A 71654-nucleotide genomic window follows, 5' to 3' on the forward strand; every position below is an offset into this window, starting at 1 on the left:
CAGCAGCCACAACCATGAAAAGGCACACTCTTGCTCCATGTTGTGCGTCATGAAGAGACCAGCACGTCTCTTTAGTTTGTGGAAGCACAATCAATATGGATGCTGATGCTGCCATTCAATCCCCAAATGGAGATGTACCGTTTGTGGATGATCTAACTATATCCAACCATTCCTTGAAGCATTTAATTGTTAACAGGAACAAGCAAGTGAGGAATACATTTCCCAGTATGGGAAGCAAAAGCATGTGGAGGAAATATACTTGCTAGGCATGCCTTGGCTGGAAGAAACATTGCGGGAAGATTTGTAGGGATGATGGTATTTAAGTAATAATAATAACAATAATATTTTTTATTTATACCCTACCCTCCCCAGCCAAGGCCGGGCTCAGGGCGGCTAACAAGCAATAATAAAAACAGGTTGAATGAATACGACTTAAAAACAAGATTAAAATACAACAATTAAAATACTGAAACATTAAAATATTAAAATGCAGCCTCATCACAGGAGGAGAAAGGAAAAAGGGAAAAGAAAGAGGGGGAGGGAATCAAATTGACTCCAAGCCAAAGGCCAGGCGGAACAACTCTGTCTTACAGGCCCTGCGGAAAGAAATCAGATCCTGCAGGGCCCTGGTCTCATGAGGCAGAGCGTTCCACCAGGCTGAATCCAGTGTGGAAAAGGCCCTGGCTCTGGTTGAAGCCAATCTAACTTCCTTAGGGCTGGGACCTCTAGAGTGTTGCTATTTATGGACCTTGAGGCTCTCCGTGGGGCAGACCGGGAGAGGCGGTCCCGTAGGTACGAGGGTCCTAGGCCACGAAGGGCTTTAAAGATCAAAACCAGCACCTTAAATCTGACCCTGTACTCCACCGGGAGCCAGTGCAGCTGGAAAAGCACTGGGTGAATATGCTCCCACGGCAGAGACCCCGTGAGGAGCCTCGCTGCAGCATTCTGTACCCGCTGGAGTTTCTGGGACAGCTTCAAGGGCAGCCCCACGTAGAGCGAATTACAGTAGTCAAGCCTGGAGGTGACCGTCGCCTGGATCACTGTGGCCAGGTTGGGGCGGGAAAGGTAAGGGACCAACTGCTTGATGCGGCAAAGGTGGAAAAATGTGGCCTTGGCTGTTGCTGTAACCTGCGCCTCCATGGAAAGGGAGGCTTCAAGGATTACACCCAAACTCTTAACGGAAGGCAATGGCACTAATTGGGCCCCCGCAAGAGAAGGGAGTTGGTCCCTCATTTTGTAGAGTGCAGTGGCAAAATTGCATAAGCGCTCTCTCTCTCTCTGTGTGTGTGCATGTTTGCAGAAGGTGTGTGCGCGCGTGCATTTAACTGGAAATATTTGTATGCTTGATATACAAATCGAAGACCCACTCATCTGTACAGGAGCTGTGCTCCCTTCCGTATGCAAATCCACAGGCTCAAGCCGGCTTCCTCCCACAGTGGTTTGCTATCTCCCAGTATTTGAAAAGCACAGTGTGTCGCAGGAGTGCTAATTCAGTCTACCCACAGCTTCCTTTCTGTCTGCTTGATGTGATGGCTAGTCTGTTGGATCTAATTGGATACTTGTCTTGGTAATGCACGTCAACCCATCTGGACCTGAAGTCATCCATCAAGCGCGACCGCAGGAAAGGCTACGGAACTGGAATTGGCAGGTGCTTACAAGGCAGCCATACTGAACTGAACCACACTGTGCTGTGTGCGCATTCACATTCTGAGCGGAGCAACACGCCAAAAGAGATCAATGGGGACATTGATCAGTTAATCAGTTCATAATATTTTTCAACAACATCCCAAGAAATGTCGTCAAACAAAACCGATCTATATTCTGTACTGTGTTTTTCATGCAAGGTCCTTTCATTTGCTGTGTTTTAGCTATTTGTAAAGGATCGCAGCCAACAAAGACATGTGCAGAGGAGGCCCATTGAACCCAATGGACTTCACCAACTAAAGTGCACTTATTTCAATAGGTCTACTCTGAGTATGACTTAGTTGGCTATGGGAAAGGGGGTTATTGTTTTGCTGTTTCGTTTCAGTTATTTACTGGTTTTTATCCTGTATTTTATTTTGTGAGCTGCCCTGAGATCTTATGATGAAGGACAGTATCGAAATCTAATAATAATAGTAATAACCCAAGGTTTCTTTCAGCATGAAGCCAACAGCCTGCTTCATATAGTAAACATATTCCACAACGGCAGTGTTACATAATGGAGGCTACTGATATCAGGGGAAATGGGGAGGAATTTAACATAGCACTATAGAGATTGTTAGGTCAATGCAAACTTTTCAGCTTGCCAGAGCAAAAAAATTGCCCCTGCACTGTTCTGGAAGTTCACCTGACACCCACCAAGTGCCAGTGTGTGTGCTTGTGTGTGTGTGTGTGTGTGAAGGACACACAAGGAAAGGAGAGGGAGCAAAAACCCCTGTTGGACTAGTGGAAGACCAGGCACTTCCACTTCTGCTAGCTGAATGGCCCATGCATTCTGAGGTGCAATGTACAATTTTGCTGCTTTCATTCTACATCTGGTCTAAGAACCTTTGCGGACACCATGTAGGATCTTGAACCTGGACCAAGCTGCAAAAAAATCAAATTTAATTTTTTAAAATACAATTTTAAAAAGTGGCAAGTTGTTTAAAAAAGAACAACGGCTTCATACAGTTTACCAGTTTGAAGCAGTACTTCTTCAACTTTAACAAACAACCCAAGAAGAATCCCAGCCTTTGCCATGGAACATGTGGACAGGGAAAGATGTGACTTCAGGCCACAAACTGCATAGGGCTCAGGTCTCATTAGAAACATAGAATTGTAGAGTTGAAAGGGACCCTGAGGATTATCTAGTCCAGCCCTCTGCAATGCAGGAATATGCAGTTGTTCCATACAGGGATCAAACCTGCAACCTTGGCGTTATCAACACCACACTCTAACCAACTGAGCTATCCAGGCATAAGCATGCTATTAGCCCAGAACCACATACCAGAGACAATATTTCTGGCTCCAGGAATCTCTCTGGATTTTCTTGGAGGGGGTGGGACCAGGGAGAGAGGGACTTGTCCAAAATCAGTTTCCCGCCTCAGGGATGGGATGAGCCAGAGCTGCTGCTTGGATTAATTGGCATTCCCTATAGGCACCTAATATGGGACGCGGGTGGCGCTGTGGGTTAAACCACAGAGCCTACGACTTGCTGATCAGAAGGTCGGCGGTTCGAATCCCCATGACAGGGTGAGCTCCCGTTGCTCGGTCCCTGCTCCTGCCAACCTAGCAGTTCGAAAGCACGTCAAAGTGCAAGTAGATAAATAGGTACCGCTCTGGCGGGAAGTTAAACGGCGTTTCCGTGCGCTGCTCTGGTTTACCAGAAGCGGCTTAGTCATGCTGGCCACATGACCTGGAAGCTGTACGCCGGCTCCCTCAGCCAATAAAGTGAGATGAACGCCGCAACCCCAGAGTCAGTCACGACTGGACCTAATGGTCAGGGATCCCTTTACCTTTACCTTTACCTTTATAGGCACCTAATAGGTGACCACCACTACTTTAGCAAAGGTCCAGAGAAGCTTGGAGGTTTATATCCCTCCAGGGACCTCTGCCTCCTTTCTGGCCATCTGCTGGGTGTCAGTGCACACCTGGTTCCTGGCTGGCTTCTCCCTCCTCTCAAGGAGACCCCAGGTAATGAAGTCATCTGGCTGCTAGCTCTCCTCCACCAGCTCTGAGCATCTTGCCAGGTCTTCTATTCCCTCTGTTCCTGGGTGGATGTGAGCTGAGGAGAGATCCAGGTGTGGTGCATGGGCATCTAGGCAAAGTGTCCTTGGGACTGGGTCACTTGGTGTCAAAGAGTGAGCCAGCAGTAAATCACTCTGTTCCCATTTGGAGTTAACTCTTTATTAGCAAAAACACAATCTGCACAGACTTGATGGTGTGTCAGGCCTGACGAGCACAGCAGCTCGTCCCTGGTAGGTCTCACCCCATGAATCAGTTGCTGAAAGTCCCCACCTCCCCACAACTGTCTCAAGTCCTTTCCAAGGCTTTTTCCAAGCAATTGAGAGACGATGTCTGTGTGCAGCCTTGGAGGACTCTGCAAAGCTCCACTCCTCTTTCTTGAATGAGATGTCCTCCACTCCATTCCCCCAGAGTCATGGCTGGGATGGACTGTGTGACAGAAGCATTGCCAAAGGGACGGAATGGCAGCAAGTATATGAGGGAGCGTTTTAGGCCAGAACACCATGTTAAGGTTTTGCATCAAGGTTAGAAAACAGGTTAGGGATGAGTTTCAGGAACCCACCCTGGGGTGAGGAGAAGGAGACTAAGCATCTGTGGAACACAGCAAAAGACTTCATAGCTATAATTAGCCACCTCGCCTTCTTAAAAGTGTTTTAAAAGGAGGAGATGACGAAGTGTTAAAAACTTATTTTAAAATAGTGCTGAGCAGGCAAACACGTGAGGTGCTTGGAAAAAACCAAAGTGGACTCTGTGTTGTGTGTGTGTGTGTGTGTGTGTGTTTGCAAATAGGAAGAGGCAACTGGGATTCTGTCCAGAAAAACTGAGGGGAAGCAGAGCTCACTCCGAAGCAGAAAAAGCCACCCCCACAACTATTTGCAACTACATCTATACATACTTCTCAACACTCCTAAGGCGAAGGTGGGTTTTTTAGACATCAGTACCCTCACTCACAATTGGCCCGGGCTGAGTTGTGGCAATAGCTGCAAATTCAGTGAGTACCTTTTTGCTCTACGATCGAGTTCTTAAGAAAGAAACATGGAGGGGGGAGGGAGGCGCTATTATGACACCTAGCCACCCACTCCCAGCTGCCACACAGCAGTCCCATATTTATTGTGGGAACAACGACACAAGTTCAGTTAGATTCCCCCGAGTGTGGTGCTCTGCCTATGTCTGAAAATAACTTTTAAATGTAGAGCCACCCTCTGTGTCCAGAGCTGGGGTAGCCTCAATTCTGAAACCCCTTAAGGACTCTGAAGTTCCCTGTACACCTATTTAGACAGAGGTCTTCATCTCAGTCAACATGGGTTTATTAATCCAACTCCCAGCCCACCCTCTCGGTTTAATCCTCTGGAGAGCCAAGGGCTAAAGTGTGGCACTGAAATGCTTTGCTCTGGTGCCAAAATCTTTTCTCCATCATTGATTGCCAGGGCTGATGAAGTGCGGGGGCTGGGGGGGGGGGTTTAAGCAGATGATGGGCGGGGGACGGGGGGACAGGCTGCAGAACAACCCTGGAAACCTGGGACGTTGGCAGCAGCCTAGACAGCCTTCTCTTAAGGCTGGAGAAGAGCCTTAAATAGAAAGCGTGGAGGCAGCCATGGGGAGTGGAGCTTGCGAGAGAGCAAGCGTTCCGCTCCCTGCCTTGCTTTTCCTTTACTTCCAGTTATTTCTGTCCTCCCTCCTCCTCCCTCCCTCCTGCAGCCTGAAATTAAAATGTTACAAAAATCCAAGATTTCGAGATGGGAAATTGTATGTTGCGAGCAAAAGCAGCAATTACAGAACTGAGCACGGGAATTCTGAGGCAGACCTAACCGTGGAAAAAGGACGAGGCAGCCCTCCGGGTGTCAGGTTTTGTTATGTTATCATTAAAGGTGTCACGAGTGGGAGACAGCCAGATCCGACTTGGAGATCGCAACCCACCAGAAAGTTCTCCTCTGAAGCTCAAGCATGAGGACTTCCCAGCGGGTTGTGCCTCCCCCGCTACACTTACACACACTGTGAACTGGCAAGAAGGGAGATGCATTTAGATTTCCCACTCAGGTACCAAAATATCTTGAGCGAGCCCCGTGGAAATAAGAGTCTCTGCTAGGAGGGTTTCCCCAACACCACCATGTGGGCTGGAGGAGAGAAAGGACCAGGAGCAACCAGTGACCAGAATGGAGTTGATCTTCCTTTTGCACAGAATCAACGTGTTAAGCAATGCCTTACATTTCCCAAGCCAACAACCTAGACAGATTTCTCCCCGTAATGAACTGTTACGCGCTCTCCAATTCCCTAGCAGCGAGACATTCCTGTGCTACCAGCTTCCCTTCAAGGGAGGAGAGAGGGCACTGGCGGTTTATGGTTTATTTTCTTTAAAAAATAAATAAATGCTTTGTTCTTAAACGGGTAGGCAACCTAAGGCCCGGGGGGCCGGATCGCCTTTTCAATCCAGCCAGCGGACGGTCCGGGAATCAGCCTGTTTTTACATGAGTAGAATGTGTGCTTTTATTTAAAATGCATCTCTGGGTTATTCGTGGGGCCTGTCTGGTGTTTTTACATGAGTAGAATGTATGCTTTTACAGTGGTACCTCGGGTTAAGAACTTAATTCGTTCTGGAGGTCTGTTCTGAACCTGAAACTGTTCTTAACCTGAGGTACCACTTTAGCTAATGGGGCCTCCCGCTGCCACCACGCCGCCGCCACCGCCGTGCAATTTCTGTTCTCATCCTGAAGCAAAGTTCTTAATCCAAGGTACTATTTCTGGGTTAGCGGAGTCTGTAACCTGAAGTATCTGCAACCTGAAGCGTCTGTAACCCGAGGTACGACTGTATTTAAAATGCATCTCTGGGTTATTTGTGGGGCATAGGAATTTGTTCATTATTATTTTTTTTCAAAATATAGTCTGGCCCACCACATGGTCGGAGGGACAGTGGTCCGGCCCACGGCTGAAAAAGGTTGCTGACTCCTGTTCTTAAATATGCAAGCAGTAGCATTAATAGAGGCAAGCAGCATGTTCACTGATGTGAGAAAGCAATGTGCTACCTCACACCAGATCTTTGCACCCTAAAATGCTCCTGGCCTCCAGCTGATTCTTCTGACTCTCCCTAAACTGTGTAGAACCATAGAGGTGGAAGGCACCCTGAGGGTCATTCAGTCCAACCCTTTGTGACACAGGAATCTTTTGCCCAACGTGGGGTTCGAGGTTAAGAGCCTTGTGCTTTACCGATTGAGCCACCCCAGCATCTTGTTCTGTTCCCTCTCACACACAAGGAACCTGACCTTTCCCTTTAGCTACGGAGGGTGGGATTGGTGACCGCCACCAAACTACAATAGCTGGCAACCTGTCCGCAGAAGACGCATGCTCATGCGCAGGCACAGCTTGCTGAACAACACGAATAGCCAGCCCTCTTGGCTGCACTGGTAGGGAACTCCCTAGGGCAGCTGAGCCAGCCCTGTAAGCAAAGCCCACTTGCAAAGGAAACATCAGGAGCTCCTGTTAAGTTCCTAACAGTTCCTTGGAGCCACTGTTCCTTTCTCGCCCTACACCAGACATGATGTCCGGTCCAATGCAACGACACCAGAGGGTCAGTAGCTGGCTGCCCACTGACCCCTTATCACCCCACCACATTGAACAAGTTTGATCATCTGATTTCCCCTTCCAAACATTGCAGAGAGATCTTTGTAGTGAGAAAGCATCTTCTGGCCACCAGCTCCCATAAAGAGACATCTACCGGCCGCCTTGGGCCATTAAGAAAGGTTAACATTCTTTTCTCAAATCCCAAGCTCTGCCCAGGCATTGCTTTAAGGCAAAAACATAATAATAATAAAATAAAATAAAAATGGGTAATGATGGGCTTGCTCACAGCAATCAGGCAGCAAGCAGCCCACAAGAGCACGCAGCCAGCCATTAGCTTTCAGTATTTTGCAAAGTTTTATTTTAAAAATGTTGAAACTTACATCCCACAAGAATTTAAGAATTTCACCACGAGGAGAAGAAAACCCTACAAAAATATATCGTACGGTGCACAAGGGGCAGGAGAAGGGCAAGACACACAAAAGACCCTGCTTCACACACGACAGATGTGCTAGGCACAGATAGCACTTCCAGGAGAGAAACTTGCAGGGACACTGTCACACGTCTCACAAATGCACATGCGTTTATTTGGCCACAAGTCGACTTGGTGGGTGGCGGGTTCCCCAGGCATGTAGACATGCCAGACAGGCATTTGTTACATGTGACAGTGGTGTAATTGGGGGGTGGGAGGAGAGGAGAGGAGAGGAGAGGAGAGGAGAGGAGAGGAGAGGAGAGGAGAGAATCTCTTGCAGGGACTTCCTCTTCCTCTTTTAACCAAGCCTATTCAGAAGACTCCCCAGAGCATCTTTGGCCATGACCCAATCTGCCAAGAAACAGACAATTTTACTCAAAAAAATAATCTATTTATATTACAGCGTTATAGTGCTATTTCCATACTACAGAGGAAATTGCGACATTGATTTTATTTATTTATTAATGCTTATTATTATGGCAAAACTCCATGCCCCGTTCAGCCCCACCGCTGAACCTCTTGCCTCTGGCTGCTACTCTATATTTGACTGCTCACGATCACTACAGGAGCAAGCATCCGTTTCCTACATGGAAGTGACATTTGTGCAGGAAATTTGTCATGGGTTAGTCAAGTCGCCCAGAGTGAGCAGGAGCTGTGATTGGAGGAAGCTAAGAGGGGAGGTGATAGCCAAGCAGGGATAGCAGAGATGCCCACCTAGTGCATGCAAGGGCCAGGCACCTCCGCTGTCTCCCAAACACCCCGCTGGCCTTGCCCTCCCTGCCCTTGCCTGCATCTCAAATCTCTTTCCAGCACCTTTTCTCTCCCCAACCCCTCCACCTTTCCTTTCCTATAATTGGCTCACTTAAGGCTGCGATAGCTGAAAGAATTGACTCTTTGTTCTGACTGGGGTTGTTGTGATTGAGTCCAAATGAAACAGATTTTTACCATGCATTTTTTTAATTGCTGAGAGTCCCCTTGAAAATCCCCTCCAGACCACTTTTCGGCAGGTGGATTCTGCAACCTGCCATTGATGTAAGAATAGTGTGTTACTGGTGGATTTACCTGTATAGTGAACCACCCACATGTGATCCCGCTTTATTAGTTATTCTGCGATGCTTCACCAGTAATATTGTTCCCAGTATTGCTGTCCGGAGGGGCGCTCCTGCACTATAGTGCCACAGCAGTGGGACAAAAAAAGTAAGCATTCGTGGTATAAAAAGTTACAGGATTTCAGCTGGAAGTTGAGAGACATACACCAATGGGGTATGTTTGCCCCACAACCTTTGTAGGCATAAACAGTATTGAAGGCTGGGTTGTGTATAACTGTCGCAATACAATCCTGAGCACAAATCATCACAGGTGTGCAGTGAAAAGGACCTCTGAAGAGGCCCTTCTTTTGAAGGGAGGCATATAAATTGACCAAATAAATGCATGCACAAATAACTGAAAATCAAGGGGTTTTAAGTTAGTTGCGATTCGTTTGCTCCTTTGGTTCCAAGGGGGACTGGGTAACTCTTAAGGTTTTGTTGCTTTGGGTCCCGTATGTATACAAAACGGGGGGGGGGGGAATGTTGAAATAAAAAGACAGCCTGCAATCAAACAGGGAGGAAAGTATGATGACACAGAAGAAGAAAAATGGGGAAAGAAAGAGCATAGTTAGCAGGAAATGGTATTAAGCGGGGCTGTGATATTGGATAGACTTGAGAGGAACACGCAACCCAGAAACCACCAAGGGAGATGGTCTTTCAGGACTTCAACTCAGCTGGAGAGAACAGGGGAAGCTTCCCAGATGAGGAGAGGGAGCACCTGAATGCGCTTCCACCAAATCCTTGCGTTGTCCTGGGCCATAATGTGGCAGAAGGCAGAAGACCCATCCTACAGCACAGCCACACCGTCACATGAGACCTTGTATGACTTCAGCTTGCTGAGAACCTCAACTTTTGTTTTTAAAATATGTTAAGAAGAAGAAGAAGAGGAGTTTGGATTTGATATCCCGCTTTATCACTACCCGAAGGAGTCTCAAAGTGGCTAACATTCTCCTTTCCCTTCCTCCCCCACAAGAAACACTCTGTGAGGTGAGTGGGGCTGAGAGACTTCAGAGAAGTGTGACTGGCCCAAGGTCACCCAGAAGCTGTATGTGGAGGAGCGGAGACGCGAACCCAGTTCACCAGATTACGAGTCTACCACCCTTAACCACTGCACCACACGGGCTCTCAGTTAAGCTGCTGAAACCTCAGAAGCAAAAAGGGGTGGTGGAATGATGTTTGCAGGAACTGGGGAAATTGGAGGGGGGGGGGCTTCTATGTCTTGCATATATGACTAGCGCCCTGCATATTCGTGACTACCGAAACTGGAATGAATGGTGTAAAAACAGTAAAAAGGAAAATGGGAGCATTATGCACATCTGCTCAATTTGTGCAATCACTAAGGCTGCTGTAAAGACTGGAATGCCTGACTGCAGAAATGTTAACTTTTTCCTACAGGGCTACCCGCATATTTTTCAAGCACATCTGCATAGTCATAGAGGGCGAGCTTCTTATTTGAAATGAAGGCTGGGGTTCTCAGGGAGCTGAATTCTGCACCTGGCACCACAACATGCTTTTTCCACACTTGCATAGAAGCGTGGATGCCACGCTGGCAGCCCTGGCAAAACAGTAGCCGTGATCCAGAGTTCTCCTATGCCTTACAGGGGCATGCACGCTGCACCTGTTTAGCCCAGAAGCATTTCCTTGAAAAATAAAATAAAATCAAACCAAGCAGCTTTTATTCTGCAGGTTCCCTATGTCATGCAGACTGCACAGCAAGCATTCATCCCATGCTGATTGTGCGTCTCCCCTGCCCGCGATGTGGGCTCCTTGGGGATAGTGCAGAACAAATAACTTTGGCCATGCGCTGCAGGGATGGGCTCTGCATTCACCGTACAACCACCCCCTTCAGAAACCTCTAATGTGCTTACGCTTGGCATCTTGCCCACCTATTTAAGGTGGGTGTTAAATGCGAGCAGCGCTGTCACTGAAAGGATGGTCGTGTTGAAGGGCTTTGGCTCTTTACAGAAATTAAAATATCAGCATGTAAGAATCCAAGGGCTCTATGAGGCTGTAGATAGTTCCCTCCCTTCTAGAGTTGACGGCATCCTTGACGATAGTGTGCAGAACTGGCCCACTCTTTCCTCTCTCAGGGCTGGCATCAAGGGTTGGCATCATTGGGCATCTCAAGTGGCTTTCATTGCCTGTTCACCTGCATTCTCTGAGTGACTGAGCAGGGACAAGGGCAAGGAGAAGGAGAAGCTGCTTCTGCTGACCTTGCCCTTTCTCTGTGAGCCACGGGGCACATTGAGCCGGGAGGAACACGGCAAGCGAATGTGCAGCAGCAGCAATGAAAAGGAGCTTTTCAGGGAGGGATCTCCCTGGCAAAGGGTCCTTCCAAATCTGGAGCTTACGCTGATTTCTGTGCTTAGGTTTCGCAGGCTCTTGCACTGCAAAAGCAGTTGGACCAAAGACACTGGCGGGTTGGAGGAAATGAACTGGACCATGGGCAGTAAGGGCCACATCAATTTAATCTCCCCTAGAAACGATTGTGTCTAAATGGGTCTGTTAAGTGCAGATGATATAAATGCGGAGAAAGCCAGAGCTTTCACATGGTCACGCAGGTGGATGACCTAATATGAGGACGGCTGTGTTGTTGCACAGACTCCATTATTTTGAAATATGCTTGCTGTAGGAGACAAGCTATGGAATTATAGAACTGTAGAGTTGGAAGGGACCCCAAGGGTCATCTAGCCCAACCCCTTCTGCAGTGCAGGAACCTTAACTCTATCATACATGACAGATGGCTGTACAATCTCTGCTTAAAATCCTCCAAGGAAGAAGAGTCGACCACCTCCCGTGGGAGTCTGTTCCACTGCTGAGCAGATCTTACTGTCATAAAGTTCTTCCTGGTGTTTAGTTGGAATCTCCTTTCTTGTAACTTGAATATGTTAAGGAGGGGCTACATTTGACTTTGCACAGTTCAGACAATAGAATGCATTGGGCTGGACCTTACGCTGCTATTTCTGCTGCGCGAGACTGGCCTCCTCAAGCCAGGGCATGACCCAAATTTTAATGATTGAGAACCCTTTAACTTCAGTGCAATTATTAGGTGCTATGCAGCCTGCCAACTTAAAACAGCATCTTGATGGAAATAGCAGGTGATATTTATCTCCATGCCACAGAAAGCTTACTCTGCTGATTTCTGCAGAAGCAATTGTTAATAAAGATATAAGGGCAGAGTAAGGTTCCCCACCACAAAACCTGATTAGTTGGCATCCCTGGCCAATATGGGGCTTTGCCAATGAACCTTGTTAGATAGGTATTAAATCTTTATTCACTGTGCTACGAGGACATCTGCTCAAAGAGTGAGGACTGCAGCTGTTCTACTAGGCAGTGGCCTCCAGTTGGCTATCAGGAGGAGCTGAGCACCTAGTACCACTTCTTATATAAACTCCAGGGTCTACTATTCCTTAGCTGAGCAAAAAGCCATCTGCCAGCCATTAACTTATATGCATACTTTTAATTTTTTTGAAAAAATAAAAAAGCTTAGTAAAATACTTTTATGGGGGGGGGGGACACACACATTTGAACTGAGACTGAACCAGGCTTAGCAAAAAATAACTTGGACAGGAAGCAATTCATGGAACAGGGCCAAAAAATATGCTAGGGAAGACAGGTGAAGAGAATGGAGTCTGAAAAAGAGGGAGAGTTGCAACGCTGTCACAGTCGCTAGAGGGAGGGAGAATGGTGTATCTGGAGATGCAGGAAGTGAGACAAAAATACAGAATGTGTTGCTTCGACACTTACAGTCCACCAGCACGCCTGAGGCATTCTTTTTCTGCAATTAGCTGGAACTAGAATTAAAACAGAAGTTCCATGCTCGCACATGATAATAGCACTATGCTATCCAGCAATGCCTTCCCCCATGACCAAGAATCTCATAATGATTATGAAGTGGTAAGTCTAGTTCTATAAAGGCTTTCAGCAATGTTAATTAAAATATTCCTTCTTGAAGATTCTTCCCATTTATTGTTTTTGGGTGAGCAATGGAAAGGGATTACAGTGAATAGCTTAATAACTGTCCTTTCAGTAGGCCCTCTTAACTGCATGTTCCAACTGTAATTTTCTGCTCCTGTGGGAGGATGGAGGCTATAACTACTTATTTCCTCTCATTTTGGCACCTTTACAGCAAAATAATGCTGGTTTGCTTTTAAATAAGAAAGGGGGGGGAAGTAATTGAAACCTCTCCCCCTCCCCAAGTGGAACAGAAGTTGACATGAGGGCAATTATGAGCTTGAAAGGCAATTTTTTCATGATTATCCTGTACCATGATCATCAGAAAGCAATAAAATGGACTGCAACTGCAAGCCAGGAAGCATTTAATTAAAGGCACAGGAGCCTTCAAAAAGCTCCAATCGTGCTTTGTGTGTCCCTAGTAGACAGGCGCATGTTGCAATCTTTATTGCTACTCCTCTTCTACAACTGCAACAAATCAGGTCTGGGGAAAAGGATGAGACGCCAACACAGAAAAAACTGGAACGACAATGGCGTTGTCTGGACACACCATAAAAAGTGAGTAAGCAAAGGATGGCAATTCCACAGAAGAGGGTGGGTGCGAAAGCAGCCGAAGAAGATTAGATGACAGATGAGGGAATCGTGTCCATTTGATACCAATGCTGAGTGTCTGATTTTCCTGCACCCCACTTCCCCTCCATATATGCCCATCCCCACGATACAGAAAGGTATTCATTGCCCAGGAGAATGTGATGTGAGATTTGGCTCTTTGGAAGATGCTTCAAAACTGCGTGATGAGGAAAGGGAGGAAAGATGGGGAGACACCGAATAGGAGATCCTACTTCTGCATCCCATTATCAAGCATGCTTACTTAAACATAAATAAATACATGTTTGTGTATGAATGTTTATGCCGGGGGTACAAGGGATATCTTTGAAACGTTACCATGAAGGTGCTGATAGCTCTTGCCTTCTAGGCCTTCCTCCTCACCCCTCTGCTCACATCAGACCACCCCAGTCATCATCTCTGCCATGAGGACCCACCACGGAGCCCAGCTCCTCTCCTCCTGAGCGAAAACCTTGGTCTGGGCTGGGTCTGCAATGACGACGGAATGCCAGGGCACAAAGGGATCTACAATACTTCTGCTGCTGCGTGAGGAGTAGCAGTAGCATACTCGCAGGCGGATGGAACTAAAAGGGAGGGATGCCAGTTCTAGGGGACTCTCTGGCAAACTCAGTGTTTGGTCTCGCAACGAAGGAGCCGGGCCTGCTGCTTCCAGGGCTGTCACAGGTTCACCAGCGGGATCCTGAGCAGGAAACAAGGGCGGAAGGAGAGAGAAAGGGGAAGAGAAAGAGAGAGAAAGAGTAAGAGTGATGAACAATGCTCCCTGTGTTCAGAGGTAAGCTGTTTCATCTGGTCTCTTGTTCTTTTGTCATAGGGTGCACTTCTAAGTCTCCCCACACCCTTTGTACTACAGCAGAGGTTCTCAAACTTCTTCTTTTCCTGGGCCACACTTTGAGAATAAAAATTTGCTGGCACCACACTGAATTTTTTTACGTGGGAAAACAAAAAGAAACGACTCCTAGCAGTGCTTTGTTTTTAACACAGAGCACAACTACTTTATAATATGATCATGTGTCAGGACTGAGGAGGAATGGTGGGAGTCACACGGCCCCCTTTCCCTGAACCTTCCCAAAGGCAGGAGGATAGTATTGATTTAGAACAGTGGTTTGCAGAGGGGCATAGTCCGGAGGGGGAAAGCTGGGAAATACTGGGTGAGGAACAGCTAGAAGAGCAAACACCAGGAGAGACAGCTGGCAGATTCAGTGTCCTTGGACAGCATTCCTGACCACCCCCCTTCGCCTCGGACTAGACGGGCACTGAGGGTGATAGAACAGAAAGCGCAGGGAAACAAGATCAGATTACCCAACGTAGGAGTGATGTAGATTAATGGGGACGGAGGGGGTGAACCTTAACTGGGAGCAACGCTATTTTTAGACAGATATGCATTCCTTTTGTCTCTCTCTCTGTGATTATTAAATAACTTATCTGGTAAGAACGCTCCTTTCATTTGATCTTCTTAATTACTGCCACTGGGGGGCGGATCTGATTCCCTAAAGCCTGACATCATGGGGCATACAGAAAATATAAAGCAATGCAGCTACATAAGAACACAAATCATTCCCAAAATATACTTATGAACAAGCTTCTTGCATATGTACCTTAAGTATGCCTACAAACCCGATGAGAGGTATGAGCTTGCTGTTGCCGGGTAATCTCGTTTATTAAAATACTTTGATACTATACTACACTGAAATGTTTAAATGTTTCTTTGATTGTCTTTGAACCACCCCACCACACTTGCCATCCTCTCCTGCCCACACCCTTTGGAATCCCTTGTCGTAGAGAGTAGCTCCTGATCTCTTCACCATATCAAGGTAGTTTCAGGAGAACTTGTGGCTGTAGTTCATCAAGGTTCCACCCTTTAACTGATTAGATATGAATAGATTTGAACATCATAAAAAAACTTCAGTAGCCCCTATTTGGGCGTCCTCTCCACCACCATCACCCCCCCCAAAAAACCCCTGTGCTTGTACTAATGCAGAGGGGGCGAATGGGACCATAGCAGCTGACCTCACCCTTGCACAACAGGTTGTATGGGAAATCCTCTCTACCAGACCTAGGCTCTGGCCATGATGTGGAACTATTATGGAGGAAGAGTTCATGCATAAAGAGCTAGATCTGCACTACAATTGCTTCCCCTTTCCAAAGGGCGGGCAGGGGCATGGCAGTGGGGGCATTGCCACTACCTCCCGTCTCCCTTGCCATGGGATTACATTAAATGTGGAGTAAACAGGGCAAACCCAAACAGGGCAAAAAGAGATGCCTTTTTGAGATACCAGTGTCAGCACTTAAAATGAAATAAACTCGGTGGTTTGTTGTCAGAAGACAAGTCCAATTAAATACATTGGTACCTCGGGTTAAGAACTTAATTCGTTCCGGAGCTCCGTTCTTAACCTGAAACTGTTCTTAACCTGAAGCACCACTTTAGCTAATGGGGCCTCCTGCTGCCGCCACGCCGCCAGTGTTATATACTGAAGTTCTCACCCTGGGCCAGCAGGGGGATACCGTAGATAGTTATGCAAATAAGGGATCGAAAGTGGCGTTCAGTGATTGGATAGTTTTAGAAAATTGGTACAGTTACATTGTATTGGAGCTCTATATAAGCAGGCTGGCTGAACCCTTCAGTTGAGTTCTGTCCTGGCCTGTGAATAAACAAGAGCTGTTTGAAGAATCGCTGTGTCGTCTGATATGTTCACCCACAACTTGACAGCCGGAGCACGATTTCTGTCCTTATCCTGAAGCAAAGTTCTTAACCTGAAGCACTATTTCTGGGTTAGCAGAGTCTGTAACCTGAAACGTATGTAACCTGAAGCGTATGTAACCCAAGGTACCACTGTAGTTTTTTGTTTTTCTTTAGAGCAGCATACCAGATGCAACATACCTACTATAAGAAATGTGTAGCTCATGGTCCCAGCAACTGAAATTTGATCAGCCTTAACTTATTAATCAACCACAGCTTTGGGTTGCATCCCTGCGAACAGTTAGGCTGCTACAATCTCACTGAAGCCAACTGCACGCAGAATTGCAGACCTGGTTGATAAATCCATTGATTAAAACAGGCCAACGCTTACAGCTCTGCACTTTTTGTGCTGCAGCTGTTGCACACTGGGTACGTACAGCTGAGAGTGAGTCATCTTCAGAACATGTGCTTCAGCTGAAAGAGGAACTGCTTTCCCAGCATTATACTTCCACGACATCAGTACTGTCCTATCTTCTCAGATCCAGGACCCACCTTCAAACCAAGCATGCATATCGGGACCCACTTCTTAAATCTTGTATGCAATCTGCCGGAATGGTGGTCACTGTATTGCTTTTGTGACATGCCCCTCCCCTTAGGTCAGGCTATTGTGACCCTGTAGTGCAGTGGTTCTCAAAGGAGGTAGCAGGAGAGGATGGCAAATGTGGCAGGAAGATTCAAGGACAAAGAAACATTTAAACATTTCAGTGCAGTACAGTACAGTCATACCTCTTGTTACGTTTGCTTCATCTTACTTTTTTCAGGTTGCGTCCTGCAGTGACCCAGAAGTACCGGAAAGGGTTACTTCCGGTTTTCGCAGCTCGTGCATGCGACATCACACACATGCACAGAAGTGGTGAATTGTGACCCGCACGTGCGCAGATGCAGGTTGCGTTCCTTTCAGGTTGCGAACGGGCCTCCGGAACGGATCCCATTTGCAACCAGAGGTACCACTGTAAAGTATAGTATAGTATAGTATAGTATAGTATAGTATAGTATAGTATAGTATAGTATAGTATCATCATATCATATCAAAATGCTTTTTTAAATTTGCAGAGTACTAATAGATAACTTTTCACAATGAGAGCAAGAGCATTGAGTGATACTGAGGACTATCCCAACTGTGATTCACAATTGCTGTTCTGACAGAGTGCTGGAGGAAACTCGTTTATAATTATATTTTGAGAATGATTCATGTTCTTATGTAGCTGCATTTTTTAATACTTCCTGGGTGTCCCAGGATCATATTATAAAGTAGTTGTGTTCCATGCTATAAATCAAGCACTGCCGGGAGTTGTTTCTTCTTTCCAGAGTATTGCCCTGCTTTTGCTCTTTGCTGTTCATAGTGAAGGCCTTTGGCTACCTACAATAAATCGATTGATTGATACTTGCAATTTGTGTGAGTTACCTGTTGAGCTGGAAGGCACTGGTCTTCCCTAGTCCCTCTAGCTTCTCCATGCCTTCCAGAACCTGTCCAGTTTCCATCATGTCTGGTGTAGGGGCCGGCGAGTCGCTGAAGGGCCCCAGGATGCTGACCGCAGAGGGAGATAGGTCCGTTAAGGGCTGATGGCTACCCTCCTGCTGCTGTCCGCTTTGCTGGCTGGAGTGGTGACGTCGCTTCTGGTTCCTGTCCCAGCTACAGAAAGCCAGGGGGTAATGGGGAGAGAGAAGGCTGTTACCATCGGGAAAGATGCGACCTAACCAGAGGATTGTGCATCCATGCCTTAATTTGTTTTCCTGGTACCCAAATACCTTTCCTCCAACTGTAAGGAATATACAGTCCACCCAAAGTACAATGGGAACGTGAAATGTCCACTTGTACAGCTGACATAAAATACGGACTCCAAGTTGGAGTGGACCTTTAGTTCTCTGCTCAAGCTTTCCACCACTTAGGATAATGATAGTACTGAATGTGGGGTGAAAGCCATGTGTGCCTATTGGGCCTTTCCCCATATATTTCTCCCAATCCCAGTAGGGTTCCTCTCTGGGTCGCATCCTTTCCAGAGGCAATATCAACAAGGATTTGAACAAGGGCAGCTGTGACAGCTCATTGTCCAGCAAAGCTCCCTTCGGAACACCTTTATCTTTTCGCAAATTATTTGTTTAATTAAAACTCGGCTGTCAGGGAGAGCTTTGTCTTACTAATGAATTGTTTTGAGTGCCTCTGGACTGTTACTATTTTGCAGGAGTGCTTCAGGTGCATAACAGAACTTTAGGTCTTGTGCAATGGATTACTGGGCTCTGCCATCCTAGCACAACCAATCTACTTTCAAAAAGGATCTGCTTTGGGACTTGTCCCGTGATTTCTAGGCACAGGTCTGCGAGGTTTTTCGTTTGCCCCACCGCTTTCTCCAGGAAAACCCACTGTTTACTGCTGAATCGGAACAAATGTCAACCCACAGAAAGCCAGATTGACGTCTGATCTGATTCGACAGTAAACAGCTGGGGCTCAGCAGCCATTCCTGATACTTTGAATCACTATGAGTTTGTACTGAATTGTATTAATTGTTTGATGAATTTATTTGTGGTTTTTTTGCTTTGTGTTTGGATATGATTGCACTGATTGAAACGCTTACTCATTCTTTATGCTAATGTTATTGTTGTGAGCTGTTTTGAGATCGGCATTGTTGTTAAAAAAACAGGAGGCAGTTATCAAATCATATCAAAAGGATGCTGGTTTTTGCTCAAAAATGATGGCCCACCAGCCCAAGCCTACTGCTTTTTAGATGCAGTTTGCTTCCTCCTCCCCAAGTCTGCACTGAAGGTGATCTTCAGCTTGGAACTAAAATTCCAGTATGAAAAGAGGATCCTTTCTTTTGTTTGTGAGTTCTAGACGAATAAAGATGGCAATTCAGAAGAATAGCTTTTAAAAGGTATTAAGTACAGTTGTGGGTACCAGCACTTCAAAGAGCTGTGTTCTGCTTTTATAAGAAACTGAAAGGGGGGGGCAAAATGAAATTTTCAAGATCAATACCTGTCAGAGAAATAATCCCTTCAATGGAACTTGAAATATGACAGGGGAGTAAACCAAGCCATCTACAACTTGATTTGGTGGTTTGGGAGGACAGAGGTGGTAATAAAAGTGATGATACATTGGGCTCTTTATTTGAAGAATATGCCCAATTTCCTCTCAACTTCAACATTCACATGACAGATAGGCAATCTATCAAGCTGGTTCAGTCAGCACTCTAGTCTTTCCACCATACATTTTTCAAGTGAACTGCCTGCCCTATATGTTTGTAAAAACACCACATGTGTGTTTATCTGTGTCTCTATTCACCCTTCACCTTAGCATTTTTAAAATAGTTGCAAAACTTCCTCAGGGATAGGAGAGAGGAGTTATTGTGGCGACTTCACAGTCACTAGCCAATCAGCAGTGCCTATAGCTGGCTTTTGAAGCAAACTGACAGGATTAATTTCCCCAAAAGCAAGTTTGTAGTGCATGTGGAGAGCATGCTTTCTAAATGGTCCCACAGCCCTACTAATGTTACACCAGTCTGCATTCTTAAGTAGCATATTACAAAAGTATAATGGCGCAGCCTCAGCTATGCACAAAGTAGTAAGAAAAATGCCTAACTTAAAAAAAATGCCAACTGAAAAAGAAGTCAATTAAAATGTTCAAATATAACATACCAATTCCTTAACTTAACGTATAACTCTATAATGATGTGTGTGCATTTTAATGCAGTTATAAAATGTTCGAACTACATGGTATTTAAAGCAAAATCTGATATAATTCGATCCCAGTACACAAATCCCAACGTTCAAATTGGTGCTGTACAAAACCTGAAGGAGTTAATGTGAAACTGAAAATGTCAGTTGCTTAAAAGTTGCCAAGTGTATTTTCGGACCTTATATCTTCTTCTGCAGCTCACAGAATTGGATATTAGAAGAATCATCAAGAGTTGCTTCTGTTCACTAGGGTAGTGATGGCTAGTTGTGGCCTTTATGTGGAGTTTTATGCGGGCTTTATGTTGTACCAAGGTACAACACAGGCAAGGGAAAGAACAATGTTTTTAAAATGTCATAAACAAACTGAGATAAGTAATTAAATTACATACTTTAGCATTGCAGATGTCTTTCACTTTTGTAAATAAATATATAACCAGCATATTTTTTTGCAGATCTATATTAGGGATGCATGTACTGACTATCATTGTTGTTGTTGTTTAGTCGTTTAGTCGTGTCCGACTCTTCGTGACCCCATGGACCAGAGCACGCCACGCACTCCTGTCTTCCACTGCCTCCCGCAGTTTGGTCAAACTCATGCTGGTAGCTTCGAGAACACTGTCCAACCATCTCGTCCTCTGTCGTCCCTTCTCCTTGTGCCCTCCATCTTTCCCAACATCAGGGTCTGTTCCAGGAAGTCTTCTCTTCTCATGAGGTGGCCAAAGTCTTGGAGCCTCAGCTTCAGGATCTGTCCTTCCAGTGAGCACTCAGGGCTGATTTCCTTCAGAATGGAGAGGTTGGATCTTCTTGCAGTCCATGGGACTCTCAAGAGTCTCCTCCAGCACCAGAATTCAAAAGCATCAATTCTTCGGCGATTAGCCTTCTTTATGGTCCAGCTCTCACTTCCATACATCACTACTGGTAAAACCATAGCTTTAACTATGACCTTTGTTGGCAAGGTGATGTCTCTGCTTTATAAGATGCTGACTAACGTAGGAAAACATTAATACTAGATGGCGTTTACTTTATTTACAGAGCTTGACCAATTGTAAAGGGGTCAGTTTGTGCAACAAAATATATTCCCAGCTCCCAAACTAATGTTTGGAGAGTAGAGAACACCAAAATTGGCTTTCAATTCAATATTAAGCCATTTGGATGTGCTGTCCTCAATTACAACATATCCCTGGTGCCTCTCTTCACCTCCTGTGAGTTGCGATCCTATGGCATTAACCTTTGCAGCTACCTAAAATCTACTCACCAGAATTTGAGTATTATCCCCATAGCAACAAGGACAATAATGACAGAGATCGTAATGGTGACATACAGCTGAGGGTCCACACCTGGAACAGACAGAGACAGGAAGTGTCAGTAAGTAGGGTATGTAACTCCTGACCATTTTGCGGGGACAGGGCATGCCCCCCCCCGAGATTTCCACTTTTTTCCTGGCTGCCCTCCTGTGTGCTTTTTTAAAGTAGCACTCTTGCAGGTGGAGCTCGCAGTCGTAGCATTGAGAAAAGCTTCACCTGTAGGATTTCTGCTTGCCACTCAAGCGATTAAAGGTACACAGGAGCCCGGTCAGGGAAAAAAGTTGGCAACATGTTGCTGGAGATATAATAAGGAAAATGGTTCTTTGAAACAAATGTTTTTGCGGTGTCCGACGCTTAAGAACTTTTGGAGAAAAGTATTGAAATGTATTCTACTTAAAGGGAAAGGGACCCCTGACCATTAGGTCCAGTCGTGACCAACTCTGGGGTTGCGGCGCTCATACAGCTTCCGGGTCATGTGGCCAGCATGACTAAGCCGCTTCTGGCGAACCAGAGCAGCACACGGAAATGCCGTTTACCTTCCCGCCGGAGTGGTACTTATTTATCTACTTGCACTTTGACGTGCTTTCGACCTGCTAGGTTGGCAGAAGCAGGGACCGAGCAACGGGAGCTCACCCTGTCATGGGGATTCGAACCGCCAACCTTCTGATCGGCAAGCCCTAGGCTCTGTGGTTTAACCCACAGCGCCACCCGTGTCCCTGTATTCTACTTGGGGGGGGGGTTAAAACTGTCAGATGATAATATTACGCTAAACCACATACCAATGATATGGGGGTTTGACGGCTGGTCAATGCAGATGGACTCTTCACACCATTACTTCTGCCAAAAGACTGATATTGATTCACAGGAAAGATAATACTATGCCCCCCCCTTTGATCAATGGATAGAAGATATGACAACTTTTGCAACACATGAACGGATCGCTTTTAGATGCAAATTGCGCATGGATAAATATAATGATACTTGGAATGCATTGATAAAAATTAGACCAACTTTTTACTAATTGTATACTTGTTGGAATAATACCATTACTTATATAGCTCTATATTGCATTGTATTACAGGAGAGTTTCCCAAACTTGGGTTTACAGCTGCATTTGGACTACAACTCCCATCATCCTTAGCTAGCAGGACCAGTGGTCAGAGAGGATGGAAATTGTAGTCCAAAAACAGCTGGAAACCCACGTTTGGGAACAGTTTTGAAACCCTTTTCTTTATTTTCTCATTACTTTCTCTTTATTGGTCCACTGGAAAAAAGAAATCAATAAACTCTAAATAATAATGGGAAAAGGGAAAAAAAAGTTGGCGACACCAGAAGGAATCGAGAGAAGAAGATGAGTGTTACCTTCTCCCCGTGGCCCGAAAAGGAAGGGCCGTAGGGTGGCTGGGGTTTGACGCAGGTTGAGCCCTTCGTTGTGTAGCAGGGAGTGGGAGTTGGGTTGCGCTGTCGCCATTCCGCTTGACGAAACAAAGGTGTAACCCAGAGGAGGGAAGCCAGGGTTGGCAGAGTTGGCGTCGCCTCCATCCTCCACGGATATTGTGGGGCCCCAGACGATGGCCCAGGGGTACTGGGAGGAAGACAGGCCATCCTCGAAGCCGGACGGAGTGGCAGGCCGGGTTCCCTGAGCCTGGCGCCTCAGGCGCACTGAGCTGCGCAGCCCAGCCCCTCTGGGAACCACAGAGCGATGGCGCTGTGAGGTAGAGCGGGACCCTTTCTCCGGGGCTGGGTTCTTGTCCCAGATGCAAACGGACCGAGGGGAGGAAGGGCTGCGGTGGCTGCAGAGGGGCCTCGCTGCCAGAAGGCCCCGGGTGCGCAGAGACCAGGCGCTGTGGGATGGAAGTGCTGAGGCGAGAAGTAAGAAAGGCCAGAGCTGCAGCAGGTGGAAGCAGGAGACCAGAGGGAGCATCACGCTGTGGAAGGGGAGAAAGAGAGATGCAGGTCGCTAAACTGTAGAGTCCCCGTCTGTGGGGCTCGCTGGCTGTGTTGTCAGGCCCTGGGGTTTTGGTTCCCATGAAGTGTGGAAGGTGGAGATCGCAGTCAGCTTTGAACTTCTGCAAAAGCCCAGCTGAAGCCAATGATCTGTGCAAGTGTCCAACAGCACTCCTGCCAGCTCCTGTTCATTTAATGGGACTTGCATGGCATAACTAACAGACTGTAACCTATGGTTACCAGATTTTTTTCAATGAATCCGGGGACACTTTTTTTTTTTTGAAGCTGAGTAACAACAGGGAGTCAGTAGTGGGGATGGTGAGGCAAAAGACCCTGGGCCCAAGCACACATGCAAAGGTGCAAAGCCCTTCTTTCGCACCCTGTGAAACATAAATGCACAGAGTTTTTTTAAAAACTGGGCAATGGCGCGCCGCCTGCCCATGACTCCCGAGCCTTCCCTGATCTCCTTCCCCCTTTGTTTGGACAGATATGGGGAGGCTTGGGAGTCACGGGTGGGCAGCTGTTGCCCAGGAGGGGCCAGCCTGGTAGTGCAGTTGGCTCTGGCTGGCTTCAGGAGATGCTCCTGAAGTGGAGCAGGAAAAATGCCAGGCGCCATGGCAGCAAGCCGCACTAACAGGCTGGCTCTGGGCTGCTGAGACTGCTGCAGCCACATTTCCCAGGGACAGATTTGCAAATCTGGGGACATTCCAGGGACAGAATTTGTCCGGGGACAGATTTGCAAATCCGGGGACTGTCCCCGGGAACCGGGGACATCTGGTAACCCTACTGTAACCCCATGTTAATTTGCTAAGCCTGAAGATGGGGCTTTCTCCTGCAGCCTGTTTTAAGCGCCACCTCCGACGATCTCCTTGTCCAGGAGTGTCTGCAACTCTTTCTGTGTACACACCATAGATTTAAAGGGCATGGCTTCCCCCGAAGAATCTTGAGAACCATCACATCTCTCAGAGCTGCAATTCCCAGCAGCTGTTACAAACCACAGTTCCCAGGATTCTTTGGGACAAGCCACACACTTTAAAGGTGTGGTGTGTAAGCAGCCCACCCTGCAATTGTGGGGGTTTTTATGCACACTTCTTGCATATCCCTCACTCCCATTTTGCAGGGATGCCCAATTTTCTTCATGCCTCTCATTGGGTGCTGGGCCCTGGAGACCCAACAGCCACATTCAGACAATTGTCCATGGCTTCACAAAGGATGATTTATGAAGCCATGTGCAGGTGCCATAGCTGCACACTTCCTTCTCACCTGTCACAGCTCCAACCCTGATGCATCAACTAGCTCACTCCCTTCCTATTGTCAGTACAGTCCCTTGGCTTGTGCCTCCCAGCTCTTTCATTCCTTTTCTGGGCACCCTGTGTGAGGTCAAAAACTGGCACCTCCAAATCATAGTTGTCAACTTACAGATTTGTAAATAAGGGACCAGCAGCCTCAAAAATAATGGATCAGCAGCCAAAATAAGGGATTTTCCAGGCACAGGTATGTTCAACTTCTGAGCCCCTCCGAGCCAAAGGCAGAAAGCCCAGCCAGCAGCCAAATGAAGCCTCAAGCAGTGGTTCCCACAGCGCAGCAACCCGGCAAAGGGGATGCAGCAAGGAAAACCACCGTCACCTCTCCGCTGGGAAGCGCTGAGCAAAGGCGAGTCCCCAGGCAACGCGGCCGATTTGATCGGCACAAGGCATGCAAGCTCCACCCCCCAGTCGTTCTTAGACTCCTTATTGGGTGAGCAACACAGCCAAGCAACACAGTTGGAGCCTTCCTCCTCCCTGGCCGGCAGGGAGGGAGGGAGAGGAGCTGCTTCCTTTGAGACCCAGGAAATTTAAGGGGCATCATCAATAAGGGACAGCAGTGGGACATGGCGCTGGGATAAGGGAGTTTCCCGCCAAATAAGGGACGCTTGACAGCTATGCTCCAAATGGATCTTCTCTATTTTGCACCCCCTCAGCTCAGTGCCTTGTGGGGGGGAACTGTCCACACCACTGTAAATCCAGTGCTTTGCCTATTACCATTACTAGGTATGCATCAAGTACGGTTTGTTGCTGGTGGTACACTAGCAATGCTTCCTTCTTCAAAGTACTGCCCTAGACACACACTTAAGTGCCTGGCCGTGGCCCTTTTCCATCACGCTTTCTAAAAGAAGAGTTGCAAACTTACCAGGTGCTGGTCTCCATATCTAGAGGCGACTGTTTCTCCACTCAGCGGTAAATCTGCCTCATATTCTTCACTAAAACCAGGAATGGAAAAAAAAGGAACGTCAGTTGAATGTTCGCTAAAGCGTTCCTAAATCCCTTCAGCGCAGCTGATGCACGGCTGCCTAGTGACCACCAACTTTCATTACATTCCATCAAGTCCCTTCAACCCTTATAAACATGCCATGTATTATGAACATAAGCAGAAGACAGGCTGACATGGAGAGAAAACATGTCCCTGGCTTATCATTGCACGCGCACATTTCCTGCCCTCCCCCTGCACTCGCGGCAGAACAACATTAAGCATACACGCAAATAAATGTGAGCCTCACAGCCATGAACACACGTGCTGCTGTTCCTCCGAGGGCTGGGGGCGGGGGGGGGGGGATTTGGGCCTCTGATTTCTTATCACTTAAACAAGTTAAGAGAATCTTAATTCCTGCATTTATTTATAGCACAGAGCATGTAATCCATTTAATATAAAGAGCTACTTTAATTGTGCGTGGAGGCAAGGAAAAGAATAGGAATAAAATTAGAATGATAAACACAGGAGATAGCGAAAGGGAATGAATCAGGGAGAAAACGCCAGCCTGCTTAAGGACTGAGAGAGGAAAAATGTGTCCATAAAATATTTAGTGTTTACTTTCCGGAGGGCTAAAATGGCTTTCCCTTTTGCCCTTTTAATCACTGCCCGCACTCTCTCCCTCTCCCTTTCTCACACACAATTTTTTGATACAAATTATGGCTGTATAGCTTTTAAAAATGGCAAACTGGGATACGGATATTGTACGTTTGCACTTATATCTGGCCAGTTATACAACCTAGCTTGCTGCTATTTCCCCAAACTCCGGTCTCCCATTGCGGGTGCAGAGTTCAAAAGATGATCCAGCCTGCAAGCCCTGGAGATGGCCCGGGTACAACTCATCTGCAGATACAGAGAAGCTGGGTGCAGTAAGCCTCGCAAGTCATTTCAAGGACTGGAGATAATATCTTTACGGGAAACATCCCCTCCCAGGGGAGCCCAATGAAACCCAAGGCTCTGTGCTTGACAATGGTGTGGCTGACACAAGTCCTTCAGCAAACTTAGAAAGGAAAATCAATATGCTAATGTTTTGCTGACTTGTTCGCTAGAGCTGTCAGACAGACCTCAAGTTCTAGGGTAAGCAAGGAAGACAGCTAAGAGAGTCCCCCACCCCCATTGTGTGTTTGTGTGCCTACAAAGTCTGGGTGAAAGGAAGAAGGGGAACTGAACGGACAGATAAAAAGTGACTAGAACAGATGGCCATATATTCACACGATTACAAGATGCAGAGACTACATTTCTGTCTTGAAAAGTAAAATTCACTTCTCACTTTGTATCCTGGCGAATCTGATGTGCATTTTTACTACTTGCTAAATAGCTCTTTTATTGCAGCCTTATTACTTTAATCTCTTGAACATGTTCTCATAGAATATGATTCAGTTGTGATTAGACACTTATATTATGTTTAAATTCAGACTCATTTGAAACCCTGCGGAAAGCCGCTGGGGGCAGGGAGGGAGCGGGGATAGGATGGAAGCGGATTTTCCTGTTTTAAAAAGGGTTGTTGGGGTAATAAGAGTGCTGCTTTGTCTGAGCAGATTCTTTGGGGCCTGGAGAGAGGAGAGGAGAGAGAGCGTAGGTAATAATGGCAATGTGGGGGAGTCGGTTAATCATAAAAGGAGAAAGAAGAGTCATAGATTCATTAACAATTTGATTCCTAGTACAGGTGATGATCTGGTAGGAGGAGGAGGAATAAAAAGGGGGACATGGGTACAACCATTTCAGTACTACATTTTTGGAGGGGGGAGTGATTTAATTTAAAGCATTGTGATGTATGGAAGTGAGAGCTGGACCATTAAGAAGACTGATCGCCAAAGAATGGATGCTTTTGAATTCTGGTGCTGGAGGAGACTCTTGAGAGTCCCATGGACTGCAAGAAGATCCAACCTCTCCATTCTGAAGGAAATCAGCCCTGAGTGCTCACTGGAAGGACAGATCCTGAAGCTGAGGCTCCAAGACTTTGGCCACCTCATGAGAAGAGAAGACTCCCTGGAAAAGACCCTGATGTTGGGAAAGATGGAGGGCACAAGGAGAAGGAGACGACAGAGGACGAGATGGTGGGATGGTGTTCTCAAAGCTACCAGCATGAGTTTGACCAAACTGCGGGAGGCAGTGGAAGACAGGAGGGCCTGGCGTGCTCTGGTCCAGGGGTCACGAAGAGTTGGACACGACTAAACGACTAAACAACAACAATATTTTTCCATTAACTCTTTTTGCCATCACAGACTGAGCTGCTTGGAAGGGCTGAGGTCTACCTGCTCCTCAAATCCTTGACCTTCCTGGTTTCTGAAACTGCACAGAATTGAGCTTTCGATCTGGACTTCAGAAGTGACTAGCGCCTCTTTGAGAGAGGCTGTGGCCTATCCTGCCCTAAGAGAAGGTGGTGGTTTCAACCTCTGTTGAGGTGGGGAAGCCAGTTTGGACCTTACTATTTTGGATCCTTTTCAGCTGCAAGTTCTCTAGAAGATGTTGCAGTGAGCAACACAGCCTTGCCTTGCAAGTCACACTAAGCCAAACCACAGCTTTGTGTGAACGTGAGGATGTGGATTCCTGAGGAGACCTCTACCACTTTGCTCCTCTCAGTCATTTTGCTGCTGAGCCACCCACTCTCTGGGCTATCCATGAGGTGCAACCAAGGTTTGTTCCTGGTTTACAACCCATAGTTTGTTTGGGAGAGCTAAACGGCGAGTTTGGGATAGTGTGAATCCGCCGCTGTGCCCTCGGCACGCCATGCCTTGACTTAGCATCGTGTATGAATCAGAACAGCCCTCCTCTTCAAAAGAGATGTATAAAAGCTGCCATTTATGAGTGATGTGTTGTCGCTGCCTGCATCTCCTCCCCCTGCCCATGTAGCTTTATAATGCATTATGAATTTTCCTCCTCTCATTCCCTACCCCATGGAGCAGCAGCCAGTGAAGTGGATCAGCCGTAGCTGGGAAACTTTCAGTGGAACAGCAACACATCACATGCCTTGCATTATTAAATGTTACAGGGTGAGCAGAGGAGCAGACATAGCAGCTGAAACACCCAGTTCCATCCTAATATATTCCTGCTTTCTATATTCAACTTGTCATAAGCATTAGACGTAATGCATGTGATTACAGAAATAATGTATGTGATAAGCATTGCAGAAAGAATGACTGTAATGTTATTACTGTGGGGAATTTGTAGTCAAAGTAAACTGGCAGGCATAGGGATAGTTAATGCATGAAGGGGTTAAAGACCACAAAGTTGTAATGCTAGACTCAGTTAGGTCACACTCCCTCATCTCCAATGAGGGAGGAAATAAATATTCTTTCATCACTCTTCTTCACACCATGGAACTGACCAGGAAGAAAGTGTCTGAGCTTGCCTGCTTGAAACCATCTTTTGGTACTTTGTACCCAAGGGAATTCTACCTGTGTTCTCCTTGCTGCTGCATGGAATAACACATGAATCATACTTTAGGATTTTGTAAGTAAAGCTTTGAAGAGTGTGGTTTGTTCATTGCAAGAGGAGCAGAAATGGGGAAAGCACTGTAAGCAAAGTAAACAGAATATATAAAAGGGTCTAACAGCCTGTTATACCCACACTATACTGCTGCTTGACCTTGTGACTGTTTTAAACTCTGCTGGGGTCTTTCTCCCACCGGAGAGTGTGTTATGCCCTGCATCTTGAATCCAGGAGTCCAGCTGATTCTTTTATTAATTACCCACACGTGGGTCATAGATCTATTTCCCTCTGCAATTATTTGTTTGGTTAATATGGCACCATTAGAGAGTACAAGAGGGCGGGTCCCTATCTCAAGGGGCTTACAACCCAAACGTGTGCTTTGAACCCCTGAAATGTGGTACATAAATTACGGTTATTCAAAGCATAAAACGCCCCCTCAGAAGCCATTTGGGGCCCTTTCTCTAAGAATGCAGATTCTGAATCCTCTCTGGGCAGTTATTTTCCATCGCTTGAATTCAGGCAGCCTTTCCCCCATGCTTAGCCGAAAGCTACCTGCCTCTTGCTTAAACTCATTACATCACTGAACAGGGTGAACATTTGCTCCCCATCTTCTTTCTAAAATTCTCTTAAATATTTAAATACCCCTTCTTAATCTTCTTTTCTCCAGGCAAGCCACACCAGGAGCTTTTGGCCCACCCTCATAAGACTTGCCTTCAGATCTTTTTTATCCTCTCCATAGCTCACTTCTGAATTCTTTCTTCTTTCCCCTGCAGCATCTATCTTCATCATGTCCAAAAAACCAACTTCAGGCTCTCATTATATTTAGGACAGGATACATTCTGGAAAGCCTTTTTTCCCTTTTTAAAAGGATTTTATTTTCCACGTTGCACTAATTCTAGTACCGTGCGCCAGTGTGAGTTGCTGTACCTGCATGTGCACTGGAGGGGGCAAGGGATGGGAAGGAACACTGTGTGTGTGTGTGTGTGTGTGTGTGAGAGAGAGAGAGAGAGAGAGAGAGAGAGAGGAGCCCCAGCTGCAGGGGATAGTCCATTATTGCTGTTAAAAAATCATGAGAGATTTGTGCTTCTTCATTGAGAGGGGGGAACACACAACCTTCAGAAAGGGGGGGGGGAGCTAAGGGAATGACTCATCTCTCACATGTGCAGAACTGTACATATGCAAGGGGGTCCTTGCCCTCCTAGCCTCTGCCACCCCCCTAGTGACACATACAGCTGGGGGTATAAGCAGAGAGCCGTGTGTGCCCATGTAATGAAGTGCCCTAAATGAATGAGCCCTATATAAAAAGGCGACTTGTGGGTGTGGGGGGTGGCATTTCACAAAATGGAAGATCAGGGCGTTGCTGTTGACATCTTATTTCTGAAAGGATACACAAGCACTTGCCAGTTTAAGCGGCATAGCAAGGGAAGTGCTTGCCTCTACAGGAGTAAAAGCGACATTTAAAATAAAAAAAATTAAGAGCCCAGGCACAGGGGAGGGCTAGGGCAATGTTATTCGCAATCAATGACAACACAGGCACCACCTATAGCATTCACAGAGTCATATGTCACAAAATATTTATGCTGTGTTGAACACTATTGCGATCTTCGAAGCAAATTTGAAGCATGTTTCCACCGGCTTCAGAGAATTCTGGGGACTGTAGTTTGTTAAGGGTTATTGGGGATTGTAGCTACGGTGTCCAGACTTATTTAGAGAGGAAAGTGTACAGTGGTACCTTGGGTTACATACGCTTCAGGTTACATACGCTTCAGGTTACAGACTCCACTAACCCAGAAATATTACCTCGGGTTAAGAACTTTGCTTCAGGATGAGAACAGAAATTGTGCACTGGCGGCGCAGCAGCAGCGGGAGGCTCCATTAGCTAAAGTGGTGCTTCAGGTTAAGAACAGTTTCAGGTTAAGAAGGGACCTCCGGAACGAATTAAGTACTTAACCCGAGGTACCACTGTACTTCGAATGTGCTTTAAAGGTGCAGTGTCAGACTGTAATAAACACATCAACTGGGGCAAGAGTCATATTGATGTACATGGCACTTTGCAGCTCAAGTGCTTGTGTGTGTGTGTGTGCGCGCACACACACACACCACACAGCTTGCCCCAAAGCACTTACAACTAATGGTCCACTTCCAGTCACATATTAGTATTGCCCCACCATCGCCAAATTGGGAAGCTCAGTTGGTAGAACATGAGACTCTTAAGGTCTGGGCCACGGGTTTGAGCCCCATGTTGGGCAGAAAGTTCCTGCACTGCAGGAGGTTGAACTAGATGACCCTCGTGGTTCCTTTTCCAACTCTACAATTCTATGATTCCATTACTGTCTGCGTCAAAAGATGCAGCCACCTTCCACACAGGAATCTCCCTCTTTCTCTCTCTCTCTCGTATCAGTAAGTGGGAGAGAAAAGGTTAGCAAGAAGAGCAAGGCAAACCTAAGAAAAGGACTGGGAGAAGCTGTGCTTACTCACACTTAGGCTGGATGTGTTATCTACTGAAGTTCTCACCCTGGGCCAGCAGAGGGATACTGTAGATAGTTATGCAAATAAGGGATCGAAAGTGATGTTCAGTGATTGGATAGTTTTAGAAAATTGTTACAGTTACATTGTACTGGAGCTCTATATAAGTAGGCTGACTGAACACTTCAGTTCAGTTCTGTCCTGGCCTGTGAATAAACAAGAGCTGTTTGAAGAATCGATGTGTCGTCTGGTATGTTCATCCACAACTTAACAGGATGCATATGCACCGTACATTTAAAGCACATTTAAAACATATCCCCCCCCCCAAGAATCCTGGGAATTATAGCTTGTTAAGTGTGCTGGGAATTGTAGCTCCGTGAGGGATAAACAATATTCCCCAGGATTCTTGGGTGTGTGTGCTTCAAAAATATGATGTATGTGCAGCTCTTATCTATGTTAAAGGGGGGATGGAGGCTGGGTAGGGAGGGGCGGGGGGCAGTTAGGAAAATGTGAGCTTTGAGATGGAATTTAGAGGAAGGAATAAAACGTATTACCTTATGCTGGTTGTGATGAATTACTCTGCATCCACTTTCGATGATTTAATAGTTTCTTCTTCACATATAGTGGAAAACTGAGGGGTGTTCTTTAGAAGAAAACTCACATTTAATTAAAATGTTGCTTTTAAGCTAGATTCACTTTTCTGATACCGTCTAGGGCAGCTGGGACACCTGTTATTAAAGCACAAACCTCGCTCTGCCATTCTGTAATTGATTCTGCCAGAAGCTTCCAGCAAAACCCGAAGTTTTCTTGGCTACTTCCCTCAATTCTACTTCTCCCTCACACATTTGGCTGCTAGGCCTTGAATCGTCGTCTAACAGCAGTTCTTCAAGACCTTATTCTCACGGTTCATGTTCGCTGTGGCATCAAATTCTGGCTTGCCTCCTCCACGGATGTTTTGAAACACCTCACAACCTGCCTCAAACACAAAGCTTTTTCAACAATTTCCAGCTATGACTGATTGTTTAATAATCAGATGGTGTACATGAGTTTACACACTACCTGGCTCACATTTTCTTTTCCAACGTCTTTTATCACCCTGCTAGGTAAACCCAGTATTGTTTGCCACACATTGTCTTCTACCCTAATGGCAGAGACTCCCCTCACCTCACGACCTTCCCCAAGCACAATATACTAGACTGCTGTTCCTTGCGGTTGCTGATCCCAATCCTCCTCTGCCGCATGTGTGTTTGGTGCTTCTGTCACAGAGGCTTAGCTCACCAAAAACAGCAGATCGTGGAAGTGAACTCAAACGTCATCTAGCCCAACCCATCTATTCATGGCTACAGCATTCTTTTTTGCAAACCCACCACTTCACAAGCAAGTGGCTGCATTGCTTCAGGCTTCAGGTGGGAGATCACTCTTTCTCAACAGGTAAATCAGGTGGTCAGGTAAAGGTAAAGGGGCTCCTGACCATTAGGTCCACTCGTGACCAACTCTGGGGTTGCAGCGCTCATCTCGCTTTACAGGCCGAGGGAGCTGGGGTACAGCTTCCAGGTCATGTGGCCAGCATGACGAAGCCGCTTCTGGCAAACCAGAGCAGCACACGGAAATGCCGTTTACCTTCCCGCCAGAGTGGTACCTATTTATCTACTTGTACTTTGACGTGCTTTCAAACTGCTAGGTGGGCAGGAGCTGGGACCGAACAACGGAAGCTCACGTATTGTCAAAAAAGTGGGCGTGCACTACCAAAAGAAAAGAAGTGAGAAAATTAAGAAAAACACATGGTTTTTTAAAAATATACAGGAGCAAATTCAGAAATTGCTGCGATTACAATAGAAATATAATACATCTCACCAAAGTGGGGAAGACATCAGGGGACTTGTGTGCCTGCTAAATCTGATGTCCACGTACTCATGACTGTTGAGGGGCAACTTCAAGGCTTCTTGCTCTCCCTTTTTATGTTTCTTATCTTTAAGCCAGACTTGGACTGGGCAGTTGTCAAATAGAGGACACCTTCAAACAGAGAACTGACTTCTGAGAGCCTTTCAAAACAGAGGAGTGTCCTTTGTAAAACAGGACAAATTGGCACCCTATAGGTAGGCAAGCAGATAGACAGATATATGTTCCCTCTCTCTTTCTCTTCCAAATGAGTGTCAGGTGGTGGAGTGAGCAGAAAGCAGTAACTCTCAGAAGGAAGGAGCACAAACCTCATGGTTAATGCATTGTAGAGACATTTATATGCCATTTCTTGCTAAATATTTAAACACTTCACATACATTATCACGTTGTAACCACTGCAATTCCTGAAGTTTATTTTCAATTGACGCCACCCTATGACCCGGTTCACATGCAGCACTAAGCCAAACCATGGCTGTGTGTGAATGAGCAGTCGTACAAGCTTCTGGAGGGAACATGGTGGCTGCTTTGTTCCTGCTCTGATCATGTCACAATATTGTGAGCTAAGCCACAGCTTGGCTTAGCATGATGTCTGAAACTGGTGAAACTGATGTTTTATCTCCCCCAGTCAGGGAAACCAAAAGGTAGTGAGCCACTGAACAAACCTTGGCTACAGGTTGTGGTTTGCCTGGAGTGAGATAAACCACAGACTTTGGTTTAGATGTAACACCAAGCCAAACCATGGCTTAGCTCACAGCAGCGCAACACCAGCAGGACTGGAGGAGAAGCAAAGTTATGGTTTGCCTTAGTGTTACGTGTGAAGTGAGCCTATAACTTACTTCAGCTTTTCTTTTTTGCGCTCTAGATAGGCCTACTGTATATTTCATAGGGCCGGCCCACCCATGAGGCAAGGTGAGACAACTGCCTCAGGCAGCAAGATCCACCAAGACAGTAAATCCCAGTGTTGATCTTTCTTCCCCCCACTTTTTCCCTGATGATCTTCCCTCACCACTTCTTCCCTGGTGGGAAGAGAGGTGCCATTCTAGGGTCTGTCTCAGGTGCAACCATGTCTTGAGCAAGCCCTGGCATTTCATACCTCTTTTTCTTTTAAAATTCCAAACTATTGATTTAAATGTCAAGCTGGCACGTGCCTCTTCTTCTTCTACTTCCCTTTGGAAGCTTTTAAGGCTGCCATCACCAATTAACTCTAAGCCATGCTTTTGGTACTACAGTTTAACCTCCCTCTCTTTCGCTGGCTCCTTGTGTCTCATTGGCCCTAAATAATTTGAATGCATATAGTATCTGCTGTCGTTTGTCAGTTTTTATGGCTCAGAAGTTCTCCTTTATGCATGTTATTCATCTTTTCTCCACTAATAAGGTGGCCGAATGTCCTACTTTCCTGAGGACTTTTTTCTATTTCCAGTTTAAAGATTAATCGTCATTACACGGGGAGCAGGGCCTTGAAGTCGCGCCTGGGCAGCAGACTAAGGCGACTCATAGCAGGTCACCTATGCAGATTTTCCCACTATGGGGAGCTGTAGTGCATCTCTATTTAAATTATAGAAAATTGTTTCTAAATTTACTTCTAGCCATATAAATTAGCAAGCGGGCTCATAGCAGGTCACCTAGTCAAAGTTTTTCCCACCATGGGGAGCTGTAGTGCATCTCTATTTAAATTATAGAAAATTGTTTCTAAATTTACTTCTAGCCGTATAAATTAGCACATGCAAATTTTATGCAAATCGGTGCCCTCTTTTTTAGTGATGCATAACTGACCACCCTGCTTGCTAAGCGCATTTTGCGCTACTGACCTAAGGAAATTGGTTTTCCCCTTACTTCAAGACCCTAAGTTCTACACCATTAAATTGGATATAAACTGTACACACATTTTCCCGTCACCCTTTTCTGGTCTTTGCTAAACATGCTCACTTTCTTCATTTTTTCCGCATTTTTCTTGCACAACACCTCCCTGATCCTCTTTGTTGCTCTCCTGTGAACTTTGAGTGGTTTGTTGATGTATTTTAAAAGGTAGAACACCGAACTGGATGTTTCTCCCTATTCAGATCTATATGTAGTGTTAAAATTCCTACTTATACCATTTAAAAATGTGTTAGTCTTTAAGGTGTCACAGGACTCTTTGTTGTTTCCATAAAATGTGTGCATCTTTTCATATTTTTCTCCCTTTGCAAAATTTATTCTACATCTCCTAATCATCGTGGGGAAGGGCAAAGAGGTCCGGGGAGCTAATTGAAATCAAATTCCAATGACCCTTAGAAATTTCATTCAGCCATCTTTATGGGCATCTGATATTTCCTTCATCGTTTCTTTTTTATATATATATAATATTTATTGGAATTTTACAAAAACATCAGTTTACAAAATACAAGAAAGAACATATGAAAAGAACAAAAGGGAAAAAAAGAAAAGAAAAAGAAAACCTAAGAAAAATACATAAAAAAGAAGAAATACAAATAAAAATACAAAATACAAAAAACGAATAGGTAAAAGAGAATTAAGAACAAATCCATTTTTTATAACTTTATGCTCATTAGCTTGTTTCCTTCATCGTTTCGCGCACACCTGCAGGCTTGTCTTCATAGCCATAAGGAACCTGAGGTCCGTGCAGAATATCACAGTCTCATGCAGAACTGTGAAATGCACACAGCCAATCTCTGGTAAAGTGGTATTGTCCCCTTTCTAAAAATCAAACAGGTGACCACAGTATTGATGAAAATATTGAAGATGGCCTAGGGCAATCGCTGCCACAAGCTTCACTCATTGCTTCATCTTCCCACGTTATCGGTGAGTCAACTGTTCTTTACAGGTTATGAGCTATCAGCCAACTGCCTAGATTTATCGAGCTTTATAATATCATGTGAAACTACCCGAAAGGCTTTTTAAAGGTGCTCATTAAATCCACAGTGAGCTACATGCTTAACACAGACAGTCACCCCAAAGCCTGCCTCAGATACCAACATGTCATAGCTTCCTGTGCCACAGATGCTACTGCACTAAGAGGTACCAATGTGATGATATAACCACCTCTGACTAGGATTCTTCAGAAGCCGAGAGAAACACTTCACCGAAGCACGAGACCTAGATTTATGGCTCTTACAGCACAGCAAGAACGAGGCAGAACTGGAGAGTCTTGAAGTGCTTCTAAACTAGCAGTTTTTGGTCTCAACTAGCACCCATGTTCTGCCCACACTATTGGGTGTGATCTAGCCCATGCGCAAGTGGCAATACATCTAAGCCATTTTAGCAGCAGCATGTTTATTTTTAAATCAATTTTAAATTTTGCACTCAAGCAGTCTTTCATTTACATGCTACTGCATAAATATTTTTAAAACGTTTACTTAAAATATAGACTAAAAAGTATTTTGAGTGCAACTTAAATGATTTATTTATTTTTTAAACCAACTCTCTAAAATGGTGCTGAATGGAAAGCCAACATGCTTATTTTTTTTATAAAAAATGTCTACATTTGTGTGCTAAAATGATTTTTCTTTTAAGCACCACTGATTTTTTTAAAATGTAAGCAGAAAAAATGCTTATGTGCAAATTGAAAGAGTATAAAAAAGTAAAACCACTGCTAAATGGAGCTAACCATGTGCTATACTTTCTTTCTTTCTTTGACCTTTAAAAAGAGATGGGAGACTTAGGGTGGTGTTCGAAAACAGCAATTCCATTATGATGTCATATAAAGGTAAAGGGACCCCTGACCATTAGGTCCAGTCGTGACCGACTCTGGGGTTGCGGCGCTCATCTCGCTTTATTGGCCGAGGGAGCCGGCGTACAGCTTCCGGGTCATGTGGACAGCATGACTAAGCCGCTTCTGGTGAACCAGACCAGTGCACGGAAATGCCGTTTACCTTCCCGCCGGAGTGGTACCTATTTATCTACTTGCACTTCATGCTTTTGAACTGCTAGGTTGGCAGGAGCAGGGACCGAGCAACGGGAGCTCACCCCGTCATGGGGATTCGAACCACCGACCTTCTGATCAGCAAGTCCTAGGCTCTGTGGTTTAACCCACAGCGCCACCCGCGTCCCTATGATGTCATATAGATGCCTCATAAAAAGTGAGTGAACCAAGTGTGGCAATTCCACAGTAAATAACTAGTATTGAACCAATCAATGACCCTGACGTGTCCAGAGCCCAATGTCTCATTACAACAACACCCTTGTTTGAAGCCTTTAAAATGAGGTGTGGATGTGAATTTGAGGCTTACTCCTGTCCTTTCCCTTTCCTTATTAAAGATAAAACAAAACAGTAGTGACACAATGTCAAGGACACTATGTGGAAAGCCTAAATGACTGTTTCAAAGCAAACTGAGTAAGATCTGCCTAGGGGTAGTGGATGTAGCATTGGAGATCAGATAAGAAACTCGCATTTCCCTTTCTAAATCCTCCCATTGAGACTTTTGAAGTACGGTTGTGAACCAGGTGTGTTTGTTTCAACCCACAATCACTTCTAAACTTACCCTCCCTTTCCATATCTTGCTCCAGCTTCAACCCTCACCAAGCTATTAGTTGACTGAAAATTCAACAATGGCTGGGTTTCGATACTTTGTAATAAAGAATAAAATTGCAATCTTTTATTAACACTTGTGTTTGGCGAAAACAAACAAGTTTTCATGGAAGTAAAACTTTTTTGATAGACCTTTTGCAAGGAAAAAAATTGCACTAATCAATGCTTTCTTACTATGGGGATGCGATTTTAATACTTGGTTACAACTTGTATTCTGCTGATCTGGAATGCTTCAGAAATAAAGAAATCTATTTCAACAAAAAACAACGCAGAGTAGTCCATCCCAGTGCTACATGTGTCTGTCTGTTGGAGTGATTGGACAGTGACTATTATCTTAGAATGAGCCTAACCCATCTCCTCTCTCCCATTTCTTCCAACTCTCCTGTCTGACAACAGAGCCACCAGCAGTGCTACAGCAGGAACTCACTTAATGGAGGCAGCATTAGGTACCCATGACAGCCAACATTCCTCCAGGAATCTGTCCAGTCCTTTGGGTTGTTGTTGTTTTTAAGCTACCTAACAAGCTAGATGTGGCTTCTCCACATCTTGTGACAATTAATTTCATGAGTTCGTCATGAACTCTTCAAAAAATAACTGTAGGAAATTTAACAGAAGGCTGTGAGAATTGTGTGAGTGTGCACGCACGCACACACACAACTGAGAATCATGTCTTTCAGTCAGATGTTTAATTAATTAACACACCCTTGTTTAATTTTCCTCGCTTCGGTGGAGCAGTGAAATAAGATGTGCTTGGTGCCTTTTTCGTTCCTGGATTAACCTTAGCTGGGACCTGTTCTTGAGAAGAGATGCAGACTGCACCTTTTTTACCTTGGTAGCAGAGTAAATGTTTGTCATATATATGAGGCCAACAGTTGAAAGTTACCTTAGCATAGTGGCTAAAGAGATTGAGATAGCAGTCAGACAGATCCTGGTTTGGATCTCTCCTCTGCCATGACCTCACTCAATGCCACTCCCTCAGCCTTCCTACATCTGCAATCTCAAGATAATAATATTGACCTATCATACAGGGAGGGACACGGGTGGCACTGTGGGTTAAACCACAGAGCCTAGGACTTGCCAATCAGAAGGTCGGTGGTTTGAATCCCCGCGACGGGGTGAGCTCCTATTGTGCAGTCCCTGCTCCTGCCAACCTAGCAGTTCGAAAGCACGTCCAAGTGCAAGTAGATAAATAGGTACCGCTCTGGCAGGAAGGTAAACGGCATTTCCATGCGCTGCTCTGGTTCGCCAGAAGCGGCTTAGTCCTGCTGGCCACATGACCCGGAAGCTGTACGCCGGCTCCCTCAGCCAATAAAGGGAGATGAGTGCCGCAACCCCAGAATCGTCCGCGACTGGACCTAATGGTCAGGGGTCCCTTTACCTTTACCATACAGGCGTGTTGTAAAGATAAGGTAATCTGTGCAAAGCAATAAAAAAAATTCCATATAAATGCGAAGCATTATTGTTATTGGAAGTATTTCAGGGCTCCCAGAATTTCCAGTTAGTGATCCAAGACATGCCTGCCTGGTTCAACAGCATTACAAGGTAGCTGGACTGCCTATTAGAGTCGCTTCAAGGCAGCTCTTTGCATCCTCCCCATTTTCCAGAAATATTTCAAGAGGTAACTTGAAGCTTACAAGGGCTTTCATGAGATCATTTAGAAGCAAAAGGTATGCATGCATAAATCAACAGTTTACCTACTTATGCCAGAACACCCACCTTTGCTCAGTGCTTCAGATTAAAATAAGGAGCAATTGAGCAGTAACCCAATTCCTGTCATTTACTCATAGCTTCTAGCTGTTGGGAGATTTTAGAAACACCCCCAGCATTAGTTTGTATTCCCTGACTGTCTTGTCTAATAGCTACTGACATTTTTTTCCCTTCGGGAATTTTTAAATCCTTTTTTTAAAAGAGTTTTATTTTCTGTTCTCGAAACGTTCTGTGGCAAATTTGATTCATGGATCAAACTGAGTATTTTGTTTAGACTCTTCTGCCTGTGTCTCTTCAGGTTCTCGGCTGTTTTTGCATTATTGAGCCCAGGTAAAATTAACAGCCGCTCCCCATCAACTTACTTCACAGCATTGATGATTTTCTCATGTGCTTCTGTTGCACCGTCTTCCTGTCATCTGGCTCAAGGAGCCTCAAGTCTATTATGGAAGCTGATCATTTTAGCTGCCTTCCTCTGCCCCTGTCCTCCCTTGCTCTGCAACATCAGGTTGAGCTGCGGGTGGAGGAAGATCAGCCCCGAACAGAGAAGTGCAAATACACCTTCGATCCACACGGTGACATTAAAATATGTGCTCTCTTTTTATTGGAATAGTTCTAATACGGACCCTCCCTCCCCCCCCACCCTGTTTCCCCTCAGCGTGTATTACTTTGCAATTTCCAACACTGAATTTCATCTGCCATTTTATTGCTAAAGTCACCCAGTTGTGTAATGACCTTCCCGAAGACAGCAATCTGCTCTGGACTTTAAAGCTTTGCCAGCTGTAAAATGTTTCCATCTCAGTATCCCTCCCTTCCTTTCTTGAGGTCACTGTTGAATATGTTTAACATCGCTTCTTTGATGCACAGATGCTTGCTCCCACTTTCCTATTTAGCCTTTCAGTGAGATGCTGACCCTGTCATCGTTCTAGTCCTCAACACAGCACATCTCTCAGCACAGCACAGAAAACGCATTCCGGTGCTTGAGGCAGAAAATCCAAATGGTGCCCCCATGGTGATTTAAAACAACAACAACAACAACAACCTAAGTACCTTAAAAAAAATTAGGGCTTATGCCAGAACAATATGCTGAAAAAATATGTTTTGAGTTTCCATATTTTTTTAATAAAAAACCCCAACAACAACTCATTACTGATTCACAAAAAGATTGTCCCTCTTATTCCAGGATGACTTTGTTTTCTTAAGAGCTTTTGATGAAGGGCTTTGTCAAACGCTTCTGAAAATCCAATTGCACTAAATCAACTGGGTCGCCCTGTTCTACATGCTGCCTGACATCTTCGGAGAATTCGGGTAGATCAGTGAGATGTCACTTTCCCTTATTAATCTCACAGTTGACTGTTCCCTGACATAACAATATTTATCTGAGTCTCGTATGCTTTTGCCTAGGCTCCCATAATTTCTGTGCATTTTCTTTTTACAGTAAACAGGGTTTTTTTTCTCCAGCTCGGTCCTGTACATATCTATTCAGAAGTAAAACCCTGAGGCCTTCCCATGAGGAAAGGTGTGGCTAGTACCTCAAGGTGGCAGATTTCTGCCACCATGATAGTAATGCAGACTGAAAGATAGATCTGAACCACAGGGCACAATCAGCCAGGAAATTCTCCTGTGCAAGACCCTCTGAATAGGAGCTGCACAAGAGAGCTCCATGTGCTCTGGCACACTTGGATTAATTTCAATGGAATGTCTGGACTGATTTTGCCATTAATGTAGCCATTTGGATTTTCTGCATCAGCTGCCAAGATGTCTTAAGGAAGACCCTAGTTACTCTAAGATCAGCCAGAAATATATACAGACAAATTTTCACTGGTCTCTCCTGGCTTTCAGATGCATGCAAGGATGTTCAATAGTCATACAAATATAGCAGTGTGGGCAGAAGGAAAACTGGCCCCAGAGCCTAGAGACGGTGGGTGGGATTCTGCACCATTGTTCTGAATCCCACACTGGCCTAGACTTGAAGATGAATAGACTGCTACTCTTAATCAGTAGGAGTGGGAGTATCAAAAACCAACTGCTGGTGTGTGTGGCTGAAGATTTGCAGTGATGGATCCTGCTATGTTCTGGAGAAAGGAAAAGGGAATTCAGGGGGGGAAAGACGCCTAACAGGGAGCATGATAGAGGTGAACATGATTATGAATGGTGTGGGAGTACATAGGGAACATTATTTCTTTCTCTCAGTGGCAGTGGATTTAGGACAGACCAAAAAAAAAGTAGCTCTTCACATAACACACAATAAATTAGCTTACAGAATTCATTACCAGAACATGCAGAGACAGCTTCTAGCTTAGAGGCTAAAGAAATACTCAAATTCATGGAAGACAGGACTAGCCAAGGCAAGCTAAAGAGACCCTCCATGGCTGGGTACAGTCTACCTCCAGTTGCTAGATGTTGCACAGCTGTATTACATTGTGCCTCACGGTGAGCCTCTCCAGCTACTTTTGGGGACCATGCTGGGCTCGAGGGACCCTTGGCCTGAACCGAACAGGCATTTCTTATGTTCGTCTACAGATCTGATGCTCTATAGAGATGGAAAAACTGGGACTAAGAATACGAATGCTGGTGCTGTCCCAAAGTGTGAGTCCCTGCTGTGCTCCAAAGCTGGGCTGTGACTTCATGTTGATGGTGGCTAATGCACTGTTTACAGAAATCCTCCAGCCTTTGCTCGCTGAGGTTGTGAAGCAAAGTCTGGAGCTATCTCACCCTATGATGGTGTTGCTTCTGTTGAAGGCGAGATGCTTGGGGAAGTGTTAGCCTCAAATCTTGCTGGGGAAAGCAGTTCAATGTTCAACAGCTGACAAAGCGAACCTCACTACCACCTACCTGTGGATCAGATGGCCTGGAATCCTAACGTGCCTACGGATGTCAGCAAGCTTTGTTCTTCCACCTCTTGCAACAGCAAAAAGCACAGTCCAGCGCGCGCGCACTTGGGAGAATAAGTGCCATTGAACTGAGCGGGTTGCGTAAACATGCCTAGGGTGGCACTGCAAATCCTGGGAGCCAAATGCATTTTCCTGTGTTTGGGAAGGGGCTGTCCAAGCACAGCAATGAGGCCCCTCCCAGAGGGGCTGAATTCCCCCCATGGGCATCCACAAGCAGTCTGGAAGATTCCCTCGCATAGTGTTGCCGTGTGTGACGCATTCATTGCTGCCCTGGCTCTGGACTTCTTGCGGGACACCCACCCTGGCCGGTGCACAAGAGGGGCTCAAGTTATCACACTCCTCCCTCCCTGACATTCCTCCTTGCCTTGCTTGGTCACAGTTGTTCTTTGGGCACAACAGGTCTGGGTGCATCATGCATGTCAAGAGCTGCGGGGAACTGGAGCCAGAGTTGCTCATGGAGCTGGGGCAAGGCTGCTGGATAGGACCAGATGAGGCTGCCAGGTACAAACCCAGAAGGAGCTTGTTTTCCTTCATCAAAGGAAGCATCCTTGATCTGTCTCTCTGTCTCTCTCTCATACACACACACACACACAGACAGACACACACAGAGCACACTGCACTGAACAGAACATCCCTCCTTGGTCCACCAAGCTCCACAGACCAGGCGCCCCAGGGCTCTCCAGATCTCTCTCTCTACACGCAGGAAAGCCACCAAGTCCACGAAGCAACCCCACAAAAACACATTTGCTTTTTCACATTGTGGAACCCACGGAGGGGGGGGGATCTCTCCCTCAGACCCCACAGAAACCCCTTTATCTCACATCTTCAAAACCACCACCCTTTCTTACTTCCAACAGGAAAACAGAGAATTCTCCCCCCCCCCACGGAAAACAAAACCGGGACTCGAGTGGACCCCGTCCCCTCACCGAGCACCCCCTCGCTTCTGCGCCTCCCCTCGACGCACTGGAGCCCCGCGGAAGGCGGGCAGCTCCGGACCCGACAGGAGCGTCCCGCAGCCGCCCCGTTTGGGAAACGTTGACCTAAGAGGGGCGGCAGCCCGAGCACGCCCCGCCGCCGCCCCATCCGCAGCCCTCTCTCCGTGGGGAAGCGAAGGCGCTACGGCGGAGGAGAGCCGGAGCCGAGAACCCTCGCTCCGTCCCCGCCGGGCAGCGCGCCCGGGAGCCGGCCCGCCCGCCCGCCACTCACCTTCCCAGCGGCGGCGAGGGGGGACGCCGCCGGGCTTGGGGGAGCCCGCGTGCCGCCGCCGCCGCTTCCCATCTCCGGGCTCGGCGAGGCTACAGCGCGGACTGCGCGCCAGCCTCTTCTGGCGAGGCTGTCTTGTCCGCCCGTCCGTCTGTCTCGCTCGCTCGCCGGCCGCGGTTAACCCTCGGGCTGCCGGCGGGCTGGACCCCCGCCTGCTCGGCGCGCCACCAGAGGCCGCCCCCTCGAGCGGGAGAGCGGGCGCCTCTTCGCGCAGCCGGCGAGGGAATGAACGGGCAGGAGGGCGCGAGGGAGGGAAGAAAGGAAGGGGTCCTCTCGGGGAGGGGCTACCGGAGCCGGGGGGAGAGGAGGCAGCCCCCGAGCGCGCTCCAAACCCCTCTGGAAGGAGGCGGAGGGGCAGCAGATCAGGCCACCCGCGCCCCGTCTGCAGCTGGGGCAGCAGCCTCTCCCGCAGCCCTGTGGGCGCCCCAGAGCGCAAGGATTTTCTTTATCAGAGTGCCTCTGGGCATGTGCAGAGTGTTCCCAAGCAAGATGAGAGGTCCGCCTCCCGCTTTTGGGAGGAGCGCGAAGGGTTCCGTCCAGGGCAAAGGGGGCGGCGAGGGGATGTGTGTGGCTCCCCCCACCTGGTAGCCTCGGGACCTCTTGCCGTGGCGCAAGGAGCCAGGTCTCTCGTGTGCGCTCTGCCCCTCATATTTCCCCCTTCACACGACCTGCTGCCCCGGCAGACATTGCTTCTGCTCCCCCCTACAACCCCCCCAGCATCCCCCCTCTCCCCCCCCAGCCCAGCCCGCGTTGCTAGGGAGCGAGGCGTCTCCAAGGGCCCTGCCGGGCGCAGCACCTGTGGCTGAAGCGGCCTCCGCGCGCACTTGGCGCTCCAGCCGAGCCCGGGTACCCGGCGCGCCGCCGCCCCTGAAGACACAGAGGAGAGCCGAGGGGCGGGTGGGGCAGCGAGGACAGGCGAGGCAGGAGGAGAGCCCGCTCGGCCTGCCCTCCACTATCCCTTGGCGCTCTCCTCCTTCCCGGCGGCGGCTGCTGCTGCCGGGCTGGGCTCTGCATGCCTGCTCCCGTTGCTCCATCCGCAGCTCGGTCCCGCTGCTGTGCTGCTTCTTCCACACCACGAAGCCGCCTCGCTCCTCCCCGCCGCCGCCGCCGCCGCCGCCACTCCCGCTTCTAACGACCCTCTTTCTTGCGCCGCCGTCCTCGTCTCCTCCCTGGCATCGGGGGTGCTTTTCCCCAAGGGACCCCCCTCTCCATACCCAGCCCTCCTTCATCTTCGCCTTCTTCACCCCCCCCTTAAAAAGGCGAGCCTCCTGCGGTTCCTTGCTTCTCTTTTGAAGCCTTCCCGGGAGGGGGGGAGGTTTGCGAGAGGGACGGAGCGTGGCTAGAAGTCTGAATACACCGAGCGCGCACCCGCATGTCTGGCCAGGGAGGAGGATTTTGGGTCCCGTCTCCGCCATAAGATTACCGTGCATATGTATTCGCCATGAGATGGAATTCAAGACTCCCTCGGTCACACACCTCTTGGGCTTGGGGGAGTCTCTGGACCACTTTAAGATCTGCCCCCCACCCGACAAGGAAGCTGTCAGATGAAACCCTGAAACTCTAAGGCTGTTCACACGTCGCGCTGCACACGCGTTCAAAGGGTCTGCGCACGTGTGCAGGCGGTTGCATGAAAGAGGTGCGTTCCAAAGCCAGCACCTGGACTAAGCTCAGAATGGTAGGGAGTAGATGGGGAGTGCTGCTGCACACGTGTTGACTGTGGATCGTGTGAGGGATGTTCTTGTGAATGTTCCAAGCACGCATCGGCAGTATGGCTCGCATCGCAAGCCCTGCAAAAGTTCCTCTCGTTCGTCGCTGCTCAACAGGGAGCTGCTGCAGCCATCCACTATTCCCTGGATGCCTGTAGCTATATTTATGCATTAGTTGCATGCAGAGCCTTGCTGTACTGAAGAAGGAACAAGGGCCGTGCATTTACCCACCTCACCAGTTGCCCCTCCTTCTGCAACGGCCCGATGCGTCTGCCTGCAGTTAACCTCGGTGTCCTGACCGCACCACCAGGTGCTCCCACCTTGGGATTTCACTGCAGACAACCAGGCTCTCGGATGCAGTTGCTGCAGAAAAGAGTAGCAATGTCAGGGCAGAGCTAAAAGCACAGCCCTGCTCCTCCATCTACAGGATGAGCAATGCATCCATGGAACTGCATCCATGGGCATCCACGGAATTGCGAATGACTGCAGCTCCCTCTGTTGTCTTTGTCCATGGAGTTTTCTTGGCAGGGATACTGGAGTGGCTTGCTGGTTCCTGCTCCGGGTAGATCATGTTTGGTCAAAACTCTACACTATGACCTGTCCATCTTGGGTGGCCCTGCACGGCATGGCTCATAGCTTCTCTGAGTTACTGAAGCCCCTTCGCCACCGCAAGGCATGGTTGGACAGTGTTCTCGAAGCTACCAGCATGAGTTTGACCAAACTGTGGGAGGCAGTGGAAAACAAGAGTGCCTGGCCTTCTCTGGTCCAGGGGGTCACGAAGAGTCGGACACGACTAAACGACTAAACAACAACAGCTCCCTCTACAGGCGGGGTGGAGAAGTCTTTTTCAGCTGCAGTCTCTCATGGACAGCCTTCTGCACAGGGGGCACAAGCCAGCGGTCAAAGCAATGGGGTGCGCACAATGAACAGCCTAAAGGAAGCGCAGAAAATGCCCCGTCCATAGGCAATGTGAGCTTAGCTGCCCCAGGAGGCACACTTAAAGGTGGCAGAGTGGGAGGCAGAGCTGATTTGGCTACTTGGAAGTTTTGCTGCCCCGTGGAAATCAGTACAGAAGCTCAGCAGGAGCACAGCACCTATATGCCTGGCTAACAGTTTTAACTGGCTTTTCTGACCACATCCAATTAGTAGGTCTGGCAGTTTCGGATCGGAAGAGGCTTGCAGCATTTTGGAAATGGCAGGTGTCCAACTCGGAAGCTTGTAGCTGGGGGTGTCCAGGTAAGAGAGAGAGAGAGAGAGATAGAGAATATCTCAGTGGGAGAGCATCTGCCTTGTGGGTAGAAGGCCTTGGGTTCAATCCCTCGCATCCCCAGGTAGGGCCGGGAGAGGCTCCCTGCGTGAAGCCCTGGAGAGCCACTGCCAATCAGTGCAGAGACAATATTGAGCTAGTTGGACCAATAATCGTCTGACTCAATGCAAGGCATATTGCTATATTCCTGTGATGTAGGGAGTTATTTATGCCTCATCAGATGATTAAACCCAAAGGAGTTTATCCCTAGTGAGTAGCAATTGCTGGCAAGAAAGTCCCCAGATTTTATTTTATTTTAAAGCCTTAAATTGTCAGACTAGAAATACAAAACACCGGGGTGGAGAATCGGTGGCAGATATTTACAACCTGAATATGGCATTTAAATGCTCTGAATCTTGTGCATATTCACTCAGAAGCCTGGGTTCCATAAGATGTACACTGTAGTAGTAGTAGAAGAAGAAGAGTTTGGATTTGATATCCCGCTTTATCACTACCCTAAGGAGTCTCAAAACGGCTCACAACCTCCTTTCCCTTCCTCCCCACAATAAACACTCTGTGAGGTGAGTGGGGCTGAGAGACTTTAGAGAAGTGTGACTGGCCCAAGGTCACCCAGCAGCTGCAGGTGGAGGAGCGGGGAAGTGAACCCGGTTCACCAGATTACGAGTCCACCGCTCTTAACCACTACACCACATTGGCTACACCACTACACCACTCTTAACCACTATACCACATAGTAAAGGTTGCAACCTAAAGCTGAGATCCCACACATGCATGCAGCCTGATCTTATCCATGTTTACTCAGGAGTAAGCACCACTGGTTTCAGTCACCTTCCATATGGCAGGGTAAGGCAGCTGCCTCTGGTGGAAGATGCTGGAGTGAGGCTCGGGGGGGGGGCGTGAACTTTGGTAATCTTTCCTAATATGGCACCCGGTGCAAGGCCAAAATTTGGTGCCCCAGAATGGATCTCCTCATTGATGGGTCTTCTCAATTTTGTGCGCCCTCAGCATGGCACCCTATGGGGGTGAACCGCCTGCAGTGCCCTAAATCTGGCACCGTGAGACTGCAGTGTCACACTCCCCTACCATTCTTGAGCCTTGTGGCTTTCCCCCTCTGCTAGAGGACAGAGCCGTGTGTGCAACATGTGGCCTGCCTTGCACCCTTTAAACTAGATTACTGCTGTGTGGTGGTGAATGCAAACCATTCCACCGGCCAGGCCAGGTGGCTTCTGCATTAGAAACAGAGGTGGAAGGGAGGGGGCCCCATTGTGTCCTTTGCTTCAGGTGGCAAAATGTCTTGGGCCAGCCTTGGTCACTGTGGAACTTACTCCCAGGCAGGTGTGCAGCATTGCTGGAGTGTTAACCTCTTCAGCTTCAGCCGGCGTTTATTTCTGAATTAGCTGGAAACACCTGGCATTGCTTGGGAATTCTAAGAAAAGCTCCCCCCCTTCCCCAGATATTAATGGGGAGTGTAATTTGTTGGTTTCTAGGGTAATTTGCAGCTCCCCTGACTGATCCTGATCTGGGCCCAAATCAATTCAGGGGCAGAAATAATGTTTAATCTGGGGGCGGCTTCCTACTCCATTCCCTGCAGGTTCACACTGGTGAAGCACATCCCTGCACCTTGCAGGATTGCACCCTCAGTGGATGGCTCCTACAGCCTGCCACTGCACATGTGACTAAGCCACTTCTGGCGAACCAGAGCAGTGCACAGAAACGCCGTTTACCTTCCCGCCGGAGTGGTACTTATTTATCTACTTGCACTTGGATGTGCTTTTGAACTGCAAGGTTGGCAGGAGCTGGGACCGAGCAACGGGAGCTCACCCCATTGCGGGTATTCAAACCGCCAACCTTCTGATCGGCAAGCCCTAGGCTCTGTGGTTTAACCCACAGTGCCACCCGCTCCCCATGCAAGCCAAAGGCGATTGAAAAATGGCATCAAACTGTTTCCAGTGTTAAACTGAAACCTGCTCCTTGACCTTGGGATCCAACATGCCAAACTGGGAAACAGCAGTTCTGGAGGTGTCTGAATCGGCACATGTTGGAGCGTTTCTGTCTGCCATCTCAATTCAAAATGGCACCGACGGTATCCAAACATAGACAAGAGCCAACTCGTCCACCTCAGGAGCCGCCTCATCCAACTGGGCAACGATATCTCCAGAGGTTTCTGAACGCATAGAGGACAGGCAGGCAGACCAGCCACTTTGCAGAACTTATAGCTAGAACAGAAGATGGAAGCAGAAATATGGTAGATGGGGAGCTAATTACCTTTTACTCATCATCACCAGGCCACAGCTGTTATGTTACAGAATTTGTTACACTTCAGAAAACTGCGTAAGTGAAATAACTGCCAGTTTAGGCCACTTGGGATCCTTCTCTCCCCCCCCTTTTTTTGCTCCCTTTTGCATCACATGTAAAAAACCTAATAAGTAATTGGGGCAGAATAAGGGCTTGGCAAGTCATCAGTTGAGTAAAGTGCTTCTGTCTCATGGCGTTGTGTACATTGAAGCAGCTTCTGGAAGAATTAGAGGGTTATGTAATGTGTGCCCCGTGTGGCTGAGATATCTAATGGCCATAACAAGGAGGAGCTCCGCAGGTGACTGACCCTCTTGCTCTGAGTACTGGCTCCCCTGTCCCTCCCCCCCCCACTTTAAACCATTTGTTAATACTTTTGCTTACATGGTATGCAGCAAAGCCATTGGGACCACATACCATTTTTATTTCCTCAGGTGCCTAAATCTGCACATATGCATGTAAATTAGCATAGGGAAAGTTTATACTAATTTGTGTTGTGGGCCTATTCCCTGAGTTTTTCCCCCCTGGCAACAGCCCTGGGCCTCTTAAAAGATAATGAAATATACTCAGAGTCGCAAAGTGATTTCATGCTCTTTATTCAGCTCATAGTGGTGAGGAGGAATGAATGAATGTCCCCTCAAAGTATCTGCTTTATATACATTATTTACACAATGGGCTGCACATGATTGGCTAATTCCGGAATTCTACTGTAAGCCAATCAGGTTGTGGATTCACTTCTATCTGGAGCATGATTGGGTGCTTCCTGCCAACCAATCATACTGCTGCATTGTTCTAGGACCAATCAGACTGCTGCATTCTGAATCCTATTGTTCTAGGACCAATCAGACTGCTGCCTTTTGGATCCTATTGTTCTAGGACCAATCAGACTGCTGCAGTTTGGATCCTATTCAACTCAGTACATAACAGATAACAACAAATGAAATATGCAATAAAAACAGCTAAATTGTTTTAGATTTCATTGCAGCAACAACAGACGAAAACCATTTTGGCTACAGCTCAACGTGTTTTTATGTCAGCTGGTTTCAGTGGCCTTCCGCCATTTTTCCTAACAAGGGCTGGAGTCCATGCTGCTGCAGAAAATGCGATGCTTTAGCCAGATGAGTTTACATTATTATTATTATTATTATTATTAGATTTATATCCCCCATTTCCTCCAAGGAGCTCAGAGGCACACAGAGCTCTCCTCACTACATCCCTGTGAGTAGCTTAGGCTGAGGAACAGTGACTGGCCCAAGCTTCATGGCTGAGTGAGGATTTGAACCCGGATCTCCCCAGTTCTAGTCCAAAACTTTAACCACTGTACCACACTGTCTCTCTATCACACAGGCACTGTCTTTACCCAGATAGTGCCTGCGACGTGAATGCTGAGATACCACTTTCCCCAACCCTCAACTCTGGCACTATTTTCTACAAGTTTCATTTGCACACTTTCAAAAAATATATTCATAGTACATTCTGACAACTGCAGAGCCAAATTCCTCAAAGCCAGGGCAGTAGGTAGGGCAAAGGCGGTACAGTCAGCTTTCTGAGAAGTCTGGCTTTAAGATAATAGAAGCCATTTCATGTCTCTTGAGTATATAGCTGTTGTCAGCCTGTAACTGGCAGCACTCTTGTTTTATGTGAGGCATGTTTGCATGTATGTTTGAGCCCTTTGGCTTCACAAACACAAAGAGTTTTGATGTTGTGCATTATCTCGGCTTCTCTGCCTTTTTCCAGCTCTTTCATCTGAAGCTCTCTTAGGACACATAGAAACCGTATTGACAAATCACGCCCTGCTAATCCATACTGTGCTTGGCTCTTTCCGTAGGCAGTTTCAAAGGAAATGCAGCCCTCTCTTCTGTGTTCTGCTGATTCGCCAAGGGCCATCACCACTTCGAAAATGCACAACTTTATAGATATTCTTCTATGCATGTCAGGGCAAAAGCCTGTCCGTCTTCTTCCAGGAGTTCAACTTCTTTCTTGTAGGTGTCTTCGGTTATTCAGGCATCTCCAGTTCTTTCCAAATTCAGAGTGTGTGTGCTTATTATCCTTTGGAAGAGCACAGAGCGAATTCGAAAATCCAACCAAAGGAAAGGTCAATAAAAGAGCAAATATCCAGACGATGCAAAGGCAGAGAAGCCTTCTGAGAGGCAAAGGAGAAGGATCCTGGAAATTGGGATGAATGGTGAGAGAGTAAGCAAAACACTTCTGAAAATTATGGAGAAGGGCAGTGGAGATGTTAACATGAGGGAACCAAGTTGTTCTTTAGATGTGCAAGTAGGTATTTTTTATTATTATTTTTTTAAAAGTGAGTTCTAAAAAGGTAAATATGACAAAGTGGTCTTAGATTCTAGACAAATGAAAACACATTTATCATGTCAGAATGGTGCTTGGCTGTGGGTCTTTGTGGAGCACACACTTGTGGCAGCCCTGAACTTGCTGCTCGGTTATGTGTGAAATTATGTCGGAAGGTGAGAGATTAGATAAACACACGATGTGGTGTCATGGATCAGGGATGATCTAAACGAATCAACATGCTTCTCACACTTACACCTACTCCAGGGGAGACTTTGGGCCCATTCCAGCCTGTTGTTTTATTGCTAATGTATGCAGCAACATGTTGCCGATGCATTAAAAAGACATTTGACGTGGGTGTATCTTGAGCCATCCGCACACTATCCTGCTGTGTCAGTTGTTCCGTGCTTGCTCAGTGCTCCACCGTGGTGTAGTGGTTAAGAGCAGTGGACTCGTAATCTGGTGAACCGGGTTCGATTCCCTGCTCCTCCACATGCAGCTGCTGGGTGACCTTGGGCCAGTCACACTTCTCTGAAGTTTCTTAGCCTCACTCACCTCACAGAGGGTTTGTTGTGGGGGAGGAAGGGAAAGGAGATTGTTAGCCGCTTTGAGACTCCTTAAGGGGAGTGAAAGGTGGGATATCAAGTCCAAACTCCTCTTCTTCCTGCTGCATCGACACTTTTGCTCTCTCCGTTCCATTGCCCACGTTACTCCCAGTTTTAAGAGGGGCCCAAGTTGTTTGGTTGTCTTATTCCTCCCTACAACGTATATGCGCATATCTTTTGTCCTGGGGCAGGGGGAATTGCTTCTCTGCATCTAGAAATGGAGGCAGTGAGAGATTTTACTTTCTTGGGCTCCATGATCACTGCAGATGGTGACAGCAGCCACGAAATTAAAAGACGCCTGCTTCTTGGGAGAAAAGCAATGACAAACCTAGACAGCATCTTAAAAAGCAGAGACATCACCTTGCCAACAAAGGTCCGTATAGTTAAAGCTATGGTTTTCCCAGTAGTGATGTATGGAAGTGAGAGCTGGACCATAAAGAAGTCTGATCGCCAAAGAATTGATGCTTTTGAATTATGGTGCTGGAGGAGATTCTTGAGAGTCCCATGGACTGCAAGAAGATCAAACCTATCCATTCTGAAGGAAATCAGCCCTGGAAGGACAGATCATGAAGCTGAGGCTCCAATACTTCGGCCACCTCATGAGAAGAGAAGACTCCCTGGAAAAGACCCTGATGTTGGGAAAGATGGAGGGCACAAGAAGAAGGAGACGATAGAGGATGAGATGGTTGGATAGTGTTCTCGAAGCTACCAGCATGAGTTTGACAAAATGACTAAACAGCATGAATTTGACCAAATGACTAAACAACAACAACATTTACAGTATGTTTCAAGTTGAACTGAAAAAATTGCAGTCGGAATCTGTTTCCTAGCATTGATGTCATCACCAAAGTATCCCTCTCTACCTCCACATTCTATTCCCCACCCCCAAACTGGTGGGCATCGCAGTGGGCGTAGCAAGAGTCAGAAAGCTAGAAAGAAATTGCAGCAAATGACATGTTCACTGAGCCGTCGTCCTGCTTTGTTTGCCCAAACCTTGTGCTGTGGTTATTTAAGGAGCCCTTGTTCTGGTTTGCTTTCTGGGAGGTTAGATGATGTTGTGTCAAGAAAATATCACCCTACACTTTCCAGTGCATTTCACCGTCACTTTCCTTGTTGCAAAAAGTCTGGTTTTTGGAGGAAGCAGGCTTGTTGCTCGTGAGCTTCAAATCCATTTTAATTGCACAGCCCGAATTTGCTGGCATGTGACTGAATCCTGACCAAAAATAGAGACAGTCTGGAAGTGCGCACTGACTCAGTGTTTTGAGTTGCCATGCTAGATGCATATGTGGGTGAAGAGAAAACACAGTTGCAAACAATGAACACAAAGGCAAAGTCTGTCTTCACCCTGGGGTCCAAATTAGATGTTTGTTTAAACACAGATTTTTGCTACAATCATTTTTCAAGTGGGAAGGTGGCAGTGACATTTAAGGAGAGAAGAGAGCAGGAGTGTCAAGTGCAGGGATTCCTTCCCCTTGCTTCTCCTCTCAACAAGGGTTTCTCTCCTAGCCAAATCACATTTTGATTATTGGAATCTGACTGCATACCCTCCAACATTTCTTCAATGAAAATAGGGATGTCCTATTCCATTATTCCCCTTCATGGATCACTGCCTTGCTGTAGCAAAGGGGCTTGAAGAACTCAGAGAAGCTATGAGCCATGCCGTGCAGGGCACCCAAGATGGACAGGTCATAGTGGAGAGTTTTGACCAAACGTGATCCACCTGGAGCAGGAACCGGCAAGCCACTCCAGTATCCCTGCCAAGAAAACTCCATGGACAAAGACAACACACATATAAAAGTTATGATGCTGGAAGATGAGCCCCTCAGGTCAGAAGGCGTCCAACATGCTACTGAGGAAGAGCGGAGGACAAGTACAACCCTGCACTGTCCCCAAATCTGGGTTTGGGGGAACCTGTACAAAGGATTTAGGGGGATCACAGGGGGAAGAGAGGGAGGAAAGTCCCATTGTGGTCCACTCATGCAATTATTTAATTGAATATCACCCTATGTCTGCATGTCGAGCTGCTGTTAAAAGCATAGCTACAACGGCCGCTTGAAAACACTACTTGGGCAGAAGGTGGAATCTTTTAAAATCATAGGCAACCCACAACCAGTGGCATTTGGTCGGGGAGGCACTTAGCATATCTCCCAACGCTGACATCACTGTGGCTTACAAGAAGGTAGAGGAGGAAGGAGGTGAGGTTGATGTGGTGCGAACACACTGGCATGAGCACCAGCTTGGCTGCACCGGTGTGTTTGCACTGTGCCAACCTTACTCAACCCTGCCAGCACCAGCAATGTCAATAATGGGAGGTCATGTAAGTGCCAGGACCTTAACCTGCCGACCGTGCTAGCTGCAACCCAACATGGAAACCCTATGCATAATCCTACTAAATCTAGTTGGTTTAATAGTAGTATTAGGCTAGCAAGATCTTGTGAGATCGTCCTGAAATCTCACAAGATCTCATGAGCTCTGTAAGATCTTGCAAGAGCTCAGTGAGATATCACAAGATCTCATCAGAATCTGCCATTGTTGCTGCCAGGCACTGCTGCACAATCCAGGTAAGGGAGGCTTCGGCGGTGGTGAAATTCTCAGCATGTTGTACGCTGAAAGAAAATTATACTAAAATGATGTACCCGTGGTATTTGACTCCGAGTAAGCTTGCAAAAGGGATGCGGGTGGCGCTGTGGGTTAAACCACAGAGACTAGGACTTGCCGATCAGAAGGTTGGAGGTTCGATCCCCGCAACGGGGTGAGCTCCTGTTGCTCGGTCCCTGCTCCTGCCAACCTAGCATGTCAAAGTGCAAGTAGATAAATAGGTACCGCTCCAGCGGGAAGGTAAACGGCATTTCCGTGCGCTGCTCTGGTTTGCCCGAAGCAGCTTAGTCATGCTGGCCACATAACCCAGAAGCTGTACGCCGGTTCCCTCGGCCAATAAAGCGAGATGAGCGCCGCAACCCCAGAGTCGATCAGGACTGGACCTAATGGTCAGGGGTCCCTTTACCTTTTTAAGCTTGCAAAAATGTATAAGTGCAAATATCTGCTGGAAATGTAAGCAAAAGGAAGGCACCTTCTGTCATATGTGGTGGACCTGTAAGGTTCTAAAAGCATTCTGGGAAATGATAAGGTTTATAAAAACATAATGAAGTGTTAAACATTGATAAACTTGCCTATAGACTGCCTTCAGATGTCTTCTAAAGGTTGTATAGTTACTTATCTCCTTGGCTTGGGGGTCGCATAACTCCATACCCTCCAACATTTCTCTGATGAAAATAGAGACGTCTTAAGGAAAAGTGGGACATTCCGGAATCAAATCAGAAACTGGGGTGGCTTCTGTAAATCCCTGGAAAATAGGGACACTTTGAAGGTCTGGTAAGCTAACTCCCTGGTTAGGACCCCCAGCTACCCACAATTTTTTCTTGTGTTTTGTTGCAGGTATATTCTGCAAAATGTTTTTCACATAACAACAGTGCACTAGCATGGGATTTGTTCTGCTTTATTAGTCATTATGCAATGTATCCCTAATGCTACCACGTTATTGCTGTTGGGAGAGGCTAGAGAGCAACAAAAGCAGGACAAAACAACAAGAAGCCCCAACAATTTGTGGCATGAAAAGGTATGGGCGGCTCCCAACAGGATATGAGTAATAATAATAATAAAAAGCAACAAAACATCAAACATTAACAACTTCCCTAAACAGGGCTGCCTTCAGATGTCTTTTAAAAGTCAGTTGTTTATTTCCTTGACATCTGATGGGAGGGCATTCCACAGGGCGGGTGCCACTACCGAGAAGGCCCTCTGCCTGGTTCCCTGAAGTTTCACTTCTCACAGTAAGGGAACTACCAAAAGGGAACCGCCCTCGGAGCTGGACCTCAGTGTCCGGGCTGAACGAAGGGGGTGAAGACGCTCCTTTAGGTATACTAGGCCAAAGCCGTTTAGGGCTTTAAAGGTCAGCACCAACACTTTGTGCTCGAAAACGTACTGGACGGCAATGTAGGTCTTTCAGGACTGGTATTATGTGGTCTCGGCAGCCACAAAACTTTTGCAGGTGAGAATAATATTGAAAATGGGATTGTGTATGATTATCCTGATAGCATAATGAGCGCAAATCAGCAGGCATGTGCCATGAAATTAACATCTGGAGGGCCTAGTTACAGCAAAGGGGTGTGACTCAAAATTTTGCTGTCTTTATGCAGTCAACAAAATGGACATGCTAAAGGTTATGAGCATTGTGTATATGGAAACATTGGCACCCCAGCAGAACTCAAGCTGTCTTATTACAAAGCCTCTGGGTTGTACATGCAATCTTCCAGATCACTGGGCCATGGGAAGCTCTGGTGAAGGCGATGTCGTCGTATGTCTCTGGGATTGTGCTTGTGCTCTGCTCTGTGTGGGGGAAGGGCAAATGAGAAATGGGTTCCACAATGTCATCAAGCTGTTCCAGACATTGCTCAGTGTTAATTGATAGCTTTTCTGCGAGGAGTCTGCTGCAGCGTCCACAACTGTGACATTATAATTGGCAACCGAGTTGGTGGTGGGAGGGCTGTGGAAATGGCCGTCATTGTTGCCTGTGTCATGGACTGGCTGGATGCAGAGGAGTCAGTGGGAGGCACCAGCTGGGGAACCCCCAAGGGAACTCCCAGGGGAAGAAGGCTCACAGCCAGGGGAATGGTGGTGGGACCATAGTGAGTGGTCAGAGGAAGAAGACGGGGCAGATGGGGAGGAGGAAGTGTCGGAAGCTGAAGAGGCAACAGGGTTTGGTGAGCAGGAAGAGTCTGGGGCAGAGAGCAGTCCAGAATCAGAGGCAGAAGCAGAGGCTGCAGAGGTTTGGGGCCAAGGGGCAGAGATGAGGCAGACTGATGAAGCAGCCAAAGGGTTTCCTCCTGCTGCTGTGACCAGCTCCCCTCCTCCCTGATCTCCCAGAACACAAAGAGGAATGAAGAGGTCCCCGGGTGAAGAGGAGCCTTAGAGAGCAGTGGAAAGGGGGGGGGGCCTTCAGTCCTCACAACTAGCTCATTGGGGCAAGACATACTGGGAAGAGTTGCTGTGATCACTAGGCCTGAGCTGCTTTGATTATTCTTTGAAAAAGGGGTTAACTTCACTGACACTTGTGAGCTATTCCTGACTTGCCCCCACTCCCTCCTTGACACCATGTTAGTTCTTTCCACTTTCCTACTGGGAGTGCCTAAGGAGCTTGATGGTGTTATGCCAACATGGGCTTAATGGCCAGCTGGTGAACCAGGACCTTACAATTGTACTATCTGTCTCAAAACCCTGTGCTTAAGAACATGGTAAGCACACGTCCTCCTCTCTGTGTCTGTGGGAGAACAGAGCACCTATTTGTGCGAGTGATTATGAGGCCCCAACTACCATGCAATATTAAACCGGAGCAAACAATCTGTTGCACAATTTTGGGGAGCTAAAGAGGTGCCCAGGGCCCAGAAAGGAACTTCAGGTGAAAGCAGCCAAGAGCGCAGGGAAGCAGCCAGTCAGGAGAGAAGGGCAGAGTCAGGCTGAAATGGTTGTTGAGGCGGCCTGGCTTTATCTGACTAATGAAAAGCAGCAAGCGTGTCGGAGAATGTGAGAGCAGCGGATCGATGGAGAGATAAAACCTGAGATGAAGGCAGCCGGGGAAGCAGACTGGTGGCGCTCGGAGGAGCAGGGGAAGAGGATGTGGGAGAGCAAACAAGGGCGGGAGTTTTGAGCGGCGGCGGCACTCCCTCACATTGCAGGGAGGGCAAATGTTAGTTGGGTGCAAAAATTAATTGGATTGAAGCGGAGGCTCCTCACATCCCTCTGGAAAGCGATGGCGGGTCTTGGTGTGGGGGCAGTTGCTGCAAGCAGATCAAAAGAAGAGGCTTGTGGCTTCTGTGCGGTTATAATGGGGCTGCTGCCTCTGCTCTGAGCCAGGAGCAGACAGGTGGCTGTGATCCACAGCGGGGAGCATTATGCTCTTGTGCAGCAGGGGCTGGTGGTGTGGGAGGCAGGGAGCCCAACAATGAGTAAAGTCAATGACAGGCAGAGCCCACTAATTTTAGTTTTGTTCTCCTCCTCCTGACAACAGTGAAACAAACCAAGAGAAGAAAGAAGCCAGGGCCATGCTCCAAACAGTTTATAAGTAAGAAGGAAGGCAGGTGTGGATTGGCTGAGTGCACGCTAAAGATGGTGAGCCCTAACCCCAATGGAATAGCCTCCACTGTCTACACACACTGACACGCACAGATAACTAATAATAATATTAATATGCCACCCATCTGACTGGGTTGTCCCAGATATTCTGGACAGCTTCCAACAAATGGAAACACATCAAACATTTAAAAAATCCTTATACAGGGCAGCCTTCAGATGTCTTCTAAAAGTCAGATAGTTGTTTGTTTCCTTGACATCCACAGGGTGGGCGCCACTACCAAGAAGGTCCTTTACCTTGTTTCCTGTAGCTTTACTTCTCGCAGTGAGGGAACCGGCAGAAGGCCCTCGGAGCTGGATCTGTGTCCAGGCTGAATAATGGAGACGCTCCTTCAGGTATGCAGGGCCAAAGCTGTTTAGGGCTTTAAAGGTCAGCACCAATACTTTGAGTTGTGTCTGGAAACCTACTGGGAGCCAGTGTAGGTCTTTCAAGACCGGTGCTGTATGATCTTGGAGGCCACTCCCAGTCACCAGTCTGGCAGTCGCATTCTGGATTAGTTGTAGTTGCCAAGTCACCTTCAAAGGTAGCCCCACGCAGAGTGCCTTGCAGTGGTCCAAGCAGGAGATAACCAGAGCATTTATCACTCTGTCAAGACAGTGCACGGGCAGGTAGGGTCTCCATCGGCATACCAGATGGAGCTGATAGACAGCTGTCCTGGACACAGAATTGACCTGTGCCGCCATAGAAGCTAAGGGGCTCGGGTGGCACTGTGGGTTAAACCACAGAGTCTAGGACTTGCCGATCAGAAGGTCGGCGGTTCGAATCCCCGTGACGGGGTGAGCTCCCATTGCTCAGCCCTGCTCCTGCCAACCTAGCAGTTCGAAAGCATGTCAGAGTGCAAGTAGATAAATAGGTACCACTCCGGCGGGAAGGTAAACGGCGTTTCCGTGCGCTGCTGTGGTCGCCAGAAGCAGCTTAGTCATGCTGGCCACATGACCCGGAAGCTGTACGCCGGATCCCTCGGCCAATAAAGCGAGATGAGTGCCGCAACCCCAGAGTTGGCCATGACTGCACCTAATGGTCAGGGGTCCCTTTACCTTTACCTTTACCATAGAAGCTGTGAGTCCAAAATGACTCCCAGGCTGCACACCTGGTCCTTTAGGGGCACAGTTACCAGGTAACCCACCACACCTGCCCTACCCCTGTCCCCCTGAAACAGTACTTCTGTCTTGTCGGGATTCAGTCTCAATTTGTTAGCCGCCATACACCCCGCAACTGCCTCCAGACACCCACATAGGACATTCTCTGCCTTCACTGGTTCCAACTGAAATGAGAGGTGGAGCTGGGTATCATCACATGTACACACACACACTCTGGTACAAATGGATGTCAGACTCCCTAAAGCAGATTTTGCCAACTTAGTGCCCCCAAATGCTTTTGACTCCAACTCCCCTCGGCTGCAGCCCATCAATGAGGGTGTTCCACATTTTGGGAACTGCAGTTCTTATACCCTATAATGTGAGTATGCCTTATAGTGGCTCCCTTCTGGTCTGATAAAACATACTCACCTAGTTTTGGGGAATTCTTTGAAATCAATGTGTCCCTGTCTAACTTTTGAATTACATTTCTTTTCTGTGGGAACTGATAGATGGGCAGACAATGAAAATGGGTCATGAAGACTCTCATTATGGCCAAAATGTTCTCCAACACTGGAAGAAGAAATCCTCTCCAACAATCACCGAAGAATAGAAGACTTCAATGCGCTTCCCATGTTTCAATGTGCAGCTTATTATGGAGAACAGCTACCAAACACTTATTGGGAAATGTGGATGGCATAAAACGATCTGGGGTCACCAGCATGGTGCTTCTAAGTGCCTGTGTGCCTGCCAGTTCCTTCTGTGAAAGGTCTTAGTAAACATCACCATAAAAATCCACAGGGCATGAGGAACTGCCTTCTCTCCCTGCTCTGCTCCTGTTTGAACTGTCTCATCCTCTCCTACATTGAATATGTACATCCCCTTTAAAATGTCCACATTTCTTTGGATGCTGGGGAGATGCTTGAATTACTAAGGAACTATTTTGACAGAGAACTTGTGGAGGGAAAAGAATCATGCCTTCTCTTCTTGTGGCAACATCCTCTAACAATGTAATTCGAAAAGATGTTCATCGAAAGCTTTAAATGCAAACCTTTTTGAAGCTTGAATTTCACAAGTATGGACAAATGAACGATCTCACAAAAGGAACATCAATCTAGAAGAAAAGGACTCGCATCTTCTATACAACATGTTATCCTTTCAATGGATTCATTGGAACCCAGCCCTCCCTCAGGCAGCTGGTTGCCCACTTTTGAGTCCTGATCATAGCTGTCAACTGTCCCTTATTTGGCGGGAAAGTCCCTTATCCCAGCGCTGTGTCCCGCTGCTGTCCCTTATTGATGATGTCCCTTAAATTTCCCGGGTTTCAGAGGAAGCAGCTCCTCTCCCTCCCTCCCTGCCAGCCAGGGAGGAGGGAGGCTCCAGCTGTGTTGCTTGGCTGCTTTGCTCACCCAATAAGGAGTCTAAGAACGACTGGGGGGTGGAGCTTGCATCATATCAGCCGCGTTGCCTGGGGACTCGCCTTTGCTCAGTGCTTCCCAGCACAGAGGTGACGGTGGTTTTCCTTGCTGCATCCTCTTTGCCGGGTTGCTGCGCTGTGGGAACCACCGCTTGAGGCTTCGTTTGGCTGCTGGTTGACTAAAATCCCTTATTTTGGCTGCTGATCCCTTATTTTTGAGGCTGCTGGTCCCTTATTTTCAATTCTGTAAGTTGGCAGCTATGGTCCTGATATAGGAGCCAACTCCTAGAAGCCAAGGATTCTTTGCCCCCTCATTAAAGTACAGTGGTACCTCGGGTTAAGAACTTAATTCGTTCTGGAGGTCCGTTCTTAACCTGAAACTGATCTTAACCTGAGGAACCACTTTAGGTAATGGGGCCTCCAGCTGCTGCCACACCGCCACAGCGCGATTTCTGTTCTCATCCTGAAGCAAAGTTCTTAACCCGAGGTACTATTTCTGGGTTAGCAGAGTCTGTAACCTGAAGCATCTGAAACCCGAGGTACCACTGTATTTGAAGGGGCTGAGCCGCCCAAAGTTGATGGGCATTGCCATTCAGGCTTTTCTTATGTGTTTGACTCAGATTCCTAGGAATGTAAATGACATAAGTCAAAGAAATATCAGTGTATGGTCAACATTTATAAATGATCATCGTTCCTGGGAATCATAACATGGGGGGAAATCAGGAATACTTTTTTATTGTCAAATTGTATTATTAAAAACAGAGGTTCCTCATTGGCAAGGAAGGGTTTTTTTTACCCTCAATCAGTGTATAATTTTTATGAAATAATAAATAAATAAGGGAGTTGTACTCTGTATGCGTTTGTGCCCCTTATTCATGAGACTCACCGATACCTCATGCAATTTCCCACCCCCTGAGCTCTTTTCATCCCTCATCAGGGGTGCCAACTTGAATAAAATATTGGGGGGGGGCCTAGCTAAGCAAGCCCTGCCCTGCACAATCGATCACATGACACGGAGCACACACATAATTTGAATGGAAATGCCCACCAATTTTGTGGGAGCCCAGCCCCATCAAATATTTTATTGGGGAACCCGAAGCCCCCACAGCCTCTGGGAGTTGGCTCCTATGTCCCTTATCTGACCCCTGGAGTTTTATTAACCCGCTGCACAGTCACATCAACCCCAGGAGGGGTCATTATCAACCATTCTGGGAAATAATAATAATAATAATAATAATAATTTATTATTTATACCCCGCCCATCTGGCTGGGCCTCCCCAGCCACTCTGGGCGGCTTCCATAAAAACCAAAAATACAGTAAAATATCACACGTTAAAAACTTCCCTGAACAGGGCTGCCTTAAGATGTCTTCTGAATGTCAGGTAGTTGTTTATCGCTTTGACATCTGCTGGAAGGGCGTTCCACAGGGCGGGCGCCACTACCGAGAAGGCCCTCTGCCTGGTTCCCTGTAGCTTTGCTTCTCGCAATGAGGGAACCGCCAGAAGGCCCTCGGCGCTGGACCTCAGCGTCCGGGCAGAATGATGGGGGTGGAGACGCTCCTTCAGGTATACTGGACCGAGGCCGTTTAGGGCTTTAAAGGTCAGCACCAACACTTTGAATTGTGCTCGGAAACGTACTGGGAGCCAATGTAGGTCTTTCAAGACCGGTGTTATATAGTCTCGGCGGCCGCCCCCAGTCACCAGTCTAGCTGCCGCATTCTGGATTAGTTGTAGTTTCCGAGTCACCTTCAAAGGTAGCCCCACGTAGAGTGCATTGCAGTAGTCCAAGCGGGAGATAACCAGAGCATGCACCACTCTGGCGAGACAGTCTGCAGGCAGATAGGGTCTCAGCCTACGTACCAGATGGAGCTGGTAAACAGCTGCCCTGGACACAGATTTGACCTGTGCCTCCATGGACAGCTGTGAGTCCAAAATGACTCCCAGGCTGTGCACCTGGTCCTTCAGGGGCACAGTTACCCCATTCAGGACCAGGGAATCCTCCACACCTGCCCGCCTCCTGTCCCCCAAAAACAGTACTTCTGTCTTGTCAGGATTCAACCTCAATCAGGATTCAACCTCAACCCTAGATAAGAAGAGAATCAAGGTCCCTTCTCTATGGTGCTACAAAATAATCTGTCCATTGACTTCCCTCTCCTTCTCCAAAACCAGCAGAGTTTAGTGCAGGGGTCAGCAAACTTTTTCAGCGGTGGGCCGGTCCACTGACCTTCAGACCTTGTGGGGGGCCGGACTATATTTTGAAAAATAATAATGAATGTATTCCTATGCCCCACAAATAACCCAGAGATGCTTTTTAAATAAAAGCACACATTCTACTCATGCAAAAACACCAGGCAGGCCCCACAAGTAACCCAGAGATGCATTTTAAATAAAAGGACACATTCTACTCATGTAAAAACACACCGATTCCCGGAACTGTCCATGGGCTGGATATCAAAAGCAATTGGGCCAGATCCGGCCCCCGGGCCTTAGTTTGCCTACCCATGGTTTAGTGGCATCTTAGAAACTAACAAATACATTGTGGCATGAACCAATTCATTGGTGAGGCCAGAACCACTTTTACTGAATTTAGGCTATTTTGTTCTGGCTGAAACATCTTCTGTTGTTTTTGTTGTTTTTGTAATTCAAATTTAGTTGTTTTTGTAATTTAAATTGTTTTATCTGTTTTCATAATGGTGTGTTATATTGTCATAACTTATCACCTGGCAACTTATGGTGAACAGCTGGCTAAAAATAACTTACAAATAAATGGGAGGGACAATTACCGTATTTTTCCCTCTATAACACGCAGATTTTTTCTCCTAAAAAGGAAGGGGAAATGTGTGTGCGTGTTATTGAGCGAATGTGTGGTCCCTGGAGCCGAAAAATCAGGCAAAAATCAAATCGCGCTTCACGGAGAAGGGAAATCTGAAAAGAGGAAGTGGCTGCTTTCCTGCATTCTGCCTCAGGGTCTTACTGCCCACCCTCCTCTGTTTCCTTGCTGTGTTTGCTGAAACGGAACAAAGAGCAGGGAAAGCCCCTCCCCTCCAGGCAAGCAGAGAGGAAAGCAGACTGTGTTCCTTCTATTTCCTCTCTGTGCTCCGGTGCTGCTGGGGGAGAGGGAGAGAGAGAGAGGGTGGGAGGGAGGGAGGGAGGGAGAGAGAGAGAGAGAGAGAGAGAGAGAGAGAGAGAAGAAAGAAAGAAAGAAATGGCTGGGGTGGGGGGAAACGTTTGCCTTTCTTTTCTCCCTCCCGTTAAATCCCTCTCCTGCATTCTTAGCCAGCTGCTTCTCTGCACACCACCTCATGTCCCTTCTTTGTTTTTCCTTCGCTCTCCATTTAAAATGTGGTTACAAAGCATGGATCCTCAGGATCTTTGCATTGGGTCACCCCAAATTCACCATCAGATCACATAGCATGTCCATGGCTACAGCCTGCACCAAAAAAACCACGCACCCACTGTTGCCTGGGGCTGCAATGGTGCAAAAATGTGGTTACAAAGCATGGATCCACAGGGATCCTCAGGATCTTTGCATTCGGTCACCCCAAATTCACCATCAGATCACATAGCATGTCCATGGCTACAGCCTGCACCAGAAAAATCACGCACCCACTGTTGCCTGGGGCTGCAATGGTGCAAAAACGTGGTTACAAAGCATGGATCCACAGGGATCCTCAGGATCTTTGCATTCGGTCACCCCAAATTCACCATCAGATCACATGTCTGTGGCCACAGCATGAAGCACAAAAATGATACATCCACTGTTTCATTCAGAATGTTTTTTCCCTTGTTTTCCTCCTCTAAAAACGATGTGCGTGTTATGGTCAGGTGCGTGTTATAGAGCGAAAAATACGGTACTTTCTTTAGTGAGCAAGCAACATATACCCAGTACATTGAGTTCAGAACTCAGTGTCAAATTTGCTCACAAATTCCAACATAGCTGCCTCATGCTAGAGTTTCCTTTCAGATTTTCGGCATGTAGGGATGGTTCTGAAACAGAACGTCCTAGGAAATTTCAATGTTCCCTCGCTGCTTCCCAAGCGCTACCATTTTAATGTCTTCCTTGCTAATGCCCCATACTGTGCTAAAATGGAACATTTCTCTCATGCTCCTTACATAACTTGGTGAGTCTTCCGGCGGATTCTCCAGGAAACTAGTATTTTTGTGAAGGAAACTTGGGAAGGAAAGCCATGTCGCACAGACACACATAAAACACCTTTAGAACGCTGGACCTTTCCAAAAGGCTACACTTGGCTACTTTTTAATTAAATGCCTAGAGAAAGACTTCACACATGACTCGGCAAGGTGAATGGCTGTTTGATAGTGGGCTTCAGCGCTGAACTTTAGTGTCACCATGTGTTTGAATTCCATCCTTCTTAAATAATTTTTAATGCTGGAATATTCATAAACTAGGGTATTGTGAAATCAGGCTTGCGTGGTGAATAATGTGTTGGATTTTGTGTGATACTACTATGTTTGCATCCCTGCCTAGCCATCATATTCAACAGATGACCTTGAGAAAATCACCATCCTGCAGCCTGTGCTACCTCACAGTGTGTGTGTTCACATTATTGCCCTAGAGAGTAGTGCAGTTATTTCTCCGCTCCCTATTATGCCCCCCTACAACATCAGCAGTGGGACACAGGTGGCGCTGTGGGTTAAACCACAGAGCCAAGGGCTTGACAATCGGAAGGTCGGCAGTTCAAATCCCCGTGACGGGGTGAGCTCCCGTTGCTCGGTCCCTGCTCCTGCCAACCTAGCAGTTTGAAAGCACATCAAAGTGCAAGTAGATAAATAGGTACCACTCCAGCGGGAAGGTAAACGACGTTTCCATACGCTGCTCTGGTTCGCCACATGCTGGCCACATGACCTGGAAGCTGTACGCCGGCTCCCTCGGCCAGTAAAGCAAGATGAGCGCCGCAACCCTAGAGTCGGTCACGACAGGACCTAATGGTCAGGGGTCCCTTTACCTTTACCTTTACAACATCAGCATGGCTTCATTTGTGTCAGATTCATTTCTGTTTGCATTGACAGTGCAGGATATCTTTACCCGATGCCAGGGGTGAGGAAACCTTTTATGGCCTAATCTCCTAGTGAACCAAATTTGACAGGTGGGTGATGCAATCCTAACCATGTCTGTATGCACACCATGCATTTAAAGTATTTACACTCCCCAGAAATCCTGGGAAGTATAGTTTAAGGATGCTGGGATTGTAGCTCTGCAAGGGGTAAGGCATAGTTCCAATTATTCCTTTTTTGGGGGGTGGACACCTATTAAATACATGGTGTGACTACACACACCAGAAGTAAGCACTATTGAATCTAGTGGTGTTTACTCCTGGGTAATTGCAGTTTGGACTGCAGCCTTAGGCTGGAAGTGTTGATAATAGATCAATAGTTCAGTTTAGTTTATTACATTTTCATATTGCTACACACACCCAAAAGGAGTCCTGAAGCAAATTACAGGACAATAAAATACAAAAATACAATACACAGTGGCAAGTTCATTAGCACAAAAAAGATATGGAAATACTAAAAGTTTTCCTTAAAAAGAATTCCACTCCTAACTCCAGAATGAACACAAAAACAGCCACCCAAAGCCAAACTGTTAATGTTCTTCAATTGGCCAGGAGACTAAAAGTGTATTCATCCGTTGCTGAAAATATGACAAAGTAGGGGCCGGGAAAGTTTCTCTGGAAATAGCATTCTACAATTGGTGGGTCTGTTGCTTGTTGTGACAGACAGACAGACAATATTGGATGGAGTCTTACTGTTCTTCATACTGGAAAGAGCCTTTTTCCAGCCAACAGCACTGAAAAATCAGAGCCTCTCATGGTCTTTTGAAGGGTACCTAAGCTGAACACAGTTTTTGTGTGAAACTATCACATCCCCTTTTCAATGACAATTGCACACTGGCCCATCTTCATATACAGAGAGATGGGACAGTCTCTTTTTACTATCAAACACACACCATACTTTTGTCAGATTTTGTCCAGTTTTAAACACAGACATACAGTTGAGTTGGTATCCGTCTGTCTCGGAAGACAATGGCGGAGGGTGCCTTTGGGCGTGAGGTCTAACTATTGGATGGTTGCAGTGCCTGCTGTGGCTGTAGAGACATGTTTTGTTGCAGCCGGGGCAGATGAAGGCATCCGGTTCTGCTGCTGCAGATGCACCATGGCGTTTCTCCTCTCCCAGTCGTCATTCCTCCTGTCGTCACTGCTATGGATGCACAACCTGACTGTTTCTCTCCATACAGACATTCAGAGAGAAAGGGGAAAGGTAAAGGGGGGTATGCATGAGGTAAAGTAAATAAATGAATAAGGATCAAATAATAAAATGAATAAGGTACTAATAATAAAATTGTTGTTGTTGTTCTACAGGAACTGTAAGCAGGAAGAACCAGCTGCACCAATATAAGATGGGGGACACCTGGCTTGCCAGTAGTACATGTGAAAAGGATCTAGGATCTAGTAGGCCACAAGGTTAACATGAATCAGCAGTGTGATACAGCAGAAGAAGTAAAAGAAAGCTAATGCTATTCTAGACTGCATCAACAGAAGTCTAGTGTCTCCATCAAGGGAAGTAATAGCCTCGGTCAGACCACACCTGGAAAATACTGTGTCTAGTTCTGGATGCCACCATTTAAGAAGGATACAGTAGTATCCTTCTTAAAAAGCAGAGACATCACCTTGCTGACAAACGTCCGTATAGTTAATGTTAAGTTGTGCAGCTTTGGCGCGTAGTGGTTGCGGAGCTTCTCTTGGATCGTGTCCCATGGTGTTGCCTGGACTGCTTCAGGCTCAACCAATGCTCGGGCCATCTCAAACACCTCAGGCCCACAGAGGCTGAGGAATAGGCCCTGCTTCCGTTCCTTTGATACTGCTGTCAGCTCGTTGGCTTGGAGGTAGCAGTCGAACCGAGCGAGGTAGGAGTCCCATGATTCAGAGGCTGGCGCAAACGGCGGTAGAGGCACAAGTGAAGCCATGATTCCGATGCCGGCATGAAGGGCGATGGATGGAACACCGTGCTCTAGCCAGAACAGTCAGCTCTGAATTGGTTCTGTCCAGTGATTTCGCTCAGTGATTCAGCTCAGTGATTCAGCTCAGTTCAGAGGATGGCCGCATCTGGCTGTGCTCTGATGTCCATCGATCCCACCTTCGTCACCAGTGTTAAGTTGTGGGCGAACATATCAGACGACACAGTGATTCTTCCAAAGCAGCTCTTTATTTGTAAGCTGGAACAGAACTGAACTGAGGAGCTCAGTCAGCCTGCTTATATAGAGCTCCAGAACAATGTAACTGTTGCCATTTTCTAAAACTATCCAATCACTGAACGTCACTTTCGATCCTTCATTTGCATAACTATCTACAGTATCCCCCTGCTGGCCCAGGGTGAGAACTTCAGTACATAACAGTTAAATAATAATAATAATAAATTTTATTTATATCCCGCCCTCCCCAGCCGAAGCCGGGCTCAGGGCGGCTAACAACACTAAAACAGTGCAACATTATAAAAACATTATAAAAATTAATTAAAATAAAAATTGATGGCAACCATAAACTAAAGTTTCGTAAAGATTGCCAAAGGAGGGAGTCAGGCTGCGCCCTGACCAAAGGCCTGGTGGAACAGCTCTGTCTTGCAGGCCCTGCGGAAAGATGTCAAGTCCTGCAGGGCCCTTGTCTATTGCGACAGAGCGTTCCATCAGGTTTTCCAACCAAGCTATGGTTTTCCCAGTAGTGATGTATGGAAGTGAGAGCTGGACCATAAAGAAGGCTGATTGCCAAAGAATGGATGCTTTTGAATTCTGGTGCTGGAGGAGACTCTTGAGAGTCCCATGGACTGCAAGGAGATCAAACCTATCATTCTGAAGGAAATCAGCCCCGAGTGCTCACTGGAAAGACAGATCCTGAAGCTGAGGCTCCAAGACTTTGGCCACCTCATGAGAAGAGAAGACTCCCTGGAAATGACCCTGATGCTGGGAAAGATGGAGGGCACAAGGAGAAGGGGACGACAGAGGACGAGATGGTGGGACAGTGTTCTTGAAGCTACTAGCATGAGTTTGACCAAACTGCGGAAGGCAGTGGAAGACAGGAGTGCCTGGCGTGCTCTGGTCCAGGGGGTCACGAAGAGTTGGACACGACTAAACAACAACAGTTCTGGATGCCACCATTTAAGAAGGATACAGTGGTACTTATAGTTGCGGACACAATCCATTCCGGGGTGCCGTTCGCACCCTGAAAAGTCTGCAACTAGAGCGGCGCTTCTATACACTTCCGGGTTTGCCGCATCTGCAACCCGAAAATCCGCAACTTGAAGCGAACGACTGTATTGTATGATATGACTGTATTGATAAACTGAAATGTGTGCAGAGGAAGGTGACCAAGAATCTAATGAGGGACTGTTGAGGGATAAGAGGAGACTGAGAGGAGATATGATAGCAATATTGAAGTGTATAACGGACTGTCACATGGATGGAGGAAGCTTGTTTTCTCCTGCTCCGGAAGGTAGGACTGGAACCAATGGCTTCAAGTTATAAGAAGTTTTCTGGCTAACTATTCAGGAAGAACTTTCTGATGGTATGAGCTGTTCGACAGTGAAACAGTCTCCCACTGGTGGTGGACTCTCCTTCCTTGGAGGTGTTTAAGTAGAAGTCGGGTGGCAATCCAACATATATAATCTAATTGAGATTCCTGCCTTACAGGGGGTTGAGCTAGATGACCCTTGGTGTCCCTTCCAACTCTACAATTCTATGAAGCCTTCAGACAGACACACAGCTCATGGAAACTGCCTTGTGGAGTGGGAAGAAAGTCTAGTTTTGGGTTGCTAAATGGCCAGAATTCATTGCCTTAGCTAATTTCCAGAAACCTGGGTCGCCTGCTGTTTCTTTTATATATATATATATATATATATATATATATATATATATATATATATATAATTTTTATTGAATGATTTTATGTTACAAAAAACAATACAGCCATACTACCACTAAATATAATTAATAAATAAAAAGTACATACATCAATATTTAGTTTGTTATTTGTTATTTAGCATCTTATTTCCTCCCAAACATTGCATACAAAAACACATATATATGCAGACACCCACACACCCACACCCGCGCACAAAATGATAATAATGGAAGTAAATATTTTTTCCCCTTTTATCTTCCAAAATCTTTTCTTCAACTTTGACTTCCTGTCAAGTCCCTTTGCATATATTTTATCTTACATTTGAATGTACACAAAACAATAAACCTTTCTATATAATTTTTCCAATACATTCTGAAAACATAATAAATCCTTAATTGTTGTCCACCTCCTTTATCACTCGAATGCTAGCACGGAGTCAAAACTATTATTGTATTTTTGAACATATCTTCTATAACCATCCCATTTTCCCGCAAATTTTTGGTCGCCCGCTGTTTCTTGGGACTACAGTTCCCATCATCCCTGAGCCCTGGTTTTTGCTAGCTAGGGATGATGGGACTTTTAGTCCCAAAACAGCTGAAGACCCAAGTTTGGGAAACTCTGATAGAGCCAGTGGGAAAGAGATTAGGTTTTGTGAGGGAAACGGGGAGTCATATGCACATGCTCAGAGGTACTCTGCCTCGTTTATTTATTTTTAATAAAAAATTTCCTGTCGCTGAAAGGAAATCCTGTCCTCTTGATCAGGGCGAAGCCGACCTGTACACAGAGCCAGCCTTAAAACTGCCAAAACGTGGAGCAAAAGGGCAGGCATGTTTTCTCACTCCGCGTTTTGATCTGTATTTTATTTTTATTTTTTAGGAGGGAGGCTTATTTGGCCGGGATTTTGGTGTGTGGCTGGCGATTGGCCACCGACTTATATTATTCTCCTATATGCCCACAATGTAAAGTGCTTAGAAAGTTGAGGTAATCTACCATCTTAACTTTCGTTTATTTTTACAAGCGCGGGCTTGTGAATGACTTTCGCGGTTTTAACTGTTTTAGCTTTTCGCAAACGGCTTTTGAGGTGGGTTTTTTTTTGTGTGTGTGCGTTTTGAACCACCAAGCGAAGTATTACATTTTATGAAGAAAATAGACTAATATGATCTTGGCTGAACAGGACTTTCCCTCAGGCAAACGGCCCTTTTTCAAGCGTGAGATTTCCCGCCCAAACGAAAGCAAACATAGACGCACGGCCGAAGCCCCTGTACAGAGGCGACCTCGCCGCTCGGAAAGCGACTCCGCCGTGGAGGGAAAAGAGAGGCGTGGCCAAGCGAAGAGCTGGCCAATGAGGCGGCGGCGCGAGGAGGCGTGGCCTGGAGGGCAGCTGTGACGCCGCCAACCCGGAAGTGGTCTGTCTCTTGGCAGAGAGGGTCTCCCCAGCAGCGGGGAAGGGAAAGTCCTCAGGTAGGGAGCGGCCTGGCAAGCGGTTGTCTCCTCTGCCTGGGGTGGAGGAGGAGACGAGAGAGAGGGAGGTGGGTCTGGGGCCCCCACTGCTAGGGCCGGCCCACCCAGGAAGCAAGAGGAGAGGGGATCTCAGGCAGCAAGATCCACAGGGGCAGCAGATCCGGATCTTGACCTTTATTTATTCTGGGCTGCCCCACACACGAGGCAAGGTGAGGCGAGCGCCTCAGGCGACAGAATCCACAGGGGCAGCAGACCCCCATGTCATTCTTTTCTCCACCCCCACCTTGTCCTTAATGTAATAATAATAATTAATGTAGTCTTCCCTCACCCCTTTTTCCTTATTGGGGAAATGGAGCACCATTTTTGGGGTCCACCTCAAGCACCAAAATGTATTGGACTGGCCCTGGACCGCTCACCTGAAAACATAGCTGTCAACGTTTCCCATTTTTTTAAGGGAAAATCCCTTATTCCGAATAGTAAGAAAAGGGAAAAGTTGACAGCTATGCCTGAAAAGCAGGCGGTGGACCTCCCTTTCTGCCACCTGTTCCATCCCTCAGGTTCTTTGCGCTGATTCTGCTGGTGCTCTCCTGCATCGCCCCCCATTCCCCACTCTCTCTCCTTCCCCCATCACCACCTACCTTTCCTTTCCCTGGAACAGGCCCTGCATACCCAAAGGGATCTGCCCGTGTGCTCTTTGTTACCTTACACACAGCCCTGAGTTGGCAGCCTTTGTAGACTGCAGCATAGCCCTAACCGTGTCTACTCAGAAGTAAGCCCGAGTGAATTCAGCAGGCCTTGCTCCCTAGTAAGTGGGACATGGGTGGGATCGGGTCAGGAATGCAGCTTTCTTTGGCTACCTGGATTGTTAAGGAGTTAACCAAAAAAATTATACCGTCCAGCTTCTGTTTATATG

At 47.0% G+C, this 71654-nt stretch overlaps 2 protein-coding genes across 6 annotated transcripts in view; one reads left to right on the plus strand and one right to left on the minus strand.

Annotated features, from left to right (window-relative positions):
- Positions 1-7595: 7595 nt before the first annotated feature.
- On the minus strand, positions 7596-43746 carry PIANP (PILR alpha associated neural protein). 3 transcript variants are annotated; one of them, XM_083593932.1, is made up of 6 exons: positions 43468-43746; positions 25225-25294; positions 22471-23036; positions 21060-21141; positions 17541-17768; positions 7596-8080 (listed from the first exon to the last, which is right to left on the minus strand). In XM_083593932.1, exons 2-6 carry the CDS (start codon positions 25239-25241, stop codon positions 8038-8040), a joined length of 936 nt encoding a protein of 311 aa, XP_083450058.1. In that variant the 5' UTR covers positions 25242-25294; positions 43468-43746; the 3' UTR covers positions 7596-8037. The 3 variants fall into 3 exon arrangements, with proteins under 3 accessions (XP_083450058.1, XP_083450059.1, XP_083450060.1); XM_083593933.1 differs by lacking the exon at positions 43468-43746 and adding an exon at positions 42203-42560; XM_083593934.1 differs by lacking the exon at positions 7596-8080 and adding an exon at positions 10020-14077.
- A 26867-nt stretch (positions 43747-70613) lies between these two features.
- The window catches only part of COPS7A (COP9 signalosome subunit 7A), a 10587-nt gene continuing 9546 nt past the window's right edge, over positions 70614-71654 (plus strand). Inside the window, exon 1 of one of the 3 annotated variants that reach the window (XM_083593986.1) lies at positions 70614-70741. The gene's annotated coding sequence lies outside the window, so the exon portion shown is untranslated. Of the gene's footprint in view, positions 70951-71404; positions 71547-71654 lie in introns of those variants that run through there. The other 2 variants (XM_083593987.1, XM_083593988.1) reach the window with 2 other exon arrangements.

Source organism: Podarcis filfolensis (genome assembly GCF_964270895.1).
Source record: "Podarcis filfolensis genome assembly, chromosome: 17".
Taxonomy (NCBI): domain Eukaryota; kingdom Metazoa; phylum Chordata; class Lepidosauria; order Squamata; family Lacertidae; genus Podarcis; species Podarcis filfolensis.

Coding starts and splice junctions, on each gene's coding strand:
- PIANP (XM_083593932.1), bottom strand. Junction 21,142..22,470: donor TTTCGGGCCACGGGGAGAAG/GTAACACTCATC, acceptor TGTCTGTTCCAG/GTGTGGACCCTCAGCTGTAT. Junction 8,081..17,540: donor AGTGCCTTCCAGCTCAACAG/GTAACTCACACA, acceptor GTTTCTTGGCAG/ATTGGGTCATGGCCAAAGAT.